The sequence below is a fragment of the Paroedura picta genome, chromosome 4 (assembly GCF_049243985.1).
Source record: "Paroedura picta isolate Pp20150507F chromosome 4, Ppicta_v3.0, whole genome shotgun sequence".
In the NCBI taxonomy this organism is placed as follows: Eukaryota; Metazoa; Chordata; class Lepidosauria; order Squamata; family Gekkonidae; genus Paroedura; species Paroedura picta.
In genome coordinates, this window is record NC_135372.1 from 1475288 (window position 1) to 1536235 (window position 60948).

Genomic DNA, 60948 nt, shown 5'->3' on the forward strand with positions numbered 1-60948 from the left:
TTCCCATTAAACGTCCCTTGGGGAGAAGGCTGGGGAGGGATTGCGGTTGGCATCTGGGATTTGACCACTTCTGACACCACGTGGCTCTTCCTGTAGCCGGAGGTGGAGTGGAGCATTCTTGTCTCTTACATTTTTATCTTACCTAATATCCCTTCTGTTTAATTTATTCGGTTTATTTCCTTCAAAGTGGACAAATCAGCAAATGTGACATAGAATCATAGAGTTGGGTCTCCAGGGTCATCTAGCCCAACCCCTGCACTACGCAGGACACCCACAACTAAATGCCCACCCACAGTGACCCCAGTTTCATGCCCCAGTGATCCCCCCTGCCTGGCCTGGAGGGAATTCATCTGCCATCCCACAGTGGCCAACAGCAATTCACTGGCAATGCAAGGAAGGCCCTCAAGAGACCACCCCTGGCCCATCCCTTCCTGCCCACCCACTCACACTCTGCCTCAGTTCACAAAATCCCTGTTCACTTCTTCAGAAAGGAGCTGGTCACAGACACAAAATGATGAGAGCATGACCCTCTACGTATGCTCAGGAACACTCCTTTCTTTAATGAGCCCCATGGCTGAGCTGAAACCAGGGCCCTCGAAGTCCTGTCCAGCCAGCCAGCCACTGTGGGAAAATGGGCCACACTAAAGGGGCGTTACTCATTTGAGACGGCCAGCCTGCGGATCTCACGTGTTGCCTCGCCAAGTCCTCCCCCGAGATCCATCCCCCCCCTGATCCTACGCGTCCTCCTGGACGGCTCTTCCCCAGTCCTGCCCGGGGATGAAAAACAAGTGAAGCATTAGCTTAGACAGGCATGGCATTTGTGTGTGCATGTGCGTGAGCGTGTGTGTGTTGTGTGAGTGATTTCCCACCTCCCCAGGGCTGGGCGGACTCCTGCCATTTTGCATTTTTGGTCCCGGTCCAAGTGGAGCAGTGGCCAGGCCCTGGCGTGGGAATACCGAGGCCCTGAGTAGGCTGAGACGTTTTGCGTGACTGGCAGGGCAGCGTCACTGCTCGGCCACACCCACCGGGGGCGGAGCAACGCCCACCACCACAGCTTCTGACTCAAGGGCATCACATGCCACAGTCATTACTGGGTGTTTCTCCTGGATCCCACTGACATCCCAGGCGCCAGGAGGCTGGAGAGGGTTCTCTGGCTCAGGCACCCTCCTCTTCCCCACGGCGGCGGACTCTGCCAAGTCCAACAGAGGGGGATCCCCACCAGGGCCCCCAAGCTGAGCTCAAAAAGCAGACAAATCAGGACGGGCCTCGTTGCTTGCAAACGGCACAGGGAGACGGCAAGAAACGACAACAAAGCCAAAGAGGAAAAGGACTCGAGTGACAAAAATGTCATGAAGCCAAGAGCTCGCAACTGACCTTCTGCAGAGGCCGGCAGGAGCTGTGGCTTGAAGGTGCAGGGGCGGCTCTGGCACACCTTATCTTGACAGCTACTCAACTAGGAAAGAAGCGGCACATCCCTAATGGGAGGAGTCAGGCTTGCTTCCTGAGTTCACGGCAGCTGATGGGAAGAGAAATGTTGCGGATCCACTCTCCTTATCTCGTGTGTGTGTGTGTGTGTGGGGGGGGGGTGTCTGAGAGACAGTTTGGACCACAGCCACCCAAGGAGTGCAAACGTCAACCCTGGCCTCCCCAGAACGCCGATTGGACAGCCTAGCCCCCGTAGCACCCTGCCTATTTGGGATGAGACCCGTGACAAAAAGCCCTAAATAAACGAACTGTCAATACAGGAAGGCATTGGGGTTGAATTCCAAATGGCATCTTGCTTATCTCAAAGGTGTGTTCAAACATCAGCTTATCTTGACTTTCAGTGGACAGATAATTGGCCGGCGGGGACAATCAGACCAGGTAAAGCTCACTTTGCCTAACTGGCCCACGAGCCATCGTTTTAAAATCCCGGTGGGCCTGGAGGTGTCATCTTGGAGGGCCCTTGGCCTTTATGTTTTATGGGGATTTCTTTTATTGTAAACCACCACGAGCCAGATGGCTTCAGGAGTGGCTGTGGATGAATCCAATCAATCAATCAATCAATCAATCAGGAATCTCTTTGATGGTTCTGCAGAAGATTTGCGTATAACTATTGACTGGTGACCCCCGATCTTGCTTGTCACAACCAACGTTAACCATTGTGGCGCTTCAAGGTTAAAGCTCCCAATTGTTCCATCGCAATGCTGGGATTCCTCTGCTCCCTAAGGGGGCAGGGTGCGTCCCTGCTCAAACTTTGGCATATCTCGGCATTCGAAACGCATCAGGAACTATTCCAGGCAAGAGAGCAATGCCCGCGCCAGGGACATCTGCCGTGCCTGAGAATCGCAAGCCAAACTGGCAGAGCGAGACAGACAGTCCCATCTGCCGGGAGTCTAGATACCCTGGCACATGGCAAGGCTGCTGCGGGTTTCAGAAAGCAGCAGGAGGAGGAGGGGTTTGGGGAGAAGGGATTGCACAGAGTCCGTGGTTCCCCCATCAGCAACTCCGGGCCCTGTTTCTAGGGCCTTCCGTTTCTAAAGGGGAGGTTTGCCGTAGCCCCACATCCCAGCCCCTCTTATTGTGCAGGCTGCTATGGATTGGAAAGGGGTGGGGTGGGGTGGGGTTGCCAGTGACTTGATGGGGAAAGAAAGGAATTCTGCGTATGCTCAAAGCCACCGTTGCCACCACATGGCTACACAATTCCACAGGGATGTATTCATTCAGTTATCCCATGTCTTGCCCCTTCTGTGGGTTCCATAAGACATGGACACTCAGGTGTAAAGGACCCAACAACTTTACTAGAGCCAGAAAACACTGAAGAGCAGCAACCAGAACTGTGGAACTTGGGTACATCGTCAAGCCTCCCACCAAAACACATGACTGGCCGTTACTGGAGGCCTGCCCGCCACGGTGTCCTTGGTGCTGCCGCCATGCTGTCCCCGTTTGACCCAGCATCCTGTGTGCTGGAGGTCTTGCCTCTCGGAGGCACTGGTGCTGGGTTGGGCCACGAGGGCTGTCGATGTAGCAGGCACGTCAGGCGGGTGCCGCCTCATCTGGTCCACGTGGCGACCGACAGCATGGCCATTTGGTGTGAGATGGGCCCTGTTGCCTTGGCGACTACCACCGGCTGGGCCTCTCCTGTAGTTCCTCACGAAGATGGGATTGGCCGGTCCGAATGACCTTGGGGTACCAGGGGTTGCAGGCGATTCCTGAACTGGAGGACAATCGGCTCTCTGGTCAGGACTGAGCTTGCTCATGAGGAGCTCGACTGGACTCCTCCCTGTGGATGAGCTGGACGTGATATGTTTCTGCATTAGGAATTTGGCCAGTCATTACCCCCAGGATCTCTGGACGATCCAGGAGAGTGATTGCTTTGTGGTCCAGACCATCTGCTCAGCCTGGCTATTGGTGGATGGGCGGAAAGGTGCTGACGTCACGTGCCTTAACTGGTTGGCCACCATGGAGTAATGGCACTCAGCCGACACTAACTGAGCCCCGTTATCGGAGATGATGGTGCCCAGGAGACCACAAGTGATAAAGACTTGACTTAATGATGAACGTTGCTGTCATGGCTGAGACTGGCACCACCTCCTGCTGCTTCAAAGAAGAGTCCACAGTGATCATGAACGTTTGGCCACGGAAGGGGCCGGCAAAGTCTACATGGAGTGTGTGTTGTTTCCCACTGCTGGACTGGGGCTTGCGACATTTCAGGACGGCTCTCTCGGTGGGTCTCGCATTACTTGACCCTCTCCTTGTCTTCCATGCTGATGCCTGGCCACCAGACGTAGCTCCTGGCCTTGGCTTTCATATGCACAATGCCCTGATGGCTTTCATGCAGGGCCTCCAGTACCCAGGGTCTCAGCTTGGGTGGGACGACCACTCCATTTCCCCACCGCAGGCACCCTTGGTGCTGCCAGGATAGGAAGGATAGGGACACAGAGTCCTAATGCCCCTTGGGCTACCCCGTCCACACCCAGCTGAGGATGTAGGAGACTACCTGGACAAATGTGCAGCAACATCAGAAGCGTGGAGAGGTGGTTGTGGAAGAGTCTTCACTAACAGGATCCCATGAGCCGGCGAAAGGTCAGCATCGATGCTCGGAAGGGGCAGACAGCTTTGGGCGTTGGCTTTTCCCATGCCCTTGCCAGCACAGTGTTGTAGTCTGCGATCGTAGCCATGGAGGAAGATGGGCTGACGCAGCAATCTCAGAGAGAGGGTCTGTGGCATTTGGCAGTCCAGTGCAAAAAGGCCCCCAAGAGGTCGCGGACTACCGTGAAATGGCCGCTGTAGGGGTAGTCATGGGATTCCATTATGCCCACTACGAAGGTGAGGGCTCCCTTGTCCATTGGAGCCCAGTTCTGCTCGGCCAGCCATGGGGTGTGAGAGCAGGAGGCAATTGTGGCCTTGTGCCTGTTGGGCAACTGGCAGCTGAGAACTGTGCCGATTCCATAAGGGGAGGGGAGAGGATGACCGGCTGGGACTCATCAAAATGAATAAGAGCTCTGTCTGAAGACAGGAGGCTCTTGACGGTGTCAAATGCCATTTGTTGAGCTCAGCCCCCGACCCATGAGGCTTTTTAGCCTAGCAGATGATGCAGCATCTCGGCAATAGCTGCCTGGTTTGGAAGAAACAAATGGTAGAAATTAAGTGGTCCTGGGAAAGATTGCAAGTTGTGCTTTGACCATAGCAGGGGGCTTGCTGGATGGCCTCCATCTTGGATTCTGTAGGATGCGCAGCATCAATGTCAGTCGTGAACCTGAGGAACTCTACGGATGCCGCACTGAGGGGGCACACTTGACTTTTAGACTGGCGGACTGAAATGGTGCAGGACCTCTTGTAGGCATGGTGCCGGTTCAGCGTCCAAGCGGCCAGACACCAGGACATCAACCAGATATGGAATGATGCCCCGGAGGCCCTTACAGACGTCTTCCATCAGGCCTTGGAAAACTCCTGCAGCAACACGGATGCCAAATTGGAGTCTTTTGGCCAGGAAAGCTCCTCTGTGGGTTACGAATATCTGAGCTTTGGCAGTGGCATCGTCAACCGATATTTATTGACAGGTGAGTGCGGGGTCGAGCTTAGCGAAGGCCTTGTCCCCAGCAAACGAGGCAAGGAGGTGACTCACCACTCGCACCGGGCCTTGTTGGGCGTACACTTGTAGTCGGCACAGGTCCTCCTGACGTCCCCGTTGGATGTAAGGGAAGGGACGACCAGGGTCTCCCAGCATGCGTGTGGGACCAGCTCCAGCACCCCTTCTTCAATGAGGCAGTCCAGTGCAGCATTATTTTTGGGCTTGAGTGCGAAGGGAACGTGCCTGGCCTTATGCTGGATCGAGGTCCAGGAACACCAGCGGGCTGTTGTAGCACCCTACGACTCGTTGGGTACAACCGAGAACTCTGTGCAGACCTCGTGAAAGACATGGCTGCAGATGTGTTGGACCCCAGTGATGCTGAAGGCCAGCGGGTCAAACCAATCAAGGGCCTTCACTGCGGCCAGTGGTAGCGTGCCAGAGTACTGCTTGAGTTCCACCTTGGAATTCCCCACCCTCTGAGGGTTCCCGCCCCACCGTGGCACATGGAGGCCACCTCAGAAGGTGGGGAATGGAAGCAAATTCAGTTGCCAGCGAGGACTGCCTACCTAGCACTGTAGTTCCTCCTTTGTCGCCTGCATTGAAGCGGAGGGTTCAGTAGGAGGCAGACACACAGCTCTGAGCAACCAGCGACTTTGCTGGAACCAGAAAACACGGAACAACAACCCCCAGAACTGTGGAACATCTACATATTCAAGCCTCCCGTCAAAACATGCAGTTGGCTGTTAACGGAGGCTCATGTTTGTTCCATAACTCTGTTGGATGATTGGCTGCAGTTCTGGAACTGGCGCATCCCTATCGGGGGTTCAGGATCCTAGTCTCTGCTTCTGAGCTCAGGGACTCTCACTGTCCACAGACACGACAAGAGTTCATGAGTCTCCTGTCCTCAATCCTCAGTGCCACCCTGTAAGGTAGGTTAAGGTGAAAGAACGTGGCCTAAGGTCACCCAGTGAGCTTCATAGAAGAGTGAGGATTTGAATCCAGGCCCCCTAGATCCTGAATTCCTGGGCCCATTCCCGGAATGAGTGCCATTGGGAGCCCCTGAGCCTGCGCAGATTGAACAGTGAGGCCTGGTTAGTGCAATGTCCTCTGTTTATGGTTTTATTCCTGGAGTTTATGTCATTATAAGAGTGCCTCTGGACACGTGCAGAGTGCCTTTCCATCATGCACTGTTCTTTTTCTGCCTGTCACAGAGAAAGAGAAGAAAAAAAACACCTTACAAGGACTAAGGAAAGATTCAAATGGGTCGCCGTGTTGATCTGAAGTAGCACAATAAAATCAGAGTCCAGGAGCACCTTTAAGACCAACAAAGATTTATTCAGGGCGTGAGCTTTCGAGTGCAAGCACCCTTCGTCAGACAGGACTAAGGAAGATGCTGTTGATGCTCCGTGTCTAGGAAAGACGGAAGTGCCTCTTCTGCACATGGTTAGAGGCACTCTTTCCTTGCTGGTCTTTTCTCCGGGCTGAGCAGAGTCATAACTCTGAGTGCACATCCTTTGCTAATGACTTACTCCAGTGACTCATGAACGATTCTAATCTGGCTCACCTATCTGGAGGTTAGGGAGAGGCAGAGGCCAAAGAAGGCAGTACCCCGTAAGCTCTGAAACACACATTCCCTGACAGCCAACGGGGTGTAGAAGTTCGACTAGGCCCCGGGAGACCCAGCTTCAAATCCCCGCTCTGCCATGGCAACCTGCGGAGTAACTTTGGGCCTGGCACAGCCTCTCGGCCTGACCTCACTCACAAAGTGGCAGTCAATGAAAAAGGGAAGCATGGGGAAAACATATCAATAAACATAACTGAGTTGCCTAGGCAGAGGGAAGGGATGAGATCCTTGGTCTCAAGAGGGTTTCTAGCAGATCCTTCATTGAAAGCTTTGGAGACCAAGACGTAGGAGGAAAGGCTCGGGGAGCTGGGTCTGTTTAGCCTGGAGAGGAGGCGACTGAGAGGGGATCTGATCACCATCTTCAAGTATTTAAAAGGGAGCCATATGGAGGATGGAGCAGAGTTGTTCTCTCTTGCCCCGGAGGGACGGACCAGAACGAATGGGATGAAATTAATTCAAAAGAAATTCCATCTCAACATCCGGACTAAGTTCCTGACAGAGCGGTTTCTTCCTCGGGAGGTGGTGGGTTCTCCATCTTTGGAGATTTCTAAACAGAGGCTGGAGAGCCATCTGATGGAGAGGCTGATTCTGTGAAGGCTCAAGGGGGTGGCAGGTGACAGTGGGTGAGCGAGAGGGTTGTGAGTGTCCTGCACAGTGCAGGGGGTTGGACTAGATGACTCAGGAGGTCCCTTCCAACTTTATGATTCTATGACTGGGAGAGATGGCCTTTTAGAGTTTCCAGCCTTCAGGGGGGGGGGGGGGCTGGAGACCGCCAGAAATGACAGCTCATCCCCAGACTACAGAGATCAGTTCCCCCGGAGAAAAGGGCTGCTTTGGGGGGCAGGTCTAGGGCGGAATTTCCTTCCCTCCCTTAACCCCAGTTTCCTCACAAATCTCCAGCATTTTCCTAATCCTAGATCTGACTCAGACTTGGAGGGGGGGGGGGTGTCCTAATAAGCTGGCTCACTGAACTGCACCACCCAAATATGAACTTTGTGCTTGCAGACTAGGAGGGTTGACCCCCCCTCCACACACACACACACACACACACACACACACAGCCCACCTCCTCCTCAGGCTGAATTCCTCCAAGCCAAGAATGTCTGCAGTGTCCAAAGGGCAAACCTAGAACCAACTCCAAGACGATCTGTCTGCCAGGGGTTCCTTTCTGGGCCCTGCTGGGATCTGGGATCTCAGCGCCTGGAGTAGGAGGGGAGTTAGAGACCCTCACCGCTGGATCACCAAGCTGGGAGAGGGGAAAGGTGCTGATAAGACTGAGCTGGCAAACCTGGGAAGTAGGGCTGCCACCTCTGGGTTGCCAACTACCTGGAGACTTGGGGGCCGAGCTGGGAGTGGGCAGGATGGGGGCAGGGAGGGACCTCGGTGGCCCACCCTCCCAAGCAGCCCTTTTCTCCAGAGGAGCTGGTCTCTGTAATCTGGAGGTGAGCTATCATTCCAGGCCCCGCCTGGAGGTTGGCATCTCTACTCAGAAGCCCTTTTTGTTCTTAGTTTGCATTTAAATGCTGCGTCTCACACAGACATCCACGTGTCACTCTTGTTTGGAGAACGCTTTGTATTGCTCAAGTGGGAGGCCGTGTTGGTCCGAAGCAGAGGAACAAGTCTTGAGTCCGGGGGCTCCAGTTTCATTCAATTCGTGGGCAAAACATTGTCTCTGGGGAAGTGGGCCTGCCCACGAAAGCTCATGCCTTAAATAAACATGTCGGCCTTGAAGGTGCCCTCGGAGCCAAGATTTGTTCTGCTTCCTCTCCCCGTAATGTTGCCTGCTGATGCTTCCAAACAAACCGATGAGTTCCGTCCTGGGCAGATTTGCCAATGGTGTCGGGGGGGGGGGGGGGGCAACATTTCTACCCCAGCCCCTCGCGTCCCCTTGCATCCGGAGTGATGACTCTTACTGATACCTTTTAAACATTTCTTTCTGAATTTCCTTTCCTGCGCTCCAGGCAGCAAGCAAGGTGACAAAGGCTTCCTTGTGTATTTGTATTTATTATTTATTATTATGGGAGTTATTCTCCACTCTCCCTAAAAAAGATTAAAATTAAGTCAGTTAATAACAATAATAGCAATAACATTGACATTAAAATTCTATACTGAGTGTGTATGTAAAATAGGCACTAAGCCTTTCTGCTTTCTCTGCATCCTCTGTTAGAGTTTGTCCATCTGCACCCCACAGTGGGCCTATTGCCTCCTTTACTTTACGTTTGCTCCTCACGTAACTGAAAAATCTTTTCTTGTTACAATGGGCTTCCCTGGCCAATCTTAGCTCACCTTCAGCTTTGGCCTTTCTTATGATTGATCTACAGTGCCTAGTAACCTGTAGGTACTCTTCTTTAGAGCTCTGTCCTTCCCTCCATTTCCTGAACATTTTCCTTTTCTTTCTTAGTTCCTCTTGAAGTTCTCTGTTCATCCAAATAGGCTTCTTAGAGCTCCTGCAGTGTTTTCGTCTTTCTGGGATAGTCATTGATTGAGCATGCAATAGCTCCTGTTTGAGTAGCGCCCACCCTTCACATGCTCCCTTCCCTTCCAGCATTCTCGTCCATGGTATGACACTCATCATGTCTCTGAGTTTATTAAAGTTTGCCCTACGAAAATCCAACATCCGCGTCTGGCTACAAGCTTCCTTGGCTCCCCATCTCAAAAGGAATTCTATGAGGACATGGTCACTTCCCCCTAGGGTCCCCACCTCCTTCACCTCACCCGCCAACTCTTGCCTGTTGGTCTCAGACCAGCTGCTCGCTGGCTTGTGCAGGCGAAACACAACATGCCTGGTGTGCAGTTCGTCGGACGATCCCCAAAGTCCTCCCTGGATGGAGACAGCATTTTGCACAGGGTGCTTTTCTCCTGCTTGCAGGAATCCCGTCTCCTACCCCGCTGCTGCGCCGTCAGGGCCCGGTGAGCTTCCCCGTCGCCCACAGCCCAAAGGCCCCCTCTGCTGCTGGGGGGCCTGTGTGGGAGAAACTCGGCCGGGCCCAGGAATCGCTGGAGGTGTGTGCAGGGCGGGGCGTCTGCGTGAGGCGATGCTCCCTGTGGGGAGGCGGGCTGGAGCAGGCTGGGATCGGGAGCATTAAGAGACGTGGGGGACAGTTCGGCCAGGCCAGGAATAGCAGGGGATGCCACTGGGGGGGGGGGGGGTGGCAGGTCCTGAGTAGAGGGGGCATCCACGGTGGGGTTAGGGTTACCAGCTCCAGGCTGGAGAATTCCTGGTGGGGGCGGAGCAAGGTTTGGGGAGAGGAAGGATCCCTGTAGCGAGGCGATCTCTGATTGCCCACCTTATAAAATAGCCACTTTCTCTGGGGGAACTAATCTCAACAGGCCTCCAGGCCTGCTTTGTGGGTGAATGGGGGTCTCTTTTAAGATATAGGCGATACTGCAGACCTCAGATCTTTCTTTGGAGTCTAGAAGCTCCAACGAGTAAAGGGGGGGGGGGTTCTTGGACACCTGTCCATGGAAAACCTATACGCGGGACCATAATGGCAGGAGGAAGAAGAGTTTCAAAGCGGCTTACATTCACCTTCCCTTTCCTCTCCCCACAACAGACACCCTGTGAGGGAGGGGAGGCTGAGAGAGCCCTGATATTACTGAGGAAGAAGACAAGTTGGTTCTTAGATGCCACTTTTCTCTACCCAAAGGAGTCTCAAAGCGGCTTACAATCTCCTTCCCTTTCCCCTCTCCACAACAGACACCCTGTGAGGGAGGGGAGGCTGAGAGATCCCTGAGATTACCGTCAGATATTACAGTCAGAACAGGCTCTAACAGGACTGTGACTGGGCCAAGGTCACCCAGCTGGCTGCATGTGGAGGATCAGGGAATCACACCTGGCTCACCAAATTAGAAGCTGCCACTCCTGACCACGGCATCAAGCTGGCTCTCCCACATGAGGGGACGCATAAAGGATTAACATTTCCATAAACATCGTGTGTCCCATCAATACAAGGTGGGGGATACCTGGCATGTGAGAGGGACTGTGAGCCAGCAGTGCTATACGGCCGCTAAGAAGGCGAAGGCGATACTTGGCTTCATTGCTGGGAGCCCAGAATGCAGAGCGAGGGGAGGGATGATGTTGCCACTCGATTCCCCATTGCTGAGACCTCGTTTGGGATCTCGTGTCCAGCTCTGGGCGCTGCAGATCCAAGTCTACTGACAAGTTGGGGCATGTTCAGAGAAGGTCGACTGGGGGGGGTGGAGGGGCTGGAATTCACGCCTTAGGGCAGCCTTTCTCAACTTTTTCCCATTGAGGAACCCCAGAAGTGGTGCAATGGGGCAGAATAGGGTTGGGAAGCAGAGCTGTGGACATGCCCACCCGGGGCCCCTCCCCTTCCCGCCCCCTCTAGGTCCATCAGTGTCATTTTGGGAAGGGTGGGTGGGTGGACATGACCATGTAATGTTATATCACCTGATTTTTAACAAGTATATAAGAACTCAGTTCACTCCCACCCATTCAGGAAACCGTTCCAGGGCCATCAAGAAACCTCAGGGTGTCACAAAACCCTGGTTGAGAAAGTCTGACTTAGGAGGAGAGGTTGAGCTAGTTGGGGGGTGTCCTTGGAGAAGAGGAGGGCAGAGGGTGAGAGGACAATTGTGTGGAAGGCAGACATGTCAAAGAGGGGGCCAGCTTGTTTCCTGCAGATTCAGAGACAAGGGTGAGGAGCCATGGGTTCGAATGACGGGAATGGAAGCTCCGCTTAAATATTAGGAAGCATTTACTGAAGGGGAGGGCCATTCATAGATGCCTGCCTCAGAGGCTGGTGGAGTCCCCTTTGTTGGAAGTTTTTCGGATGAGCCCCTGTCAGGGAGGGAGTGGAGTGGTTTTTAAGTCCCCCAGAAGGTGGGGGGGCTGGACTGGATGCCCCCCTGGGGTCTCTTCCAGCTCTGTGTGATCCTGATTCAGAAGAGATTCAGTTCCCCTGGAGAAAAAGGCTGCTTGGGAGGCGGGGGGGGGGGCCTCTGTGGCATAAGACCCCTGCCCTCCCAGGCCCCATCCCTCAAATCTCCAGGAATTGGGTTGGCAACCCTCCTCAGGTATAAGGAGAGCAAATGAGCGGAACCATTCATTTAAAAAACAGAGGCGACCATACTTCTAAATATATTGAAATGCAGAACTGCTTAATTTTTTCATCGCAAAAGGGGTAGTGAGTTGGGATGGCCCAAGGAACGGCCCCCTTGGCAGAATCAGTTCGCCCCTCCATCTCCTCCAAGGCCTGATCCTTTTCTTGGATTTTCTATTGATTTCGGCATCCCTAGAAGACAAACTGGGTCACCTGCCCCCTTCCTCCCTGCACCTAAAGGCCATGGGCCTGGGTTTCCTTGGCCCTGAGACGCTGGGTGGCCTGTTGGATTTCCGCCTGCCGGGCAGCTGATCTCTGGCCCCAGCAGGCTTCCTGCAGCCTGCCTGCCTTGGCTTGATTCCCGTGAGTCACCATTCAGGGCAGCGCTAGAGAAGGAGAAGCAGAAGCCGGGATGAGCTTTGGCAGCCGGCAGTGTGCTTTCTGGATCCTGCGTGCACGCACATAAGCTGTTTGGGTGACGTGGGACACCGCTCCCTCCGCCCCTCGGCTGCCTCTTTCCTGGTAATGAAACACACACAGGAAGAGATAAATATATCTCCAGCAGCTCCCGCTGGGCCTTCTCCAGCGTCATGAGCCAGGAGGTGGGAAGGGCACAGAGGCTGTTTGGGTGGGCCGGGACGGACGGGGAGCCACTGCCTGGCTCGGAAGCTGCCTTCTTCGCCGGCTGACCTCTTAAGGGGCCAAATAAAATGAGCACGTGGCCCAACCCTCGAAACGATTATCCCCCTTTATGTGCATTATTTATGTTATCTTTTTTTGCAAAGTTCTTGGAGGGAAAGCGGGCGAGCTGACATGTCATAACCAGAAGCTAACTCTTATTTCTTTCATTTTGGGGGACGTGTTGCTTATTTTCAGTGCTCAGAACCAGCAATGGAGAAGAGAGTCCTTCTGAACATGCATGTGTCTTCCCTTCACAGCTGAAGAACAGCGCACCACAGCCCCTGGGGCTGCTGACCTCCAGGTGGTTTTACAACTCCTCTCCAGAGTCCCCCCCTGAGGAAAGGGCTGCTTGGGAGGGTGGAGTCAGTGGCGCTGAATCCTCCCCAGACCCCCGGCCCCCCCCAGGTTTCTCCCCCAGAAAAGCCCCTTAAACGCATGCAAGAGGCTCAGCCTCTCAAGTGCAAAGAACGGCTGGCCTTACTTGCAGTTATGGGGCAGGCCCTCTGCGCATGTTCAGAGGCCCTCTGCTTTCTAGCTAGTTTGCAGTCACAGATGGTGGCATCCGCTTTGTGCGGCTTGATCCACGACCTCTGGTGACACTCAAATTCGGTTTAAGAACTGGAATCGGACCAGGGAGACCCAGATTCAAGTCTCTGCCTGCCACAAAGGTTTCTGGGTGACCCTAGACTGCTGTTCTCTCTCCAACTAGCCTTCCTCACAGGGTTGTTGTGAGGACAGGGGAGATTTTCCCCAAAATCCCTGGAAGAGAGGTGGGCTAGAAAGAGACTAAGTTCCCTTCTTGTGATGCGGGAGCCGCCAACCTTTTCAAACCTACAAGCCCCTTTGGAATTCTTATGCAGGGCCGTTGGGGCAAGGGAGAAATGGCTGCCCCAGGAGGCGGAGCCAACCACAAAATGTCGGAAAGCCTCGCTCTGATTGGGGCTGTTTTAACGTTTCAGCAGAAGCCCCGTTTAACAGGGCACCTTTTGAAACACACATGGCTACAGGAAAAGACGGCCTTGCCTACTCATGGCTGACCTCTGGTCACACGGTGAAGAGTTGGCTGGCCGGCTCCTCTCAAAGCCACACTTTTGAAAATCGCTAGCAGCCAATCAGAAGCCCTGCTTGGCAACGCTTCTTCTGGCCCCGCCCTCGTCGGAAAAGCACTGGGCAGGCCCCCGGAAATGGGCTGGAGGACCCCGGCTATAAGGGAAGGTAACGCCACGTAGCATCCATGGAGGGTGCTGCTGACCCCCTGCGAAGCCGAGGAGGGAGGGCGTGGCGGGGCGGGGCAGGCAGACCGAGGGCGGAGTCGGCATTTGCCAGTCTTGCATGTCCGTAGAGATCGACAGGGAAATCTTCAGAAGCCGACTTGTCCACCGAGAGCTCCAGCAGGTTAGAACTGGACTTTGCCCATAATGTGAAACAGGCCTTGCCCGGCCAGCGGACGTCATAAAGCACTGCGACGTGTTTCCGTCCAGAGTTCCTCAGCTTCCCCACAGGGTCACCATCCTCTTCTTCCTGAGCAACACGGAGGAGAGCCGGGGGGGTCCGGTTTGGAGTCTGGGGCTGGAGCTGAGGAGATTTGGGCGCATCGCTTGGAGATTTGGGCGCATTCACCTTTAAGAGGTGAAAAAGGTACACAATCCGCCCCCAGGCCAAAGGGCTGGAGACGTGGGAGTAGAGCGGGTACACAAGGCGCGGCAGAGCCCCCCCCCCAAAGGTGCCACCGGGATAATGTAACACATGCCCCCCCCCCCCTCCCACCATCATTAGATTGCCAACCTTTCAGCACCAAATGATGCAGGGGCTGTCTGGCTTTGTGTATCTTTCTTTTTACTGCAGGCCTTTGGTGTTTGGGATTTCCTTTCCCTGGATGGTGTTCTGTCCTTCTGAGGCAGGGGTAGTCAAACTGCGGCCCTCCAGATGCCCATGGACTACAATTCCCATGAGCCCCTGCCAGCATTTGTAGTCCATGGACATGTGGAGGGCCGCAGTTTGACTACCCCTGTTCCGAGGCTTTATCCATGGTGGGTTGGACTGGCATTTCTTGGCCAGTTGGGCTATTGTGCCCCGGCTGATTTAGCACCTTTATTCAGAAGCTCTCTTGGGAGCACAGGGCATAATGAATGGGGGGGGGGGGGTATGGATCCTGCCCCATCGAATTGCCTGCCTCGGACTGGGGAACATCTGGATCACTCACAGGGAAGCAGCCACTCATAAACACGCCCCCCTGATTCCCTGGGGCACACCGACCTCCGGACTAGCAGGCCACAAAGAAGTTCTCTCCCCTGCAGCAGGTCCTTCTCTTCTGGCTATGGGGCACCAAGGCCCTCCCAGTGCCAGCCCCACCCTTTCCTGAAAGGACAGAGGTATTTCTGAGCGTGTACAGAGTGCCAGGGCAGACTCCCTTCAATACGTGGAGCAGCAGGAGACTCGCCCTGGCATTCATTAGAATCGTGATATTGGGGTGGGGGGTGGGGGATGAGCTTTCGGGATTCGGCTCCCTTTGTCAGATATGGCAGGATTTTGTTTATTTGGTAGATTCTCCCAAGGAGCTCAGGGTGGCTTATATTGCTCTCCCCACCACTTCACAACCACCCTCTGAGGTAGATCAGGCTGAGACAGAGAGGCTTGTGGCAGAGCAGGGTTATATTTTATTTCTATCCCGCCTTTCTGGATCGCTCAGGGTGGGTAACCGGAAAACCACATACCGATTAAAAACTTTAAAAGATTTACAGTTACGACTATGAGCAGAGAGAGATCCACGGACCTGGGCCTCCAAGATCCTCTTCTCAAGCACCTGAGGGTCCATATTGGATTTCCGAATCTGAAAGTTTGCAATTTCTTAAAAGAAACGGAAGCGGATTTTTAAATTCCATTTTGAAAGAGGCTTCTTTTTTTAAAAACACACCTGGTCTGCACCCGTCAGCCGCCTGTTATTAGTTAATAGCGCCTATTAATACTGACGATCAAGCAGCAGCATGAACAGAAGCTCAGCCAGGGCTGAAGACCCAGTCAGAGTTTGTGCAAATTGTCGTCCTCCCCGGCGAGGAAGCCGCTGCCCGGGAGCGCAAGACTCCTGCAGGGCGGCCCGGGGCGCTCATCCGCCACAGAATGGCGCTGGCCAGGCGGGCCCCGATGCCTCCGCTCCCGGCGTCGCTCCCGGGGCGCCGAGCCTGGCCCGCCTCCCTCCTGGGCCCAAACGGGGCCGACCCGGGAAGCGGAGGGCCGCAGTGGCGCCAGGCGCGCTCGGGCGGAGGCCTGAAGCCCCACGAGGCTGCCACTCTGCGCCCCCCGGCTCCGGCGAGGCAGGGCGGCGTGGGCGAGCGGCGGGAAGGGGCCTCGGCGCCAGGGAGTGCGGACAGGCGCGGCCGCGAGGAGCCGGCGGAGGCCAGGGCTGCCGGCCTGCAGGGGGGCCTGCGGATCCCTCGCCCCGGGATCGGCTCCCCTGCCCACGACGGCCGCGGCGCCCGGACAGCCAGCCAGCCAGCCAGCCGCCCAGCCCCCGGGAGCGAGCGAGCAGGCGAGCGGGCGGGCGGGCGGTGCGCGGAGTGCGCCGCCTCCTCCCCCTCCCCCTGCTGCGGCTGCGGGCCCGCCCAGCCCCTCCCCGCCGCCCGGGCCGGCTCCTGCGTGCGGACGAGGCGGATAAAAACTTTCGGCGCCTCCCCCCGCCGGCCGAGAGGAGCCAGCCCGGCAACAGGGACGAGGCAGCGACGCCGCCGCCGCCGCCGGGGAGCCCCGTCCTGGATTAGCCGACCCGACCCGACCCTGCGAGGCCGACGAGCCGCCGCGCAGCCCCGACCAGGCGGTGAGTGAGTGGCCGGCCAGGGAGGGGGGGAGGGGGGGAGGGGGCGCCGGGGAGCTCGGGCCGGCCGCTTGGCCGGGGCCCGGGCCGGACGGGAGGCGCCGCTTGCCTGCCTGCCTGCTCCTGCCTGCCTGCCTGCCTGGCCGCCCGCGGGAGGGCCAGCCTTTGTCCGGCGCCGAGGGCGGGGCGCGGGCGCTCCGGGGGGCCGAAGGAGGCCGCGGGGGGGGGAGGGGGGAGAGGCCCGCGCCCTGCGGACTAGCGGCTTGGCCGAGGGGCTCCCGAAAGCGTCTTGGCCGCCCGCCCGCCGCGCCTGGGCCGCCCTCCCAGCGGGGCCCTCCCTGCCTCCCTCCTCCCTGCTGCCCACGTCGGCAGACGGGGTCGCCGCCCTCCCCCCTCCCGCGCCCCCCTCCCCTCCCCTCCCCGGGTGAGGCCGGAGCCGTCCCGCGCCTGCCTGCTTGGCGGGCTGGGGCTGGGGCGCCTCGTTCGTTCCCCCCGGGGGCTCTGGACGGCTCGGGCCCCTTGGGCGGGGGGCGGGGGTCGCCCCCCCTTCTGCTTTGGCCCACCGAGTCCCAGAGGGGGGTGGCCAGTCCGAGGCGGCAGGCAGGCAGGCAGGCAGGCAGGGCAGAGGACGGGACCGGGCGGGGGGGGGGGGGAGATTCAGACCAGAGAATCTTCTGCGGGGAAGGCCGAGTCAGGAGGCCGCGGCGGGGCGGGGGGATCCGGGGACTGTTGGGGGGCCACCTGGAAGGCCGCTTTGGGGCGGGGGTCCTTTGTGTCAGGAGAGGGTGCGTGGCCCAAGAGGGAGGGGAGAAGCCCCCATTGGGGGGAGACCCGGGAGAGCCTGGCCGTTGGCATGCCCTTTGGCGGGAGGGAGTTGAGCCTTGCTGGTGTGCTGGCTTCGGAGGGGCCCGGGGCTCCTGGCTCCAGGGCTTCTGGGCAGAGGGCAGACCCCCCCCCCCGAGAGGGCCCGCAGGCTTCCTCCTCTCCTCTCCTCTCCTCTGCAGGGGGGTTTCTGTGGGCTGGCTTTCCCCTTCCCCTTCCCGGCAGCCTGCCCTTGTGTGCCGTGGCGGCCTGGGGCTGGGCCTGGGGCTGGGGCTGGGCCGGCCAGCGTCCTTCCTTTTAGAGTCCTTCTAGACGGGTGAGCTCTCGGCTGGCCTTCTTGGCTTGAACCCTGGAGGACAATGGAGCCCCCCCTCCCCCCCTTTCAACTGGCACACCCGAAGGGCAGCTGGGGAAGGCCTTCCGTGAACGGTGGGGTGCGGACCAGAGGGGGGGGGGTGGAAGGCGGCCCCCCTGAAGAGGCACGCAGGCGCAAGGGCCAAGTCAGTCCGGGGCAGGGCTGGAGAACCGGCTTCTGATCCGGGTAGGTTTTGCCCTTGGGGTCGATGATTTGAACAGAAGAACTGAGGTCCTGAACCCTAAAAGCTTAGCAGTGTTTTGGCTGGTTGGGGAGTCGCCGTAGACCAACTTGTGCATATTCACCCCACCCCAGTCCCCTGGGTTGTTGCGAGAGTACAGATGGGGGGTGAACATGGACCTTCTGTCTTCCAAACAGCCCTGTTTGGATTCAGCGAGGTCTTCTTAAAAGTTGTGCCCGCCTTTGAGACCCCCAGAATCCCACTGTGGTCCCTGCGAAGGCTGTTGGGCAACGTGCCCCAGAAGGTCCAGGGGGGCAGCAAGATAGGTCTCCTGTGAGGCGGAGGAGATCGCTTGGCCCGTGGGCGTGAGCTCCCTTTCCATTTGGCTTGAGGAAGGGCTCCTTTCCTCGCAGCACAAAGCCTTGCCTGTTCTTACAGCCTCAGCAGACAAGCCAAGGCAAAGAGACCTTCCCTCCCCGTCCCTGCCTGGGCCTTTTGTCCCCCACAAGAGGAATTCTCATCAGCAGAATTATTCCAGATCCCTCCTCAAGAGTCCATTTAAAATTGTACACTCCTTCAGTGATGGGCCCCATCTACACAATTTAGTAATGAGATTCTTTAAAGCACCATTTATACGTGGGTTGCCACCCAAATAATTGAAGATATTTATGTTCCCTGATGATATATTTTCTCCGCCTACCCCCCCCCCCCGCCCCTATTGTTCCTCAGTGCTGGTATTTTAGTCCTTGCCAGCAGGGGGCGCCGTTGGTTTGCTGACTCATTCTAGACAAAATACATTTCATTTATAGAATTATGTTGCCAAAACCAGCTAATAACTCGGTGACTTTATGCAAGAGCAACAATCGGATGCCCTGCAAAGTTCCTGGGTGCCATTTTGAAGGGGGAGGGGGGAAATGCAAGGGGAAAGCAGGCTACAGGCAATTCCAGGGCCCCCTCGAGGCCCCCTGGTTTCAAGGCTGAGAAGAGTCATGTGAACTTAAAACTGGGTAGCTCTTTTAAAAACCCGTGGCTGTTTCTCCATGATACAGTAATCCACGTTGCTAGGTTGGGAAGGGGGAAACTCTTCCTTCCCAAGAGGTGACCTTGGATCACAGTGGCCTATGAAATCACCTCTTGGAAATTTTCCAGGTGCTTACCTGGCTTATGCTCATAGGTGTGAGCCACCTTTAAAGCCTCCAGACTGTTTATGAACCAGAGTAATTCCTTCTCTAGAGCAGGGGTAGTCAAACTGCGGCCTTCCAGATGTCCATAGACTACAATTCCCATGAGCCCCTGTGAACGCCCCTGCTTGTGGGAATTCCCATGAGACCCTGTGAACGCCCCTGCTCATGGGAATTGTAGTTCATGGACATCTGGAGGGCCGCAGTTTGACTACCCCTGCTCTACGGGAAGCCTTTGTTCCCCCAAGCATCTCTCCAGCACATTGGGTGACTGGGCTTTCTGTATCTGGAATAGGCAAGGATGATTCTGAGTGTGGGGGCGGGGGGGGGGTTTTCAAGCCTGGAATTCTTTCATCATTTCTACTGGAAATTTAATCCATATCTCCTGATAGCGCCAGAGATTTTCTTGGGCAAAAATGCACAGAGGTATGTAAGAAAAAAATGTATTTTGCCTTGTGATTTATTTATTATTATATTATATTATTATATTTATATACCCCTGAGGCCCAGCACCTTTTTTCCCCAAGGAGCTCCTCCCTCCCTGTTTTAGACTCACGACAACTTTGCAAGGTCTCTCGTTTGGAGAAAAAGTGACTGGCTGAGATCTCACCCAGGGAGAGTGGAGATTTGAACTCGGATCTCCCAGCTACTGGCCTGGCACTCTGTGCCACCTGTACTTCCTGCAGAGCTACTCACAGGACGAGGGGAAGGGACTTTATGACACAACTGACTTGGTATAGTGGTGAAGAATGGGCAGCCTCTAATCTGGGGAACTGGGTTCGATTCCCCTCTCCTCCACAGGCAGTCTTGGTCCAGTTACAGCCCCACGTACCATCCAGAGTTTTCGGGAGAGGAAGGGAAGGCAATCGTAACCGGCTTTGAGACCCCGGGCAGTGAAAAGTGGGGTATAAAAACCAACTCTTCTTCTGATGGCTGTTTTGGGTTTTCGAGGCAGGAGGCGTTCAGAGGCCTGCTTCTGCAAGGTTTTCCTCGGTGGTCCCCCATCCAAACACCTGCTGGGGTCCACCCACTTAGCTTTTGGGATCTGAAGAGCCAGGCTGGCTTGGGCTGGCATCTTGTTTTCTTCCTGTGCCGTACAAGCTAAGAGACAGGCCCCACATGGGGAGGGCTGGGCTCTCCAGACGGGGGACTGTATCTCGCTGCCCACTCTGTAGTGTCTGGCTTTGTTTACACCGGTGCTCTGATTTCGATTTGTGAGAGGTCAGAAGTGAGTGAGTTGGTTGACCTGCCAGTGGACAACTCTTCTCTGACCCTACGGAGAGGCCCTTTGACACAGGGGGGGGGGAGCAGAGAGAAGGGGGCAGCTTCCTGCCCAGGGTCCAGCCACAGCACAACGTCACTTCAGCCACGTAAAACCTAAAGCGAACCACAATCCAGACTCCGGAGGGGCTCCGGGCATCGGATGCCTCCGACGCAACTCCAGGCTGCCAGTGTGTGTGTAGCAGCATCCTCCTATGTTACTCTTGTGCTGGAGGGGGCACAATTTGGAATCCCCCCCCCCCCGATCTCCTCTCCATAATTCCTATGCACTGCCCCCTCCCCCCGGATGTTCCATTCGCTGGCTTCTCATGGCCTTTCTCTCTGGAGCATCCTGGATTTTGGCAGGCCTGTTTTTGATCTCTCCAGTTTTCTTTTGATTGATTTGGAAAGTCCTACTTTTCCTGAGCAGGGACCAGCCGCTGTTACCACCTGCTTCTATCATTAGCACGGCACATTTTAGGGCACTGTAATTTCTGGGCTTGCTCAGGCTTGTATGTTCAGGCGTAGAAAGCGGCTAAACCGAATCGCAGCCCAAGGCACTCTGCACATGTTCTGTGGCATGTTGGTTTTTCTGCTTCTGTGGGTCTTGCGCTGTGGGTCTTGTGCCGGGGGAGATTGTCTTCCTGCAGATCAGGGCAGCCAGCATCTCCTCCCCTAGATGTTGAAATGAGGCCCAGGGAATGGGGCTGCCCCACTTTTCCTACATCGGCTCTCCACTTGGTCTGCCTGGACCAAGTTTGGCTGTGAGCCCTTCTGTAGAACCGTCAAGGCTCTCTTCCGGAGGGGGGGGGGGTCCGGCTGACTTTCTTGTTCCAGGTTTCTAGTCCAGGAAAGGATCGCGCTGGATTCCTCCTCCCCCCCCCCTTCCCTTCCCTTCCCTTCCCGATGAAGCCTCCGCGGGGAGAGGTATAAATAGCGCCGCGCACCCGCCCTCGCCGACGCCTCGCGAGGAAGTCCTTTGTTGTAAGGTCGATTATTATGAATGGCCCGGCCCAGGAGGGGGCGGGGCGGAGGGGGCGGGGGCGGCGAGCCAGAGGAGCCGGCCTGCGCTTCCACGTGGGGGAGCGGCAGGCCCTCGCCATTGGCCGCGCGTGCCCCCGTCCGGCCGTTCGGCGCGCGGGGATTGGCTGCGGCGGGCGGGCGAGGGACGAAAGGATGAATGGGCGGGGGCGGAGGCCCCGCCCCTAGGCGCGTCGCTACATTATAACTTCCCCCCGCGCGCGGCCGCCCTGCCTGCCTGCCTGCCTGTGCCTGCGTGCGCGGCGCTCTGTGCCCGGCTCGGCGGCGGCGGCTGCTGCGGGGCGCTCGGGGCCGCTCCCGGGGATGCGCGTGGCCTTGGCCCGCGGGAGGGGCAGCCGGCGGCGGGCGCCCGGGGTGTCTGGCGCGCTCTGACCTGCCCCCCGCCCCCCTCCCCCGTGCAGGTAGTCGAATGGCCCACCCGCCGTCGCCCAGGAGCTGCAGCCGGGGCCCGCCAGCCTGCGACGCCGCGCCCAGCGAGCCCTCCATGAATGTGCACATCCACACGACCACCGGCGCCCGCTATGAGCTCGCTGTGCCCCTGGAAGAGACGGTGGAAGGCCTGAAGCGGCGCCTCGCCCAGCGCCTCAAGGTGCCCAAGGAGCGCCTCGCCCTCCTCCACCGGGACAGGTAAGCGCCAAGGGGCCGGCGGGCGGGCGGGCGGGAGAGCCGCTGGAGGGGCCGCAGCATGCAACCCCCCCTACCCCCCCATGATGCCCCGAGCAGCCGGCTCCTTCTGCCTCCCCACACAGCTGTGTGCATTGTGCATCCCTGACTGCTTTTGTGTGCGCTTCACGTTGCTGCTATGTGTAGATGGCACTCTGTGGGAGAGGGGGGGGGATCCGTTGTGTGTCTGTGTGTGTCTGCACACACGTCATCTTGCTTAAGTGGGTGGCTGCCTTTCTGTCTCTTAGTTTTGCAAAGTGGACCAGATTCATTTGTCAGGCTGGCAAGCAACAAAATACGGGCAAAAAGAATGTGTGTGTGTAGAGCTGGAAGGTTGTTTGCTGACAACCCCCCCCACACACACACACACACACACACACAAAGCCCTCTTGCTGTGATGTCCCTGAATGGCCCCCTTCCTCATTTCTCTCCATCCCCTACTTATGTATTCAACCCAAAGCCCCTTGCAAAGAGTGGGTGGGACTCAGGGCCCAGGCTGCTGCATGAACACCCCTCCCAGGGCACTTACGGCATTTAGGAATCTATACTGTGTTTGTGTGTGTGTGTGTGTGTGTGGGTGAGAGATGCCTACTGACCTTTCCTTCCCAGAGAGGGAAATGATCATGACCCTCTTGCAAGGGGAGGAAAGAGGGATGATTCTCCTTTCGGTGGGTGGTGGGGTTATAGGATTTCAGCCTCCCTTTTCTGACCTTTACCTCTTTCTTTCCTTTCCTGGAGGTATCCTTTGTTCTGAAGGTGGCATCTGTTTAGTGGGTCAGTGTGCCTGCGCAAACACACACACACACAGGGTGTCTTTGCACGCATCGCCTTTCATTTAAATACATGAAAGAAAGAAAATAATTCATGAGTTTCCTGGGAAGATTGCTGCAAAAGGAAACCTCGTGGTTGGGGAGGAAGAAATTTTTCCTTTAGGGCAACATTGAAGGGTCAGGAGGGGGGGGTATTTCCCATGCCTGGGCCTCTCCTTTGTTTAAAGAAATCTCCCTAGCTTTGTTTGAGAAGACGATTCTTAAGATGGAAACCAGGCTTCCCTTTTTATATGGTAAAATAAAGCCTGGACTATTCCCTCCCCATGACCAAGAGTGGAAATTTTTCGACCATGTCAAATATAATTTCGAATTCTAATTTATTTTTTAAAAACCAATATGTTCTTTGTTAGATTTCTTCCCTTTCTCCCAATCCTTTCAATCAAAAATTTTGCCCCTCCAACCGGTTCCCTTCCTTTCCCAAATTTCAGCAGATCAAAAGCTTTTGGACTGCCTGTTTTTGTCATTCCCCAGTTGGAGCCTCTGAAAGGAGAGTTTCTTGACAGATGACTGCAGATCAGCAGTTCTGGCTGTAGGCAAGGAAGGCGAGACTGATGCTATCGTGTTTACAGAAGGAAAGGAAAGGGGAGAGGCAGAGAAGAAGAGGAAATGCAGGGGCACGCAATGTTTCGGGAGTGGGGTCAGGCAGGGAGAAAGTGGGGGCAGAGATTATTGCTATGGGGTTATCAGACCCTCGGGCTCGGGGAAATAGGAAAATGAATCTTTTATTTGTGTGTGAAGCATCCCCCCCCCTTCCATGCTGTTTCCCCAAGGACAGCTCGCCTGCCATTTGCATCGAGTAACTAAATAAGGTAAAGTCATGCTAAATTTGTCCCCTTCTCCCTCCACCAGTCATCTTAATTCTGGCAAACTGCAAGATCTGGGGGTCGTAGAAGGAAGCAAGTTGACTTTGGTGCCCACCGTGGAAGCAGGCTTGATGGTAGGTTATTGCTTTGCCCCTCCCCTACCTGTTTCCCCAAAAGAGGGGTGTGATCTATTAGGGCAGGAGTAGTCAAACTGCTGCCCTCCAGATGTCAATGTACTACAATTCCCATGAGCCTCTTCCAGCGAATGCTAGCAGGGGCTCATGGGAATTGTAGTACATGGACATCTGGAGGGCTTCAATACTAGACCCTGTATTAGGGTAATCCCCCCCCCCACCCTGGAGTAGGCAAGAGTCAGAAAGAAAGGGATAGGCTGATACATTCTCCATCCCCACAAAGGATGTGTCCTGAGAGCCTGAACCTGTGAATGGACCACAGGACGCTTTTGGGGTGTCTGTGTCATCAGTTGATTCGTGCAAGCACTGACTTTGTGCCTGGAGTGAACTGCACATTATGCATGCACCAGAGAAGATTAAAACGTGTGTGCGTGTGTGCGCACATCTGGACACATCTTCCTGTGTTTTGTTCTGCTTCTTAAATAAATCCACAAGTTTCAAAGCAGCTAGCATTTTAAGTCACATGGGAGTCTTGTAAGGATCCTTGTCTGGGTTCGTTACTCGCCCCAGGGGATTCAATAAACAGCAAACCTAATTTTTGCACCCCTCCCCCCGCTGTTTCTTTCACAGTCTCAAGCGTCCAGGCCCGAGCAGTCCGTCATGCAGGCTCTGGAAAGCTTAACAGAAACTCAGGTAAGACCACCTGCCCTTTGGAGGGGGAGAGGAAATGGTCTATTTGGCCTCCAGTGTGACTTTCCAAGGGATTTGCTGAGGTTTCCACCCCAGGGGGGAGGGGAGAGGCGTGAAAAGCAGCAGCAGCAGCAGAGCGAATGAAAGAAAGGTGGTTCTAGAAGTCCTCGTTTCACTGGATCACCATAATCATAACTATATATAACTATATAACTATAACTATATATATATGGTTATATATGATATAGTTATATGATATAGTTATATATGATATATGAGATAAAGCATCATGGAGCTGTCAAGATTCTAGTCCCTAGGGAGGAAGTTGGTCTCTTGAAACCAGTGTGCTTTAGAAAGGTCAAGGAAGGTCAAGGCATTCCATGCAGGGCTGTTCTCATCCCTTTTTTATTTCTTGGCAGCTCCTACCTGGGCTACTATTAGCATCGTGTGGTTAGTTCTCTTTTTTTTGGGGGGGGGCATAGTCTCCGATCACCCATTGAGCTGTGACTGAGAAGTATCAAGCCCAGGGCCAGCCCCACTGCAGCCCTCCAGATGTCCATGGACTACAATTCCCATTCGCTGGCAGGGGCTCATGGGAATTGTAGTCCATGGACATCTGGAGGGCCGCAGTTGACTGCCCCTGCTCAAGCCTTTTCACCAACATGTCTGTACCCCTTGTGAGGGGGAGGGAAGTGGGTGGGTTGGAGGATTCTCTGTCTGGCCCCCTTGAATTGAGCATAAACCGGCTAAAACGCATTGATTTCGAGGGGGTTGTGTCAAGTTGAGCACCAGTGTAAATATTCCCTGAAACCAGTGGGCCTTTTAATACTTGATCTGGGGCAGATGGATATGCCACGTGTAGCATATGCAATCTTAGTTGCTTGGTTGGTTGGTTGGTTTTGGTAGTAGCTCTGGTAGTCAAACTGCTCAGGAGCCAGCCAGACTGTCAGATCTGCCTTTCCACACACCCCCCTCTGCCCATCCCCCAATTGCAGGAGCTCTTTGTTGCTTTTCCAAACCGAAATGCTGCTTCCCTTTCTTTCTTAACATCTGCGTGGCATTCGTACGTGGGGTGGGTTGCAATCAGACCACTGAATTGAAACTCCTTGACCCCTGTAGAGAGGCCTCCATGCAGAAATCTCCAGGTGGATTGGGCTGCAGAAAGAAGGGGGGGGGGATTCGTGGTTTTATTAACAGTAATAATTAAATGTATGGCCCCGATTACCTGCTAATGAAGGGGCTTGCTGGGCTGTTGTGAGGAGGGGCCCCGTCTCCTTTGCCCTTGCGCTTGATCATGGATTTGGCTCGACTGTGGTGTTGCCCTTTGAGATTGGGCTGACCTGTTCTTCAAGCCCAGTTTGTAGGAGGCTGAAGGAGGTGGCTTTTTGGGGTGGCTTTGATCAGGTGGATTCCTTAGAAGCAGAGGAGAGGGAAACAGCTCTGCCCCTTCCCCTATCATTGGGGAGGGGGGTTGATTTGGGCTTCTTTGGTTTGAGAGCTGTGAAGCAGTTGGCCTTTGTGCAGCTTTCTCTCCCCCCCCCCCAGCCTTAATATGGTGGCTCTTCCATCTGTACTAATTAGGATTTTAATTGCATTCTTGTTCTTAAATGCATAGGGACCTCTTGGTTTGCGGAATGTATCAGATTTGTGGAACGATGCCCAGTGGTCAAGCAGGGAGAGAGGGTACAACTTCTAGTGGAGGTTTCCCCCCCCCCCTCCTTTTAGCATCCAGAAAAAGCTCTGCATCCTTTGACTGTGTCCCTGGGATCCTCTCCCCCCGCCCCCCCCCCATCTTTCACCTTTGGGGAGCTGTGACTATTTCAGCACACCACATCCCACCTTTTATGCGCAACTGCATAATAGAGCCCCCCTGTGGGGGGGGGGCGCCTGGGAGATGCCGAAGGGGTTGTGTTGATCTCCTGTGACATGTGGGGAATCCTGGCGGTGGGGGGGCACTGATTAAAATTCTTGCTGCCTCATTGCTTGCCCAGGAGAAGGGGGTGGGGGGAGAGAGTCTTTGTAAAAAGGAAGCCCAGAGTCTCAGAAGGGGGGGGGGGTGACTGGCAAGACAGCAGTGTGTGTGTGTGTGTGTGTGTGTGTGTGAGAGAGAGAGAGAGAGAGAGAGAGAGAGAGAGCTTTCTTGAATCTATATGAGGAGGATGGGGGAGGTCTTGTACTCTCTCCACTGCAGCCCAGGGGACTGGTGGCTGTAGAAAGAAAAGGGTAGGGGGCTCGTCTATTGAAGGCGGAGGGTGGGGGGGGGGAGTTGTGTCATGTGTGCCAGCCATCTGCCTGTGGTAAGGCTTGATCATGCAGGTCTGGTAGCCGGCCTAACATTCCTTCCAGAGTTCTTGCAACATTCTCGGTGCAGGGCGTGTGTATGTTATTTTGGGGGGGGGGGGTGCAAAACATTTGCCCCTATGCTTGTTGCTGGGGTGGGGGGCAACTTGCTGGAAAAAGACCCAGCAACTTGGTTAGCTGGCGGTCCAAACCCAAAGGTGAAGGCACCCCAAAAGAGAACCTCCCTGAAGGCATGTTTGGTGCTTGGTGCGCTTTGAGATATCTTTTATGGGGAGAGCAACTGCATGATGTCTCCTTGTGGGGGAGCCCACCTTGCAGGCGAGGGGGGTGGCTCGTCTTCATGCCCTTGTCTGCCCCACACAGGGAGGGGCTGGGGCAGTTCTCTTCCGAGGCTGAAGCAGTAAAGGCCCCGTCTGTGTTTTCCAGGGAGGAGGGGGCATGCCCTGCCCCTCACTTGCGTCATGCCCCAGTTGCGCTCCTCCCCACTGCCTTTGAGGGAGGTGGGCGGTTATTTCCTCCTGGCATTGGGGGGAGGTGGGGAGAATCTTGCCTCGGGCTGCCAGGTCCTGCTTGGGAGGTTCCTGGAGAATTGCAGGCGGCAGCAGGGTGGCATCCCTGGGGAAAGGGCTGTGGGGAAGATCTGGGCCTCTTGCAGCTCTAAAAGGTCTCACTGAACCTTCTTTTCCCTGATAAACCCTGATAAAGAGGCAACCGGGGGGGGGGGGGGGGAGTTGGGACCAGAGCCAGCTGGAGTTCTGGGGAGCAGGAGGCAGCTTAAGGTGGAAATGACAGATCCCCAAGGTTGACTCCATGGAGACCCAAAGCAGCTTCCATTCTGTCCTCACAACAGCCTTCTGAGGTAGGCGATTCAGTGCCATTTCTTAGGCCTGCTTCACGGAGCGCGTTTCGGACTGCAGCTGGGGGAGCCTGTTTGGGAGCGGTCCCCCACCCCCCTTAGCGTTAGAGTGGAGCCCCTCTTGGGGGGCGTTTCCCCCCCTTTGCCCGTTTCTGTCATCTCATTCTCCAGCGGGTGCAAATAAGGGCAAGAAATAAGGACCCTTGTGGAATCGGAGAGGGGATTTGGGACAACCGGCTGGCTCCTCCCCCCCCCCCCCCCCCGGTCACAACCAGGGATTTTGGTTCTCTGCTGCAGGTGTTTTTGGCCCTGGCTCTGGGTCACACAGCATCTGCCCTTGTCACGTGCGGCTGGCGCTGGGAGGTCAAATGCCCAGGGTGCCCCCAGATGACCTTGGGTGCTGGCTGGACAAGGAGAGCCACCGTCTCCCCTCACCCCCCCCTCCCACTGCGCTGCTGTTCTCTCCTTGTTGGGCTCCCTCCAGCAGGCATGGGTGCGTGCCCCCCTGCTGTGGCGGCGATGCCACCCACCTGCCGCAGAGGACGCAGAGGGTTGCCTCAGGCCAAGCACTGCTGAACAAGGCCCTGTGCGGAGAGGGAATTCAGTGTCCCCTGACTCATGCCTAGCTTCTGGGAACCGAGCCACGCTGGAGCCGAGTTCAGAGGCAGGCAATTAAGTTCTCCATCCCCTCCCAAGCAGAGGAAAGGTTCTCAGGCAGGAGGCAGTGCCCCCCCCTCCTCTTTCCCCCTGGGGGGGGGACCCAAATCCCTCATGTGCTGACTGTGCCTGATGTGACCTCTGAGCAGGTGCCATCTTGGTTGGTTTGCCAGTCTGAACCTGACCTTCCTTCTCCTCTGCATAGCTAGAGGGTGGCTGGGGGTCTCTGCAGGCCTGATCCATGTGCCCTTTCATCTTGAGGTAGGCTGCCAACCTCCAGGTGGGGCCTGGAGATCTCCCAAAGTTACAGTTGCTCTTCAGTGGGGGAAGTGGCTGTTCTGGAGCTGGTATTCTGGAGCTTTATGCGCCGTGGCTGTGTCCCCTCTCCTAGCCACCCCTTTCCCAGCCTGCACCCCTGGTCCCAGGGCTGACTTCCCTTTCTTAAAGAAGAAGTACATGTTCAGGGGCCAGGTTTAAATTGTACTCGGGGCCCTGTTGAAAGGTCCAAGGGGGGCCCTAGCAGAGCAGGGATAGCCCCTCCCAGGGATAGTCAGAGCTGCAGAAGTTGTCCATCGACCGCTTCACTTGCTTGGAAGGACTTCTTGAATCTTGGTAGGGTGCACAAGCACACAGCCCAGTATTGAAGGGCACCTCTATACTTATGCAGCCTGGGGTTGGCATGCATGCTCAATGAGCAATGTGCATGCTCAGTTATTAACAGAGCATGTGTGGTATCCTCTTTTCATCCTCCCAGCTGCATTAAGTGTGAAGACCCCCCCCCCAATCACAGTGTGAAGGCCCCCCCCAACTGTATGGAACTGCAGGGCCCAAAGCACACCCTCCATGTGCTGCTAGCATAAGTCCCTCCTGATTGGAGCTCTGGATGTTTCCATCAGGTGAGCTGGGAAACCTCCAAATAGAACCTGGGGACCTTGGGTCACGTGCAGAGTGCTGGGTAACTTCAGCCAGTCCTTGTGGAGATGTAAGGAAGGGGAGGGGGCAGCGTAGGCGGGCTGGGAGCTGTGATCTCAGGTGGTTTTGTCTTCTGAAATATGCCGATGTCCTTCTGGCCTCCTCCGGCTTGCTGAAGTGGGCAAGAATGTTTGAGCAGGGGCCGGGGGAGAGCGGGGACTCAGGAGGCCTGTATCGGGGCCTTCCCTCCCCCAGCAACAGTGTGGACCGGTTGTCCAATGCTCTCCTGGCACTTGCATTACGAAAGCAGCCTTTCTTCCCACCTCCCTTTCTTAAAAAAACCAGCCCAGTTCCAAGCAGCAAAGGAAGTGTTTTATTTTTAGCGCTGCTGGGAGAGGGTGGCATTAAGGTGCTGAGCGTGGGCCCGTGGGCGCCTAGCCTGGCCTCTGATAATGACAGGCGCGGGGTCAGGGAGGGAGGCCCAGGCAGGAATGAGTCAGGCCGCCTGCCCATCCAGGGACGTCTCTGCAGACTCCCGAATCGGCCTCTGACGTAAAAAGAAAGAATCCGAGGGAGAGGAAAGGCGTGTGTGTGTGTGTGGGGGGGAGCCGGCAGAGATGTCGAGCGGCTGAGGAGTCAGAGGAAATAACCGGGCTTTGAAACGGGTCCTGCGGCTCATCCTGCCGGGAAACAACTCGGGCTCCCTAAATAACATGCAGTGTATTGAAGTGCTGGGACAGGACATGGGTTCAAATCCCGCTCTGCCATGAGAGAGTGCTGGGTGAGCGAGGGCCTAACCCCCCCCTTACAGGATAAGAGGGAGAAGGTATTCTGGCCAGAAATCTCGGAGGAAGGATGGGTTGAAAAGACCCGTGATAGATTGCTGTGCTGTCCGAAGGAGGAGGCACTCTGCACGTGCTCAAAGGGGGCCTTGTTATTTCTTGGCAGTGGAAGAGCTTTTGAGACCTGGCTGGGGTGTCTCTTGGGATACCGGGTGCCACAGCATGCCTCCTTTAGTAGTGGAACAGCAGAAGGCTGTTCCGTAACCACACAGGTCTGTGTGACGCTTCTTGCTTGCATTTACCTTCATAACAACCCTGCAGAGTGGGCTTCGTTTGGAATTGGTGAGCGTGCTTTGCTTGGCGATGCAGGGGGATTCTAAGATGCCGAGGCCCCTCTCTGGAGGCCAAGCCTTGCATTTTCTCCCACCCCACCACCCTGGGAAAGAAGGCGGTGGGAAACGGCAGAGCTGCACCTTTTCAGAGCCTGCAAGCGCATTTCTCTTTTTGCACAGGGGGGGATGCAAATGTCTGTGGGACAGCTGCGTTAGACGAGAACAAAGAGAAGCCTTCCATCCAGCCGGAAGACAAGGGGAAGGAGGGGGGGGATGCTCAGGCTCCGCGCACCAAAGATGGCCTTGCACGGGAGGGGGGGGGTGACTGTCCCAGCTGCTGTCTCTTCTGCACTCCCCCCCCCTTCTCTCCGAAACAAGCTCTCGTTTTATCACTCGCTGGAAGTGCCGGGTTTTGCCCGGTGGTCTTTTGTTGAGCCGGCGGTGGGGGTGGGGGCTGCAGAGACTCAAGGCGGGAATCGTGACTGGGGTGGGGGGGGAGCCCTTTGTGGCGGCCCCAGAGCGGGAGGGAGGGAGGGGGGGAGTCGTGACGGGTTTGGCTGAGCCGGGAGGGGCAGAGCGGTCCCGTGTCCCCCCCTTGGCTCTCTTCTCAGATGTGGACGGTGGGGGGGGGTCATCCGAACGGTCGAGGACTTGACCTAAGAGAGGCAGCATGGTGTAGTGCTTAGATTTGGGCCTGGGAGACCAAGGCCTGGCATCCCCTTTCTGCCATGTTAAATTGGAGTCCTGGTGCACCTTTGACACCAATGTCCCCCAGATCTCCCTGGGCCGGTCAAACACTTTCTTCCTAACCTACCTCACAGGGTTGTTGTGTGGATGAAATGGAAGAGAACAATGTAAGCTCCTCTGGGTCCCCACTGGTAAGCCCTGCAGGAGCAAATACATATAAGCCAGGTAGATGGTTCCAGGAAGTGGGACCGGGACACTCTGGACTGGCCTTTGTTGTGGCTTTCCAGCCCTGCCATCTGACCAAGGTAGACTGGTGCTGTCCAAAGAGGTTCAGTGTGATTGTGCTTGCTAGACAGGCCTCCTCCTGGTTCCATATAAATCGTTTTGGGGTTAGAGGGCCACTTTAAGCTGCGGCAGGCAGTTCCTCAGGCTCATGGCCCAAACCAGGGTTCCCCTCGGGAAGGCACCTCACTGGGGGAGTGGATGTGAACAGCTGGGGCTGGGGCTGGGGCTGGGGCTGGGGCAGGGGCTGGGGCAGGGGCTGGGGCTGGGGCTGGGGCTGGGGCTGGGGCTGGGGCTGGGGCTGGGGCTGGGGCTGGGGCTGGGGGGGATGGAGGAGGGGGGTTCTCTTCCTGTGGGATGTTTCCAGTGGCCCATCTTGAGCTTGTCCCTGGTGGAACGAACCGTAGGCCGCTTTGGGCCACAAAGAGGAAGGCCAACTCCAACCGTTGTGCACGCAAGAGTTGTTTTGATCGGGGTGCTGGGCTGAAGAGCATTTACCCCATGTTGTGGGCCAGTGAAGTCTGTGTATGCTCAGAGGAGCCCCCGACACAATTGGCAGTCTGAGATTTCCGCTCCCCGCCCTTCAGTTTGAGTGGCCTCCACGTTCTGCACGCAGACTCTTGGCCTCAGAGAGGACCTTTCTCGCCCGCTCTTTGCACCGACCGACCGACCGAGGCGAGCTGAAACCCGCCGTGCAGCCTCCGCCCACCCCTTCCTCCTGTGGCCTCCCATCTGGCACGCCCCGTGGCCTCCCCGGCTGCCGCTGGGAGCCGCGCTGTTCCCACGGGGTTCTCGCAAACGGCGGGCCCTTCTGGGACTTGGGGGACGGGGGCACGGCTGAGCCGGGGCGAGGCAGGAGAGCGATTCCCGTAAGCGCAGCGTGGGGGGGAGGGGGGAGGTGACGGGGGGGGGCAGAGCCTGGGCAGACATTTTTTGTACGTGACGTGTCTGTCGGGAGGGGGGGGAGGGAGGAGGCCTGAGACGGCGTGAGGAGGGAGGGAACGGGCGGTTTTGCAAGCGGCAGTCGAGCGAGAAGTCAAAGTGACTCCCAGCCGTTTGCAGAATGCTGCAGCAGCAGCAGCGGGAGAGGCCGCCCAGGGGCACGAGCAGCCCAGGGCCCTGTGAACCTTCCCTGCGAGCCCTGAGGTCCGGCCCCTTGCTCCGTTTCACACTCCCACGCTTGGGCTTCAAACCTGCTGCTGGAACTTTGCATTCTGTCTGTTTCAGACGTGTGTGTATGCATATATTACACACACACATACACACACAGCCTTTCCTTTAAAGCGGTCAGGACAGCATACACAGTTGTCCTCTCCTCTTTACACTCCACAACAGCCCTGTAAGGTGGTTCTGGCAGAGAGAGGCTATATTTGAACGACAATCGTGCAGCAGATTTTATTACACGGTGGGGACTTTTTATGTGTTTCTGTTTGTTTGCTTATTGGCGCTCTCAGTTCATGGTCTAACCCAGGTGGCCAAACTGTGGCTCTGCAGATGTCCATGGGCTACAGTTCCCATGAGCCCCAGGCCACGCACATCTGAAGCCTCTGTATCAGACAGTCTGTTGCAGTTTTCTCTGGGAGGTGGTAATGAAAAGAGGGTACCCCCCCAATCCAATCCATCTTGAAAACCAAAGAGAATTTCCAGTTGCCTTTGAGCTCTTCTGCCCCTGTTGCAAAAATGTCTGTGAATGGTGCACCCTAAAGAAGCAGACCCCACCTGGGTAGGCAAATGCTGCTCCCCCACCCCTTTCTCCAGGGCGGCCAGCCTGACCGGGAGCCTTCCCCACAGGCATGGGTTTAGAGCCTGCAAGGGGGCTTAAGGAAAAACAGGGCTTCTGGCTTCAACTTGGGACGCAGTTTGCACTTGCAGTGGAAGCCTGGCAGGCAGAAATTCTGCTGGTGTAGCTCTCCCCAGGACTGTCAGGGCAATGCTCCCCCTGTGCAGGCTTCTGCTAGTCGAGACTTTCGAATGGTGCCTGGGCAGCATGATAACGCTGGCCTAGATCTGACTGCTCCCTGTCATGCAGTCTCATGAGCCCTGCTCCCTGGGCCCCAGCTGGAAATCCGAAGGGGAGGCTGCCCCAGAGCTCCTCACTCGGTGTGCCCCCTGGGCTTGGGCCAGCATGCTTAAGAGCAGTGAACGGTGTGATTCCCTGCTCCTCCACATGCAGCCAGCTGGGTGACCTTGGGCCCATTGCAGTTCTCTCAGAGTTCTCAGCCTTGCCTATCTCACAGGGTGACCCTTGTCAGAAGGGGAAGGGTAGGCAGTCGTGAGCCCCTTTGAGACTCCTTTGGGTAGTTGTAAGTGGGGTACAAAAAACCGCAGCTCTTCTCTTGCAACTGTCCCGGATCTCTCCCGGAAAGTGCCAGCTGAGCTGCCTGCTTTTGCACCTCAAATGGGGAGGGGGTTCTTTTTTTTGCACTGCAGGTTGGGCAAACTTGAATCCGCCATCATGGGTTTCTTTGTCGCCCCCCTCCTCACGCCTCTTCGTCCTCTTCCTCCCCAGGTAAATGACTTCCTCTCAGGAAGGTCTCCCCTGACTCTCGCCCTGCGTGTCGGGGACCACATGATGTTCGTCCAGCTGCAGCTGGCAGCGCAGCAGAACGGCAGCCAAGTCCAGCACCGCCATGTGATTGCCAGCCGCGGAGAGCCGGCCGGAGGAGGAGGAGGAGGAGGGACGGCCGCGGTGCCGGTTGCTGGCCCGGCCACTTCCAGTTGTCGCACATTCCACGGGGGCAGCGGCAGCAGGAGCAGCAGCAGCCCCTCCGCTTCCGGCTTCTCCCGGGTGCCCGCTTGCCAGCAGAGTCCAGCCTCCAGCCCCGCTGCCCCTCCTTCACCGACTCAGGGCACAGCCATGTACTGTAATACTGCCCACCCCTCCCCAGTCACGGCAGGCATGTTCCGGTCACACGGGGCCGGTGCGCAACCCGTCAGCAGCAGCAGCGGTGTGGTCTCCTCGTGTTCTGAGGTCAGTGCGGGGCTCGTTGGGTGGAATCACAGCCTTGGGTGGGTCTGGGAACGCTCCTGGCCCGTCTCCGCTCCTTTCTTCTTTTCCCGCTGTGCCCCCTTAGGAAGTGAGTCCAACCCTTGCCCTGGGCCCATTTGGGGACCTTTGCCACTACCTTTACGCAAACAAACAAACCAACAATGGCCTTTGGGCATCTGTCTTCTCTGGGTCGGGCAAAGAGGATCCTGTCTGTGACTTCCATGGAAAATGCAGCATCCATTTTGAAAGTCAAGTTACTAGTCCCTCTTGTGGAAGTGTCCTTTCCTAACCCCATCAAAGGACACTTTCCCCATTCCCAAGGCTGGTCTCCGGACTGGGAATTAACCCAGCACTGCTGGACTTTGGAGGAGATCCAGGTGCAGCTTATTTCTCCCCCCTGCACAATAATTCCATCATTCTGGGATCTATTCAGAATGTAAATATTTTTAAAAATCAGGTCTCTGGGTGGATTGAGAAGGGGGGCTTCGAAGGCCTTTTGCACTGAGACGTCCAGCTTGTAAAACCGACCATCTCCTCCTCTGTCCCCCTTTCCCTGTTTCGCAACTTTCGTTGTTGTTTAGCTTCCTCTCATGTTGTGTGTGTGTGTGTCCCAATAAAAGCAACAAATAGAATCCCATTTCTGCCACGGGAGTACAATGTTCAAATGGAGTCATCAGGGTCTGATTTTGCAAAGTACAGTTTAAGGAAGTGGCGCCCAATACCAAGGGGCTAACATTGGGGGGGAAGGGAGTGTTTCACTGTGTGCTCATCCCCCCCCTTTCCTTTCCCCCCCCCCCAGGTGGACTGCACGGCACGGAGTGACAGCTTGCCCGGGACGAGCCCAGCCCAGCGTTCCCGCAAACCTGGTGCCGTGATTGAAAGTTTTGTTAACCACGCCCCAGGGGTCTTCTCGGGAACTTTCTCTGGTACACCACTACTCACATTTATCTCTTCTTGATTTTCCTGACATCCGTCTGCAGTGCTGGAGCATGCAAAAGTTAGACTCCTGTAGAGCTCCTTGTCAAGCTTGGATGAAGAACTCTGTAAAGCCTGAAGGCTTGCGTAGCACAAGCCGGGCGTGGTGTTGAACTGCACAGGTTTGAGTCAGACCCATGTTTGTGCAATGCCCCTTTTCTCTCTGTTTTATATATCCTGGGTGCATTGAAGCTTTTCCAGGATCAAAACGGCAAGCATGGTGTGCTTTGCACAACCCCATGGGAATCCTTTCCAGAGGATAAGGTGCAGCCAGTAAACGTGATAAAATTTACCTAAAAAAACGCACAGAGGGCTGCCTGTCACCTGCAGTTTTAGGCAAAAGCAGAGCCAAGACTTTTGTGTCTGAACTTCAAGGCGCTGAAGATAGTATGATTTCAAAATGTTGCAGATGACAGGGATGGGATGATATAGAAATAAAATATTTATTTAAAAGGGGGCCAGACACCGTCCTGCCCAGGGAGTGCTGGGAAGCACCAAGTTGAACTGGCCTGACACAGAATGCTGATTATCTTGTTCTTAGGATGCTTCGTCTTCTGCCTCTTACTTTTCTTCAAGGGTTTTTGACCTTCAGTAGGCCTGTGACCCCCTCATGTTCTTGAAGTCTCTGATCAATGAGAGGGGAATTTATTTATTTAGTATTAAATTTCTAGCCTGCCACTCCTGCAAGCATCGCCTGGCAGGGAGCAAAAATTTCCCGACAAAATGTCCATTATTTTACAACAAAAAGCCCAGCTCACCCTGGCAGCGATAAAACTCCCCAAACTCCGGAGAGGATGATGGTGTCATGGTCAGCTTGGGGAGGGACCCTGGATCTTACCTGCCCTGGCCTCAACCTGGTGGAAGAGCTGCATTTTGCAGGCTCCGCCGAACTGTGGCCCCACTGTGACAGGGTCCTCAGCTCTCCCAGGAGCTCCTGCCTACAGGCCGGGGCCAGGAGAACTTCCCTTGGGCCTGAGATCTCCACAGATTAGCACCTGCAGGGGGCATAGGGTAGCAGGCGGTCCCTCAGGTATGTGGGGCCCAGACCACAGATGGCCTTAAAGCAGGGGGGGAGGGGGGGAGTCAAACTGCGGCCCTGGCAGGGGCTCATGGGAATTGTAGTCCATGGACATCTGGAGGGCCGCAGTTCGACTACCCCTGCCTCAGCGGCTGACACCTGAACCTTGAACTTGATCCGGGCCACAACTGGTCACCAATGCCCCTGCCTCAGCGCTGGCTGGCTGTAGCCATGAGGGCCCCGCAGCCACCTTTGAACACCATATTGTTAATGGAGAAAACTGTAGGTTAAATGTTTGAACGAAACTGAATGCTAAGCACAAGGACTAGCAACTTTAGGGGTGTTTAAAAAGTCCTCCTTGGGCATTGCCTGCCTATGCTGACCTGCGTGCTGCTTATCCGCATGACCTGAAAACCTGCCTTGCAGACAGGTGGGACCGTGGGCGCTGGTTCCCTTCACGAGCTGTGGTTCTCCCCGCTTTTCCACGCAGGCACCTTGCATCCGAACTGCCAGGACAGCAGCGGGCGGCCCCGGCGGGACATCGGCACGATCCTCCAGATCCTCAACGACCTCCTGAGTGCCACCCGGCACTACCAGGGCATGCCGCACTCGCTGACCCAGCTGCGGTGCCAGACCCAGTGCTCCTTGTCCTCCTCCTCCCCGCCGCTCTCCCCGGATCTTGCCCACAGCACTACCTCTGAGAAAATGGCAGCTGCAGCTCACCAGCCTTTCCACTCTGGGGTCCAGTGTCCGAGCCAGGCCGGGCTCTGCAAGCCTTCCGGTGAGTTGTCCTCGGACGGCCGCTCCGTTTCGGCCTCTCGGCTGTGGCTCTGCATTTGGGGGTACGTTTAGGTGGGACAAGTCACGGCCTTAAAACCATAACACCGCGTGTAAGGGGGAAATGCCCCCCTTGTTTGCACCAGGATCCCCCCCTGAGCGAAGGCCTTTGCCCCCCCCCCCCAAGTAACAAGGCTTCAAGTGACTAAAAACACTTAATTTTTTATAAACCCCCAGACAATTATTCGACTGGACGCTCCCTGCATTGTTCGTGCTGCCTGATCTTGGTCTGGTCCATTCTGGAGTGGCCAATGCAGCTGGGAAGCTGTGCCGTGCGCTTTAGCTGTGGTTGGGGATGCTACGCTGTGGGACAAGTGGGGGCCCCTTGCCCAGGACCCTAAGGACCCCATCCTCGTGGGATGCTGCCAATCCCGTGGCTTCAGGGAGGCAGTCGTGGGCCCTGCAGCTACCAGGGGGGAGGTGGGTCATGAAGAGGGGGTGGCTGAACCAATCCCCAAGTCAAACCTGGTTTGTGCTTTGGACCCTCGCCCAGACTTAGCCCCGCTCTGTTTGTGCTGGTGGGCCTCGACCCCAGCAGGGGCGGTTGTGAAGGCGAGGTTGGGGGGAGAAGTCTCCAGACTGGTCCCTCTTTGGAGGAAGGGAGAGCTCCGTAATGTGTTGTTTTGCCAGCTGCCGGAGAGTCACGCTGAAGGTTCCCAAACATGTTGAAGGCTTTGATTACATACCCCAGACTCGGACAACATTTTGCAGACTGCTGGTGGAACAGGATTATTTGACTAGCTGGTTCTTGTCTAGCTGCTTTGCAGAGTTACTGGGGAGCTAGATCAGGGGGGCGGGGGCGGGGGGAGGCGCCTGGGCCTTTGGCTGTCTGGGGAGGCCTTCCCCGGTGCAAGAGGGAATTTGACTACACACTCGGAGCTTCAACAGGTTACTCCAGTCGATGACGCCAGTTTAGGATCTCTTAACTAGTAGCTCACTGGGCCCATGTCGGTTTGACGAGCAAGGAATACGTTTCATGGGAAACACTCCGAGGTCTTTAAGAAATGGCCAAGGCATGAAAACTGTCCCTTTTTCCATGTCCTTTGAGCTAGACTTAGGGGAGGGCCGTGGCTCAGTGGCAGAGCCTCTGCTTAGCCTGCCCAAGTTCCAAGGTTCAACCCCTGACATCCCCACCTACAAAGATCCAGCCAGGATGGGATGGGAAACCCTCTGCCCGAGACCCTGGAGAGCCACTTTCCTTCTTGAGTGGAGCATGATGGGCCAGGGGCTTCCTGTGTAGCTCCTCCCTGCTCTCTCCCAGCCATTCTCAGGGTTTGCTTGGTTCAGAGTGTGTCAGTTCTCCCGGGGAGAAGGGGTTAAATCAAGCTTGCAATCGAATTGTCCTTTGAGCATTTCTCAATGGAAATGGAGCGAGGGGCCTGTTTTCAGAGTCTTCCTTTATTTATACCGCAGCCTCCTTCCCAGTGGAGGTCAAAGTGGTTTAGGTTGCTCTCCATTTGATCCTTGCGACAGCCCTGTGAGGCGGGCTAAGCTCAGAGCGTGTGATTGGTTCAGGATCGTTCAGCGAGCTTCCATGGCAGAGGCAGGGATTCTCAATGTGCACGTGGTGCTAGGAGTGGGTCTGTGTCCTAGTGAGGGAACATCTGCTTGGAATGAAGAAGCTCCCAGCTTCAGTCCCTCCAGGCTCTGAGCGACAAGGAAGGGGCCTGCCTGGGACCCTGGAGAGCGGCTGCTGGTCTGACCAGTCGGGACTGAACCCGATGGCCCAAGAGTCCAACTGAGTCGGAGGCGGCTTCAGTTGACCACCACGGTCTGAGCTGACAAGATGGGGAGGGGTTTGGAGACCAAGATATATGAAGAAAGGCTGGGGGAGCCTGGTCTGTTTAGCCTGGAGAGGAGACGACTGAGAGGGAATCTGATAGCCATCTTTGAGTATTTAAAAGGGAGCCATATGGAGGATGGAGCAGAATTGTTCTCTCTTGCCCCGGAGGGACGGACCAGAACGAATGGGATGAAATTAATTCAACAGAAATTCCATCTCAACATCCGAAAGAAGTTCCTGACAGTCAGAGCGGTTCCTCAGGGGAACAGGCTTCCTCGGGAGGTGGTGAGTTCTCCATCTTTGGAGATGTTTAAACAGAGGCTGGAGAGCCGTCTGACGGAGAGGCTGATTCTGTGAAGGTTCACGGGGGTGGCAGGTGACAGTGGATGTGCGATGGGGTTGGACTAGATGACCCAGGAGGCCCCTTCCAATTCTATCACTATGTCCACACACACAAAGGCTGGCAAGCAACTGAATGTGGCGTCTACCCCCACCCCACCCTGCAAAATAGTGAATGGAATATCCTCCCGTTGTGTCTGTGTGGTGGGGAGGGGTGGTTAAGAACAGGCTGAGCCTTGGTGGACCTTCTAAGAGCCTTCCAAGCAGACTTGAAAATAAGTATGGGACCCTGCCCCATTCGCAAGGGACAGCGAACACACGGGCAGCACACACTTGGGTGTGTTTGGATGTGCATTGCGTAATTCTCGTGTTACATTCAACACACAGCTGTTGAAAGCCCCCATTAATGCAGGTATCTGTGCACGGGTTCATTCGTAAAGTGCACAGGCGTTGGCTCTTTTTGCCTCACACACAGGGCCGTTCCCCATAGCATGTGGACAGCCCTTGTATGTCAGCTGTGTGGGGAAAGATCAGCCAAAAGGGAAGGGCGATTGTGCTTGCATGGATGGTGGGCATGAGACTCCCCACATAAGCTGGCAGTGATATCTCGGGGCTATATGCTCCTTTTCTCCTCCAGTGGGGAAACCCAGAGCAGCTTATGTGGGGAGTCTCCCTTCTTGCATTTTAACTTCACCCCCCCGCCCCCCGAGGGGTTGAGTGGGACTCTTAAGGCGAGGTCCCCCAGGGAGCTTCCGAGGCAGGGCAGGAGCCTCGGACCTGAGTGCCCAAATCCAAGTGGGGCCATTCGGCCGCTCCTTTTCTGCATCTCCCTGTTGGAGAGCGGGGGGAGGGGGATACCAGCCTCAGTTCTAGCAAGGCGGAAGGGTAGAACTGTTTCTCCTGCTGTGCTAGCTTTCTGCTTTCAGGGAGGTTGGGGGTATATATTCAAAACCAGCTTCCTCCCCTTGTGACCGGAAGGGATGCGGTCTATTTAGGACTCTCTGCCCCGTCATTTCTACCTTATTCGAGTGTGTGTATGGGAGCCAGTTCTTGCTCCTTGCTGGGGATGAGCATTAAAAACAAGAAGCTTAGGTTTGAGGTGTGGGGGTGGATGGCCCCAAGGACCACAACGGAGAACCTCTAGGGACAATGCTGCGGCTTTAAACTGGACAAGTTGGATGGCACCGCTCCAAGTGCCCTTTAGTCCAAGTGCCCTTTACCCTTTCAGCTTGGGATTTGGCTGGGTGCAAAATCTCGGGGAGGAAATGGCCTCCCTCACAGGGCTGGCTCAAGGTATTGCTTTGGTGGTAACACAAGCCTCAGAGGCAATGAGGAGCCCCAACCCTCCCCCCGGCAGGCAGTTGTTTGTGTGGCATTTCCTGGAGGGAGGACCGAATCATTGTCTGAGTGGGACAATTGGAGAGGGCGCAGGGACAGGTTGGGGAGGGCGCAGCTGCTGGGCCTTGCCGGTCTCACCCTGCTTGAACTACCTCTCAGGGTTGTTGTGGTGATAAAATGGCGTGGGGGTGGGGGGGGACTGCATAATTCCCACTCCCCCACCCCAGTGGCTCTCTTCTGGTTGTAATTTGTACTGGGGAAGTCCAGGGCTGCCGGATGATGTCCCGCCCTTGGCAGGCACGCTGGGAGGAAGCTGTAGGCTGTGAAGGCCCAGGACAGAAATAGAAAGGCCACTTGGGGGGGGGGGTCACCGCACAACAACACAGCTTCTCATTTTCCGTTTGTGCCAGGAAGAGGGGAGGGGGAGGAGGAGGAGGAGGAGGAGGAAGCCAGCTCTCTCTTCCTCTCCCTGGTGATGTGGCCAGAGCCCAGAGCTGGCAGGCCATCTGCAGATGGCCCTGATCCGGCCTCCTGCGCCCTACGGGGCCTTTCCGTAATACACCCAATGAGTTGGGAGTCCGCTTCCTTGCACCGTCCCCCCCCCCACACACACACACACACACACACACAAACACGCACTTGCCTGCAGGATCCTGTTCCCGCCTGTGCCCAGCGGCTGGCTGCGTTTGGCCATCCTGGCTCACAGTCTCGGGCCGTTGGTTTTCCGTGGATGTGGGAGGAAGCCTGGATGTCGTGTGGCAGAAGAGGAAGCGGGGGAGGGCACAAAACATATTTATTTGTTTGTGTTGATATACGGGTCCCAAGTCCGCAAGGACAGTCCTAGAAGAGCAGGCAGAGAACAAACGGCAAAGCCCTTAGGGAAGGGGGAGTCAGCCTGTGGTCCTCCAGATGTCCATAGACTACATTTCCCATGAGTCCATGGACATCTGGAGGACCACAGGTTGACTGCCCCTGCCTTAGGGCTTCCCAGCCCCCTGGAGAAAAGCATCCCTTCCCTTTCACAGGGGTTGCTGGAGGTTATTGACCTGGCTGCCAAAAGCACCTGGGATGTGTGTGGTGGCATTTATTTTTTTTTAAAGCCCTGCCTGGTTGGCTTTTGGCGTGTGTGGCATGCCAGTCCACTAATTCTCAGTGAGGTGCCAACTCTGTGTTTGGCCTGTGGTGTTGCAAGCTGCAGCTGTGCCCATGCAGCCATCTTGTGTGAAGTCAGGCCGCTGGTCCATCTGGCCCAACTCCTGTGCCCGGCCGGGACCCGTCAAGGGCTTGGGCAGGGAAGGGCTTCTCCCAGCCTCTGAGCTCCGTGGACTGAAGGTGCCTTGTGCTGACCCCGGCCTTTCCGCTTGCAGGGTTTGACTGCTGAGCAACAGCCTGACAAATGGGAGTTTTCCTTCGTGGTTCGTCCCCCATCCACCCCCGAAAAACCCACTCCCTGCATGTGGAAAGCTGGTCCCTCAAGGAGTATGCTTGACCCTGCTCCCGGATAGGATGGATTTGTGAACAGAAGATCATCCAGTCCTGGGGGTCCTTGCCTGCAAACACCTGCCATGTGTGGGTGTGAAGGGGGAGCCCCCCCTGGGCCGGGAAGCCAGCCACTTGCACTGGGCAGGTGTGGTCGGTCCCTGGCTCCGATCTCTGCTCGAAGGAAGTCACTACCTCCTCAGCCTCTGCGGACGGAGAGCAGTAGTTGCAGGGCCTGCCTCTGTTTGCCTTGAGGGATGCAGAACGACTTGGGGGACCTCTGTGCCGGGCAGGGTGGCAATGTCTTTGTTGAAGCGACAGGCAGCCTCCGTGCCCCCCGCCATATTCCTGGGCCAGCCCTGGGTTGGCTTGGCTTGGCACCAGAAGAAAGCCTCAATTCCTCTCTCCCTGCGGTGGGGTCAGGCCAACCTGTGACTTGGTAGAGACTGGCTGGCTTTCCCACTTTTCCGGGAATCTTTCCTCCCCGCCCCAGTAACTCCGTTCCTCCCCGCCCCCTTTCTCCTTCTGATGTCTGAGCGAGCCCTGTGTACAGGCCGGCCGGCCCAGAAACGTCACAGGAGGCTGGGGAACTGGCTCCTTGCCACCACTTCCTTGGCAGGTGGTGTCTCCTTCCCAGGCCAAAAAAATAAAGCATATATCTTTTAAAGGAAGGCGCAGACCTGAACGCAAGCCAGCCGTGGCTTGCAGAACGAGGACGTGTCTGCTAACTGAGATGCAGCACAATGTTTTTTGGGGTGCACAGAAAGAGGGTGTTGGCATGCGCCCATCCCACCCTCCCGCTCCAGCTGCACTGTGTGTTTGCTGTAGCCTACTTCCCCCCCCCCCCCCGTTTTCCTCCCTTGCCTCCTGCATCTCTCCCAGGATTTTCTTGCTCCTTCTTCCCCCGCAAGGGTCTCCCTCCCCACCCCCCTTCCAGGCCTGTCGTCTACTGAAGGTCTCTTCTGGAGCCTGTTGTCTGGGGATTTTGTTCAGCCACCCACTGAAGCACCAGCCTCCATTCTGCAGGAGTGCCAGGAGCAGAGTCGGAGGGGAGGTTAGGCTGGGGTGGGGCTGTGTTGTGCAGTTTTCTGCTTGCACACCTGCAGTTTGGTCGTTGTGGGATTCTGTCCGGGGAGGGGCAAGGTCCCCTTCCTGGCCTTGGTGGTTAGTATTGTTGTGTGTGTTTTTTAAGACCTTTAAAGCCGTACAACACGCCGGTCACCTTTGAGCATCTTGGTTGCTGTGTTAATCTTTGCTGGCCATAAACAGCATGAGGCAATTTGTGGTGCCTCTGAGCATAGGCAGAATTCAGCTCCCTCTCTTCAGCCAGTCCATCCAGTTTGGCTCAGAGCACGTTTGCGTGGGAAAGTGAGGGGGAAATGGGCACAAAGGCCTACTTTGCGTAGGACAGGCATTCAGTAACTCTTTACAAGCATGGTGAGTGTCTTCATATTGTGTGTTGAGTGTGCCCAATTGCAACTCAGTGCGAAAAACGTTGTGTTTCAAACGCTCCCCCAGGAGTTGTGTGTCTTTGACCTGCATAGGATTTATGCTCCAAAAGAAAAAGGACTTCCCACCTCCCAGTTCTCTCCCTCCCTTAATATTTGTCCTGTCTGATCCCTGGGTGGGAAGATTGGTTGCCATCCTCCAGGTGGGGCCTGGAGGCTCCCAGAATTACACCTAGACCTGGAGAAAAGGGCTGCTTTGGAAGGCAGATTTGATGGCGTTATGCCCTGCCAAATTCTTTCCCCAAATGCCACCTCCCACCCCATCCCTGAGCTCCAGTTGGCAACCTTAGAAGAAGTCACATACAGACTAACACAAACCTCTCACTTGGTTCCAGATCTCTTGTGCTGTAAATCAGGGCTAGTCAACCTGTGGTCCTCCAGATGTCCGTGGACTGCAATTCCCATGAGCCCCTGCCAGCTGGCAGGGGCTCATGGGAATTGTAGCCCATGGACATCTGGAGGGTCACAGGTTGACTATCCCTGCTGTAAATCTGCTACAAGCAACCTCGTAAACACACATCCTGGCAAAAATCTAAGTAGATGGCATTTCTTCTTTCTGTCCCTCCCTCCCTCCCCCTGCAGTCTTCTCTCCCGCCCTTCCCCTCTCCCATCCTTGCCCAGAGACACGTGAGTCAAGGCTCTCTGCGTTCTCTCCACAGGCCAGATGCCTGAGATGCCGTTCTGCCCACTGGGGAGGGGGCACAAAGGTCTTAAAATCATTTGGAAGGGGAGCTGTGCAAGGCAGACTTTCTCCTTCACGCAGAGGGAAAGTGCCTTGGACCGTGCAGGTCCAAATTCTGGCCTGGAGCTTATTGGGAGTGGAGGGGTCCTTTGATGGCAGGGCTTTGCTTTGTAGGCGTTCACCCTCTCCTTTGTGAGGCCCAGGTGGGAAAGGAAGCCTAGCAGAGCAGGAGGCATCGGCTAGACCTGCCAGGGCAGGCGTGATGCTAAATTTGGAGAGAGACAGGGCTCTGTCCTTCAGTCGCAGCCCACTGGTCTCCCAGGCAGCAGCAGGCTTGAGCGCTTTGCCTCAGTTCAGCCACCTCGGGGATCGAACCCAGACGAAGCGTTCAGCCCTGGCACAAGAGCCCTCCTGGGGTAACCAGGCACCTCCAGGCAGCACAGAAAAGGGCACCTCTCAAAGGCGGGCTCCGGAGTCATGCCCTGCCTGAGTCTCTACCCTCCCGAAACCTCCAGGCATTTCCCAACCCAGAGTTGGCAGCCGCATTTTCAGCATGAGTCTGCCAAAACAAACACTTCCGATCTAGCTCAGTCTGGGAGTTTTAGCTTTCAGGGGAGGGAGCGGCCTTAACCCCCCTCTTTCTTCGAGAGGCAGCTGGAATCTCCTCCAGTTTGGCACAGGGTGGGGGGCTGCTTTTGGGGGGGGGTCTTTTCTCCCCTTGAGCAGCGCAGCTGATCCCCGCTTCCTCCTGGTTCCCTTTTCCCTGCCTGCCTGGGGAAGGGAGTCCTCCGCGGCCAGGTTGGCGATGGAGAGGGGGTGTCTAACGCACCCTCGGCTCCTTCCTCCTCCGGCCCTGCAGCCCGTCTCCACGAGCGCCCGATTGTTCCCCCACCCACGGGGCTGCTAAGCAAGCGGAGCAAAAGCGCGGCGGCCGCCTTTGACGGCACAGAGTGGGAGGCAAGGAGCCGAGTGGCTTCTGTTCTGCTCAGAGAGAGGAAGTGCTGGGGGGGGGGGGTTAAAGCACGCCAAAACTATTGTTTGCTCAGCCTGCTGCAGCGGCTTCTGCTTCCTGTGGCTGTTGCTATGGAGACAGAGGCCTAGTTCCACATTGCAGCCCCCCCCCTCAACCTGAGGGGGTGTTGGAGGAGGGGACTTCTTTTCCAGCCCATTGCGGGGAGGGGGCCAGAGTTAGATGTCCCTCCGGCCCAGCTGAAGTCATTGCTTTGGGTGGCCATCTTGTTTTCCGTTGCTTGTCCCCATATGGGGAGAACTGGAAGGGGGGGGTGTGTGGGGATGTGTGGGGAGTGCGAATCCAATGTGGGATTGCATAGTGGAGTTACTGTGTCCTCCCCGACCCCTGGGGGCCTACTCCCTTAATTATCCCTCAGTCCTGGCAGTGCTTAAAATGTGGAATTTGCTGCCCAAGGATGGCCAAAGGATGGCCACAGGCATAGAAAACCTTAGAGCTGAGCCAGTCTCGTGGAGGATAAAGCTACCAGTAGCGACTAGCTGCAGTGACCATGGGGAACCTCCACATTCAGAGGCAGTCAGCCTCTGAATCTCTGTGTCCATCCCTTGTAGCTGGCCTTCCCGATGAACGGCTGGCCACTGTACGAGGCAGGATGCTGGACTCAGTGGGCCACGAGGCTGATCCAGCAGGGGGGTTCTTAGGGTCTCACAACGGCCAGCCTTGCAAAAGAGCGCATGGTCTGCTTTTAAAACCTGGTGTGGCTTGCGAAGATGCTGACCCCGTTTGCGCCTTCTCTCCTCCCCCTCCTGCCTTTAGGTGACCGCTTGCGTCAGACGGAGAACCGGGCCACCCGCTGCAAAGTGGAGCGCCTGCAGCTCTTGATGCAGCAGAAACGCTTGCGCAGAAAGGCCCGGCGGGAGGCCCGAGCGCCCTACCACTGGCTGCCGAACCGCAAGCCCAGCCACAGCCGCAGCCGCAGCCGCGTCTCCAGCGAGGGCAGTTTGGACCTGGACTTTGAGGACTCTGTCTGGAAGCCGGAAGTCAAGGCCGACCTGAAATCCGAATTTGTTGTAGCATAAAATCGACAAGCCTTCGGTGGAGGAAGACCTTTTTCTTCGGGGGAGTGGGAGAAAGCAGAAGACAGTTTAGTCATTATTAAACCAACTGAGAGGAAAAGTTTGGGGTGCTTGGTTGTGAAAGAGACAGACTTGCCTGCTGTGGAGTTCCCAGGGTGCATCTCTTCTTCTCGGAGGTCCAGAGGCCGGCGAGACGTCAGCGTTGGAACGATATTTTCTATTCTTTTTTTAATCGGTTCTGGTTTTTATTTTCAAGGACTGAAGTGGTTTGGGGCAGGGTAAGAAAGTGAGCAAAAGGGTGCTTTTCCCCAGGAGAAACGTAAAAGGAAGGTGGCGAACTTTTTTGTGCGTGCATTTTTGTTTTGTTGCGTTTTTGAGAAAGTGGAGCTTTCGTACGGCTGCCTTATACAGAACAACGTGTAGGAGAGAACACGTAAAGGATCTAGATTCGAGAGCTGGGGGGGGGAGGCGAAGGACACGGACTTGCACCTGACTTCCTGGGCTTTTTAAAAGGAAGGAAGGCAAAACTAGTGTGGGACCTTGTGTTGTATTAAAGCTGCTGGCTTCCTATGACCTTGGAAAGGACGTTGGTTTCAAAAATTTAGGGACAGTTTTGTTGTTAGAAGCTTCCTTCCTTTCTCTCTCCCCCCCCCCTTTTTAAAATTTTTCTGTGTAACGGGAAGCGCTGTGCATTCTTCAGGAGTGGGGGGGGAGCATCCTGAAATGGGGGTGAACGTACGTGTGTATGTGTGTGTGTGCGCCTTCTCCCCTGAAATATGTAGCATTTCTTGGCTAACTTGCTCTATCCAATCAAAGTGCCCCCCCCCAGAAAAAAACCCACCCACCCCCCTCCATCATCATTACCACTGGCCTCATGAGGACCTCGTGCACTTTAGAGGTGAGAAGTCTGAACGGATGAGAATGGCTTGCCTTTTTCAAGCTATCAGAAGGGGGAGAAGGATGGATGCGGAGTGAGCGCGGGGGAGGTTCTCCCCTCACATCCTCTCTCAAAGGTATGCCTTTAAATTAAGACAAGTCTCTGGGGTTGGGGGGAGGTTAATTCTCAATAGAAAATAACCCAGGTGTTGGTCTCTCAATGATTCCTCTTCCCACCCAGAGCCTTAGGAGGGTTTTGTCCTGGAAGGAACCTCTGAAGTTCTAGTGCCGTTTCCGTTTTATCTCCGCTCCTGCCGGGGCACCACTCTCTGGTTGACTCTGGAGTTGTACATTCTTTCCCATTTGGGGACACCTGTGGAAGAGACCCAGTTACCTCCTCTGGCACCCCCTTGTTGCGGCCCATTGTCCTCTGTGTGGTGCCCGTCCTTCTGCCTGTCCATGGTTCTGTTGCCATTCATGCAGGGATACAACACTCCGCTGTAGAGACCAAGCCTCCTCTACCTTCTCTTACCTTTTTTTAAAGTAAAATGACACAAATAAGCATCTGGGAACACTTGTATAGATACTTGGGGGAATGTTTATTTTTAATTATTATTTATAGACTTTTAAAAAATGATCTGAGCCAGTAACTTTTCATAGGCTGTAGAAATTGTTCTTGTCTCTTTTCTGTGCAGAACCACACGGAGTGTGTGTGTGATTGTGTGTGTGTGTGTATGTGGGGTGGAGGAATGTAAAAGAAGGAGAAATGCCTGAACAGTAAGGAAGAATTGACTTTCTGAATCTTTTTTTTACTTGGCCCTCATTTTGCAGCATAATTTCCCCGGCACCTTATTAGCCCCCCTCCAAAACCTGTCTTTGCCAAGGGCTGTTTTGGAGAACCCACATTTAAGACTGGCATTTAAAGGGTGCTTTGGGCTTGTTCTCATGTCCTTTGTAGAGCTGGAATTCTTCTTTTTTGCCACTTGAGAAGTTAGAACAACAGCAGCAAACACCCCCCCCCCCCCCATTCCCATAGGGATGCTCTCTTGTGCTTCTGACTAGGATTCTCTTTCGGGAGGGCCTTACTCTGCTTGCACCAATTTTGAAATTGGGAAGTGAGTGAGAGCGTGTGTCTGAGTAGCTTTCCCCCCACAAATTGGGGGCTCAAAGCGGCCTGCCCTCCCCTGCCTCTACCCCAGGACATCCCCTTTGTTCAAGCATCCACATAAAATTAGTTCGAGTTCAGTAGTTGATCGCACCCCTTTCTTTATAAGCTGATGGTTGGATTCTGGTGAAAGGCGAGGGGCGGGTGGCCTCTACTGGTAACCGGCTGAGGTCTTAGTCTAGAGCGATCTTCTGAAACACTATTTGTTGTCCCATGTGTCTGCGTGTGTGTGTGTGTGTGTGTGTGTGTTCTAAAGCAGGGAATTATTTAAAGCAAACCAGGACTAGACTTCTGGAGCAAGTGCCTCACTCTGGAAACCATTTGCACAGCCATCACTCCATTTTATTTTGGGGATTATTTTGTCGTGATAAGTCCCTCCTCCTTTGCAAAGTTCCTACCTTGTGGGCAACTTCTGAAGGACCTTCCTGGAAACCAGAAACCCTCAACCAGGGTCCAGGGGGAGAGAAAGAAGTGCTGGGAAAGCCCTTGATGATTGGACACGGGATCGTTAGTGAGCTTTTTAACCATCATTCTTATGTTTCCTCTTGGCTGTCAGCTCCCCCCCCTAAAAAAAGCTTAATTTTTTACATCCTTGTTTTGCTAAGTCAGCATGCTTTTGATGAAGAGGAGCAAAATCTTTTCTCATTGGGTTCCAGTGGAAAGACACCCACCACCACCCTTCCTCCCCCATGGAAAATTTGTGTCCAGAGACTTGTCCAGAGACGGCAAGCCGACTGCCTCAGTGTCCGAAGGGTCGTGTGGTGACTAGTCACCTGACCGTTTAATTCTGGGATAACTTTAACCCCATGTGTTCAAAAGGCCAACTAAGTTTCTTTGACTCCCCTAATTTCAAGAGTGTCCCGAGTTCTGGACACTTGTGATTGGGGGTGGGATGGGGTGAGGGAGCACTCTTGTTTTAGAGACTTGGTTTTAATTGCGTTTTGTGAATGGACATTTTGTGTTGGCCAGCTTGTGCTGAATTGATTCTCCCCCCCCCCCCCTTTTTTAAGAATGTTCCTGGGAAAAGCATGGCATACGGAAGATGGAAACAGTGAAGGCAGAACCCTTTGCCACGAATAAAACCCAGAATCCCATTGAAAGGCCAAAATGTGCGTCTTCCAGAGAGAGTCCAAAGAGTTATGTTAAAATTGACTCGGGGGGGGGGGGGGGGGGGGCAGGGGTGTTGTTGGATGACCAGCTTTTAAGATGAGTGATTCTACTTGTGCACTTCCTGTCTCTAGCCCCCCGCCCTGATATGTAGCGAGCAACCCCCACTCCCCACCCAGGCGTCTTTTGTGTATTTAAAAGGTCGCTGCCACCATTCTTGTCTTTCTATGTAACGTTTTTGGTGGTAGTCCCTTGCCAGCCAGAGGGAAGTACAGCACCCCCTCTGGTCAACACATGTCCTTACACTTCCTGATTCTTTTCCCCTAGATGTGAAATTCCTTTTGTATGTGATGCTGTAGAGGGGTTTTTTAATTTGAAATGGTTTTTTTAATTATATTTAAGTGTACTCTTTTTTTGTATGGTGTGTGTGTACATGTATTTCCCTGCCGTTCATTTTCCCACCTTCTCATCTTGGATTTTTTAATCTGTTTTTTAGTTTAAAAAATAGCAAAATGAATACAAGCAAAATGCATTAAAAACAATTCTTCTCTGTGTGTGTGAGTGTGTGTGTGTGTGTGTGTGTGTGTGTGTGTGTGTGCGTCTTGAAAGGGTGATGGGGAAGGGGAGGGATGCGTAGACCTGTTATCACCTCATTTAAGTTACCTGTATTAAAAACAAACTTTTAAAAATGGTTTAAAATAATAAACACAAAATAAAGATTGCTTGAGCCACAAAGGCATGGAATCCCAAATTATTATTATTTTGCTAAAATGGGGGGGGGGGTTCAATTAGGGTTGGAGTTCCAGTAATTACAAAAAGGATGTTCAAACATTCAAAATCTTATCTCCCCCCCCCCCTTCTAGTACAGAAAAGAGCTGTTACAAACTGGAATACTCTGGGCTTGTTTCTTGGTGGGACTTTGGATGGTAGCTTTTGACACATGTGGGGCATGTCTTTCCTGCCCCTAATGAAGCCCCGGCCCCGCCAGAGCGCAAGGACGCTTGTGGTGCCGAGGCCAGAATGTCCGTCTGCTTTGAACCCGAGGTCTGATTCCCACGTAAGCCGTGTCAGCTCAGGCCATCCAGTCCAGCCGCCTGTTTCACAAAGTGGCCAACCAGGTCCACTGCGGGGCCAACCCCAGGGCATCGGGGCTGAGGCCTTCCGAAGAACATCAGCCTTGCTGGATCTGACCAGGGAGGCCCCTCCAGTCCAGCCTCCCGTCTCACCCAGGCGCTAACCAGTTCCTCTGCAGGGCCAGCCACAGGGCAGAGAGTCCGAGGCCTTCTCCTGAGAAGACCCTCAGAAGAGCCCTGCTGGGTCAGGCCAGGGAGGGTCCCTCCAGTCCAGCCTCCCTTCTCACCCAGGGGCCAGCCAGTTCCTCTGCAGGGCCAGCCACAGGCAGAGAGGCCGAGGCCTTCCCCTGAGAAGACCCTCAGAAGAGCCCTGCTGGGTCAGGCCAGGGAGGGTCCCTCCAGTCCAGCCTCCCTTCTCACCCAGGGGCCAGCCAGTTCCTCTGCAGGGCCAGCCACAGGCAGAGAGGCCGAGGCCTTCCCCTGAGAAGACCCTCAGGAGAGCCCTGCTGGGTCAGGCCAGGGAGGGTCCCTCCAGTCCAGCCTCCCTTCTCACCCAGGGGCCAGCCAGTTCCTCTGCAGGGCCAGCCACAGGCAGAGAGGCCGAGGCCTTCCCCTGAGAAGACCCTCAGGAGAGCCCTGCTGGGTCAGGCCAGGGAGGGTGTCTCCAGTCCAGCCTCCCGTCTCACCCAGGGGCCAGCCAGTTCCTCTGCAGGGCCAGCCACAGGGCAGAGAGGCCGAGGCCTTCCCCTGAGAAAACCCTCAGAAGAGCCCTGCTTGGTCAGGCCAGGGAGGGTCCCTCCAGTCCAGCCTCCCGTCTCACCCAGGGGCCAGCCAGTTCCTCTGCAGGGCCAGCCACAGGGCAGGGAGGCCGAGGCCTTCCCCTGAGAAGACGCTCAGAAGAGCCCTGCTGGGTCAGACCAGGGAGGGTCCATCCAGTCCAGCCTCCCATCTCACCCGGGGGCCAGCCAGTTCCTCTGCAGGGCCAGCCACAGGGCAGGGAGGCCAAGGCCTTCCCCTGAGAAGACGCTCAGAAGAGCCCTGCTGGGTCAGACCAGGGAGGGTCCATCCAGTCCAGCCTCCCGTCTCACCCAGGGGCCAGCCAGTTCCTCCGCAGGGCCAGCCACAGGGCAGAGAGGCCGAGGCCTTCCCCTGAGAAGACCCTCAGAAGAGCCCTGCTGGGTCAGACCAGGGAGGGTCCCTCCAGTCCAGCCTCCGTCTCACCCACGGGCCAGCCAGTTCCTCTGCAGGGCCAGCCACAGGGCAGAGAGGCCGAGGCCTTCCCCTGAGAAGACCCTCAGAAGAGCCCTGCTGAGTCAGGCCAGGGAGGGTCCATCCAGTCCAGCCTCCCGTCTCACCCAGGGGCCAGCCAGCTCCTCTGCAGGGCCAGCCACAGGGCAGAGAGGCCGAGGCCTTCCCCTGAGAAGACCCTCAGAAGAGCCCTGCTGGGTCAGGCCAGGGAGGGTCCCTCCAGTCCAGCCTCCCGTCTCACCCAGGGGCCAGCCAGTTCCTCTGCAGGGCCAGCCACAGGGCAGAGAGGCCGAGGCCTTCCCCTGAGAAGACCCTCAGAAGAGCCCTGCTGGGTCAGGCCAGGGAGGGTCCCTCCAGTCCAGCCTCCCGTCTCAGCCAGGGGCCAGCCAGTTCCTCTGCAGGGCCAGCCACAGGGCAGAGAGGCCGAGGCCTTCCCCTGAGAAGACGCTCAGAAGAGCCCTGCTGGGTCAGACCAGGGAGGGCCCCTCCAGTCCAGCCTCCCGTCTCACCCAGGGGCCAGCCAGTTCCTCTGCAGGGCCAGCCACAGGGCAGAGAGGCCGAGGCCTTCCCCTGAGAAGACCCTCATGAGAGCCCTGCTGGATCAGGCCAGGGAGGGACCCTCCAGTCCTGCCTCCCGTCTCACCCAGGGGCCAGCCAGTTCCTCCAGACCAGCCTTTTCAACTTTTTTCGCCATTGAGAAACCACTGAAATATTTTTCAGGCTTAGAGAAACCCCAGAAGTGGTGTAATCGTGCTGAATATATGCTAGGGGTGCACATGTCCACCCAGGGTCTCTCCAGGCCCTTAACCCTAACCCATCACTGGCCATTCTGGAAGGTAAAGGAATTGGGCACATATATGGTCATATCACCCAATACATTTGTAACAATTTCTATATAAGACACGTGTGTCTGTGTATTAACCCTCACCCCTCCCAGAGCTGGTTGAGAAACCCTGGCCAACAATAGGGCAGAGAGGCCAAGGCCTTCCCCAAACATTGCCTCTTGGCTCTGGGATTGAGACGTCTCGTGCCTCTGAACATGGAGGTATCCCTCTGTTGCAATGGCTAGTAAAGGTAAAGGTATCCCCTGTGCAAGCACCGAGTCATGTCTGACCCTTGGGGTGACGCCCTCTAGCGTTTTCATGGCAGACTCAATACGGGGTGGTTTGCAAGTGCCTTCCCCAGTCATTACCGTTTACCCCCCCAGCAAGCTGGGTACTCATTTTGCCGACCAAAGAAGGATGGAAGGCTGAGTCAACCTTGAGCCGGCTGCTGGGGTCGAACTCCCAGCCTTATGGGCAAAGCTTTCAGACGGCTGCCTTACCACTCTGCGCCACAAGAGGCTCTGCAATGGCTAGTGGGGTTGGGCAAACCCTAATGGCCAGGCGTCATTAATAGATTTACTCTCCTTAACTCTATCTAATCCCCTTTTAAAGCTCTTTAGCCCTGTGGCCATCCCTACATCCTCTGCCAGCAAATGCCCCCTTTTAATCGCTCTCTGTGTCAAGCGGCATTTCTTTTTGTTTGACCTGAACCTCCTGCCCATCCGCCTCATAGGGAGCTCTGGAGAAGAGAAAAACGATCAGCTCTCTCCAGCCCAGGCATACTTTTATAAACCTCTGCCATGCCCCCCGCCCTCCAGTTGCTTCTTTTCTAAACTATACGGGTGGGCGGGCATCGGCCTCCCCTCTACTTCCAGGGTACAAATCTTGCCATCTCTGCCCGGGCTGCCTAGTTACACTCACACTGGGACCAATGGGAGGGGGGGTCTGGTTGCCAATTTTATGGAGGAGCTGTGATGGTTGATAGTGGTATTTTAATATTGTTATAATCTTTATAGGCTTTATTTCAAATCCTGATCTTATTAGCCATCCCGAGACACTGAGGGGCAGGAGACAAATAATAAGGTCTCTTCCGCGTTTCTTCATAGGAAAAGTGCTCCGTTATCTCACTTGCCTTCCTTGTTGCAGCTCTGAAATTTCTCTTTTTGCATTACAGTGACCAGAATGGAAGGCAGTATTCCAAATGAGGTTGCACCATAGATCTAGACAGGGGCATAACAATATTGGCCATTTTATTCACAATTCTTTTTAACACGGAGTTTGCCGTTTTTACAGGCCATTGGTCCATCAAGGGGAGCTGGTCTCCGGTGGAGGTCTCTCACATCACCGATTTCCTCAGCCTCTAGCCTGGAGACTCCAGGGATTGAACTAGGCAGGCAGATGCTGTCCCACTGAGCCTTGGGTGGCTACTTCAGGCTGCTACTTCAGGCTGCGCTGGGAGAAGATGACCACGGTAGCACTGTGACTTAATCTCTTTTGCACAGCAGCAGTAAAACTGAGGTGTGAGGTGTTGATTGCAGAATTCTGTCCCGACCCCCCCCCCAGCCTCTCAACTTTTGAAAGCCAAGTGGCTAGACCTCATGGATTTCAACACTATGTTTGGAAAACCTGGGAGTGACTTAGTGACTTGGGCTGAAATCTCAAGAGTCAGAGAAGGCTGACTGGCAGTCTTCAAGCAAAGGTTGGATACACACTTTTCTTGGATGCTTTAGGATGCTCTGGGCTGATCCTGCGTTGAGCAGGGGGTTGGACTAGATGGCCTGTGTGGCCCCTTCCCCACTCTAGGATTCTATGATTCTATGAACAAGATGATCGAGGGGTAAGGGTGCAAGTGACCGTCCCCAATTGTATTGGTCTGTTTGTGTGTCATAGTCATGCCTTATGTTCCGTTTTGCAATATACCCCATAGGGTTTGGCTTCTCTTGGTGGACCAGCTAATTTGGACACAGGCTCCCAGGTAGGTTGTACCAGGAAGGTTCTGCTGGTTGCCCCAAAACCATCCCTTATACCTCAAGTGTGCTCCCCTGGATGGGGTGCAGTTACAAGTAGTTACACTCTGCCAGGAACCTGGGTGTGATCTTCGACACCTCCTCTCCAGGGAGGAACAGATCACAAGAGTACAGCTAGTGTTCTTCCCCTAGAGCCAAGCCAAGCTACTAGTACCCTACCTGGCTCAGGTTCTGAGAAATATTGGATTAAAATTATATTAAATGTGAGGGACTCAGCAATTATTGTAAAAGTAGCCAAGTTCTTGATGCAATTTTAAATGAAAATCTTTTTACAATGGAATGAATGTACATATGGAATTATTTGAATTTTTCATTTTACGCTTTGCAATTTTATGCCAATAAAGGTATTCTGATTCAGGTTCTGGTAATCACCTTCAAGGCCATATATAGTCTGAGGGACTGCCTCTCTACATTAAGGGGACCCAATTTAAAAAATGGTAAAGCGGAACATGGGGGAGGGAGGCGGGGGCGGGCCTCTGCCCCCCCCCCCCCGGGTCCCGCGTTACCATATTTAAAATCTTGGCTGGGCCTACCTGGACTGACGCATCCAGCATGCAGGGAAGGCCGGGCACATGCGCTCCAGTCCAGCGCTGCTCCCCTCGCCTCAAGAGGAAGGGCTGGACAGAAGCGTGGCTAGAGCAGAGGCCTTGGGAAGGGGGGCCTGTAAGCAGCAGGCCCCGGCACCCCATCACAGAGACGAAGACGTCACGGTGCACCAGATCTGCGATAGAAGTTGGCCAGGGGTGTGTGTGTTGTGTGTGTGTGAAGGCCATAGTCATAGAACTGGAAGGGACCTCCTGGGTCATCTAGTCCAACCCCCTGCACTATGCAGGACACTCGCAGTCCTCTCGCTCATCCACTGTCACTTGCCACCCCCTTGAGCCTTCACAGAATCAGCCTCTCCGTCCAATGGATCTCTAGCCTCTCTTTAGAAATCTCCAAAGATGGAGAACCCACCACCTCCCGAGGAAGCCTGTTCCACTGAGAAACCGCTCTGACTGTCAGGAACTTCTCCCGGATGTTTAGACGGAACTTCTTTTGAATTAATTTCATCCCATTCATTCTGGTCCGTTCCTCTGGGGCAAGAGAGAACAACTCTGCTCCATCCTTTATATGGCACCCTTTTCAATACTTGAAGATTGTTATCAGATCCCCTCTTGGTCGTCTCCTCTTCAGGCTAAACAGACCAAGCTCCCCCAACCTTTCTTCATACATCTTGGTCTCCAAACCCCTCCCCATCTTTGTTGCCCTCCCCTGGACACGCTCCAGTTTTACATCCCTCTTCAACTGGGGTGCCCAAAACTGAACACGGTACTTGAAGTGAGGCCAAACCAGAGCAGAGTATCAAAAGCTTTATTGAAATTGAGGTAAACTATATCCACAGCATTCCCCTGATCCAGCACGGTAGTAACTTCCTAAAAAAAGATAAGGTTAGTCTGACAGGACTTGTTCTTAAGAAATCCAGGCTAACTCTTAGTAATTACAGCCATCTGCTCTAGCTGCTCAAAGACTGTTCGATTTGTTCTAAACATTTGCCAGCTATAAGCAGTAAGTATGTAACATAGCCATATGACCTCTTGCTCCCCCATCCTGAATATTTTGCTGTGTGCCCAGGGGACCTCAAAGCCTGCAGATGTAAAGCAGCCAGAGTTTTCCCTTTCTGCACAACTAAGTATTTTCTCACCCCAGTCATGCGTGCAGAATCAAAGTAGCAGGATTAAGTAGACAGTAATTTCCATGGGGGTGAGGGAATGGAGAAGGTTGTGGAATTTTTATTTCTGTAAGATCGGTGTCCCATCCTTCCACCTAAAAGCATACAAGGGGCCTACAAGGAGAATGCCAGACCCTGAGTCCATTAACACAATTAAATGAAAAGAAACTGTTTCTCTATACAAAGCACATCTGTGCAAATGTGCAGAGTCCATATAAGGAGCACGTGGTGCAGAATAGTCCTTCCCCTTCAAAAGAAAAAACTCCGGTGTGAAAAACAGGTGTTCTTTCGCTTTCAGATGCTTTACACACAGCCCTCTGTTCCCAGCACAACCATCTTAAAAAGACCAGAGTTCTCACCTCAAACCGGGTGTCAGTGTGGGTGGGGTGCAAACTGAAAAAGCCACAGCAAGTCTTTAGCCCCCCCCCACACACACACACACACACACACAGCTGAGAAGGGGGAATCCTTGGGCTCGGTTTCTCTGAAACCAAATCTCTTGTCTAACTTGTTGCCATCCCCCTCCCCCCACCCTGACCACATTTAATACAGGTTGGGTTGTTGCAAGATCTCCCACCCACCCACCCACCGTCTGTTGTCTGCACCCTCAGCAGCTCTGAGGAAGAGAAACACGGAGGCTTAAATGGCAGAAGGTCCCTTCCCCCCCTCCTTCCTTCTCCTCCCCCCACAGGAAATCCTCTCTGAGCCTTTTCCAGGATAGAGGTGCTCTTCCCTCTCCGACAGGCCTGTGGGTGCAGGATGGGCCACGGAAGGGCCCTTGGCTCATTCTGCATTTACTTCGTTTTTTCTGTTGTGGATCCTGCTGAATTCAGATTGGTTCGAACTTGGGTCTTCCTCTATCCCCCCCCCCCACATCCATTGAAACAAAAAGTGTTCTGCACTTGATTGGGGAAGCTTAGAATGTGGGGGGGAGGGAGAGACAAGCGCAGCAGGACACTCTCTTCTTGAACTGGGAGTGGGGGAGAGAGGTTGGAGACAGCAGAGGAGGGGGAATAAATCCAAGAGGCAAATCTCTGCTGAGAGAAGTTAGGGCTTCTGGAGTGCAGTCACTTTAAGGGGAGCCTTGCAACCGGGATCAGGAAAACTTTGAACTGACTCCCTGGCTGATCAGAGAAGACGCCTTTGCTCCCAGGCACCGGAGCAGTGAGTTAATTCACAAAAAGCAGAGAGCTGCACATTTACTCATGGTAGTTTTTGAAATGTTGAGGCTTATATCCACTCCAGGATATCACGGGGGAAAGGCTGGATCACCCAGGATCAATCATGCATGTGGCAGGGGGAAGTTTTAAAGTGCCCAAAATCAAAGTGCAAATCGAATTCAGTGTAGACTGCAGGGATTCATTCAAACTAGGACAGGGTAAAAAGCCCCATGCAGACGACACCCTTGTCTTGGAAAAATCTGGATTGGGACTTTGTTTGATCAGGTCACCACTGATGAGACCCTATTGGCAATGTCAGGGGAAGGTTGCAAACATTTGGGGTTAAGGATGCCAGTCTCCAAGTGGGACCTGGGGATCCCCCAGAATTACAGATCATCTCAAGACTACAGAAATCTATTCCTCTGGAAGGGTTACCAGGTTCCTGTCAGGATCAGTCCCTGCTCTCTGCCATGTTTGAGTTCAGTGCTTAACAACAAGCACTTGTTGTTGTTAAGGCTTGTTGTTGTTGTTGTTGTCCCCCCTGGCAAGGGATGGTGGGGGTAGGGCTGCCAGATCCGGTTTGGGAAACTCCTAGAGATTTGGGGATGGGACCTGGAGAGGCATAAGGGACTATTGTTCTGAGAGGGCTGAGTTCAAATCTTCCAGCTCTAGCATGAAGCTTGCTTTCCCTGGGCCTCATCTACCTCACCGGGCTGTTGTGATGATAAGATGGGATGGGAGAGCCATGCAACCATAGCCTGAGGTAGTTATTTGCAAAGCCTTTAAGTCACTTCCTTTGGCTTGGAGGAAAAACTAGAGAAGCTTTGGTCCAAAGCTTTTCAGGAAAAGTAAGTTTTGGAGAGCAAGTGTGCGTCATTCTGGGAGGAGATGTTGAGGACAAAGGCCAGCAGGGAAGAAACAGGGTTGCATCTGAGGCTGCATCTTACACACTCACAACTTAGCCAGCCTCGCAGGATTGTTGTGAGTGTAAAATGAGGAATGGAAAAAACATATGCGGTGAAAGGGTGGGGTAAAGATGTCCTTGATGGAAACAGAAGCAGCTCCAAGATCCCAGATGTGGCAAAGCCCCTTGCTGGAGGGGGCACGGAGGCAGCCTTGTAGGGATGCCAACCTCCTGGTGGGACCCTGGAATTACAGCTCCTCTCCAGACTGCAAAGATGGGAAGGTGGGCTTGGTGCGATTGTACCCCACCAAGGTCCCTGTTCTCCCCAGGCTCCATCCCCAAATCTCCAGAAATTTCCCAGTCGGCATCTGGCAACCCTCCCTCCCAACCCCCTATGGAAGGCTTTGTCAATCAGGGTTCCATGATATATATAACATTTATTCAACATTCATTGGATGATATGCCCATATATCCACACGGCCACTGATGGGCCTGGAGGGGTGGGAATGGGGGAGGCAGGTGGGCACGTCCACAGCGCTGCTTCCCAACCATATTCTGCCCCACCGTGCTACTGAAGAACATTCCAGAAAAATTGAGAAAGGCAGCCCTAGGGTGGCCAGGAAGGACCCAACAACCCAGAAGGCAGGTCCTATAAACCCCACTTAGGGTAAGGAGAGGGTTGCAGGCCATGGGACCAAGTAACGCCAAGCAGGGACCAGGGATCCGAAATTACATCTGAGCCCCAGCCCCAGGCGGCGCGCTTACCCACCCTGGCAGGAATGCAACTTACTATCGCGCCTCAGGCCAGGAATTTGGGGGTGAACATTGATGCCTCCCTGACTATGGAGGCTCAGGTCAAGAGAGTAGCGGGTCAGGCGTTTTTCTATCTCCACCAGGCCCGACTGCTAGCGCCCTACCTGTCCCCTGACCACTAGGCTACAGTGATCCATGCGACAGTCACCTCCAGAATAGATTTCTGTAACTCGCTCTACGCCGACCTACCCTTGTCTCTGATCTGGAAACTCCAGCTAGTGCAAAACGCAGCTGCTCAGGTCCTCACTGGCACATATTGGAGGACCCATATCCAGCCGGTGCGGAGGCAGCTGCATTGGTTGCCAATTGCTGCCCGGATCAGGTTCAAGGTTCTGTTTTTGACCTTTAAGGCTATACGCGGGTTGGGACCCACATACCTGAGGGACCGCCTACCGCCCTATATCCCCCACAAGGCTATACGCTTAGCGGGGGAGAATCTCCTAATTGTTCCCGGCCCTAGAGAAGCGCGCCTGGCCTCGACCAGGGCCAGGGCCTTTTCGGTCCTGGCCCCCACCTGGTGGAATGAGCTCCCGGGAGAGCTGCGGGCCCTGCGGGATTTACCAGCTTTCTGCAGGGCCTGCAAGACGGAGCTCTTCCGCCAGGTTTTTGGTTGAGGCCGGGGTCAGTGAATGAGTGCCAGCATTCCCCCCCCCCTTCCCCCCAGACCTAGTAAGTTAGATCTGCTCCCCACCCTCCCTGCCGCTCTGATACCAGGGATGGGAGTAAGGAGAGCTCCCGCCATGTTGGGATTGTTTTAAAGTCTTTTAATGGGTATTTTAATGGGGATTAGGACTGTTGTGACCCGCCACGAGCCTATGGCGAGTGGCGGCAAATAAATCTAAATAATAATAATAATAATAATAATAATAATAATAATTCAGGGCCTAGCTCCACTGGAGGAAAAGGTTGGTTAGGAGTATGTAAGGCCTTAAACCCTGCTGAGGTCCCTTCCCTTACCAAATCTTGCCCTCCAGAGGCTACACCTACCCCCCCCACACACACACACACACAAATATCCAGGGTTTTCAAAGCAGAAGATAGTAACCCTAAATTGTTAGCATAATCTTGTGTGCAAAGGTGTTAACAAAATATCCTTCAAAAATAAATGTTGAAAGCTTGAATTTCCCCCACACTCTGAATTTCACGTGCAATTTCCTTTTCCTTAACTGCTGGGTGACCTTTCTCCGACTGCCTGAGGTATGCAGCCCTGATGCCTTGACTCATGCTCTTCTTGTAAGAAGAAAACTTTTGACTCCAGCCAGGATGACACAACTCTCCTGTCTGTTGGGTCTTACCTGTGGGATACAGCTTCCTCTTCAGGTTATGACTTCCTTTGCTGAATCATTAGAGCTGCTGAACGGCCAACTTCCCACTGGCAGGGCTGGGGGGTTTCCTCCTGGCCAGTTGCCAGATGAGATTTGTCATATAATGAAGGGAACAGAAGAGAAGCTGGAGCATAATTCAGGGCAAAGAAATTTGCTGCACTGTGCCTTTAAGACTGCCATGGCTCCCGCATTGCACCTGATCTTAACTTTCCTTTTCAGCCCTGGCTTCTTTGTACTTCACAAACTGCTTCTTCAAATGCTGCAGCTGTTTCTTCTGTGTGCTGCCCTAGCCGGGCACATGCAGGGTTAGTGCAAGGGCAAGCACGGTTACCGAGTTGAGCAAGTTCAAAGCGTGTACCAGAGAGTAGTCAAAAGTCCAGTCCGGGTCTTATCAGGAATTGTTAGCTGACGAAGTCCAAAGGAGAACCAAAAGAGTTGTCGTTTATCTTTACCAAGGTCAAGCTGGGAATCAGTCAAACAGAGCTTCGCCGAAGCTTCGGGGAGCAGGAAACCAGTCAAGGCAACGGGTGGACATGTGCACAAAGTTGCAGCCACACTGGGAAGCACCTTGGCTGTGCTTAAGAACAAGCTGAGCTGTCACACCAAGTGGCTGCACCTGGCACTCAGCCTTCCTCCGATGAATGAGCCCCACCTGAGCCCAACCTGGCCTGTTGCTGTAGTCTAAGCCGAGCCCTTTGCCTGCGTGTTGCCAACGTTGTCCTC

At 55.0% G+C, this 60948-nt stretch overlaps 1 protein-coding gene and 1 long non-coding RNA gene across 3 annotated transcripts; one reads left to right on the forward strand and one right to left on the reverse strand.

The window, feature by feature from the left end:
* Positions 1 to 15523: 15523 nt before the first annotated feature.
* MIDN (midnolin) lies at positions 15524 to 49875 on the forward strand. Its single transcript, XM_077331439.1, has 8 exons — positions 15524 to 16232; positions 21471 to 21696; positions 23412 to 23499; positions 24130 to 24192; positions 33508 to 33969; positions 34787 to 34913; positions 36471 to 36761; positions 45733 to 49875. Exons 1-8 carry the CDS (start codon positions 15539 to 15541, stop codon positions 45993 to 45995), a joined length of 2214 nt encoding a protein of 737 aa, XP_077187554.1. The 5' UTR covers positions 15524 to 15538; the 3' UTR covers positions 45996 to 49875.
* On the reverse strand, positions 35384 to 41157 carry LOC143834740 (uncharacterized). Of its 2 annotated transcripts, none has more exons than XR_013229881.1 (3): positions 40917 to 41157; positions 36704 to 36810; positions 35384 to 35587 (listed from the first exon to the last, which is right to left on the reverse strand). It is a non-coding gene; the product is annotated as an uncharacterized LOC143834740 (long non-coding RNA). The 2 variants fall into 2 exon arrangements; XR_013229882.1 differs by having other exon boundaries at positions 40921 to 41155.
* Positions 49876 to 60948: the final 11073 nt, after the last annotated feature.

Coding starts and splice junctions, on each gene's coding strand:
- MIDN (XM_077331439.1), top strand. CDS start 15,539: ATGGCGCTGGCCAGGCGGGCCCCGATGCCTCCGCTCCCGGCGTCGCTC. Junction 16,233..21,470: donor CGCGCAGCCCCGACCAGGCG/GTGAGTGAGTGG, acceptor TCCCCCGTGCAG/GTAGTCGAATGGCCCACCCG. Junction 21,697..23,411: donor GCCCTCCTCCACCGGGACAG/GTAAGCGCCAAG, acceptor TCCCTCCACCAG/TCATCTTAATTCTGGCAAAC.